Below are 72,089 nucleotides of genomic sequence, written 5' to 3' on the forward strand. Positions count from 1 at the left end.
AGCTTCACTGACTTGGACTCGATTTTCAGATATGTTCCTGAGAGAGTTTGTTCCTCAGAGCCTTAGGGACACATGGCAAGTTTGAGCATTTGCGCCAGGGTACTATGACTGTCTCGGAGTATGCTGTCTGTTACACTAGCTTGGCTAGACATGCCCCAGCCTTGGTTTCTACTGTTCGTGAGAGGGTTCACCGGTTCATTGAGGGGCTTATTCCTAGCGTCAGGTCTAGCATGGCTCGTGAGTTGGAGATGGATATTTCATATCAGCAGGTGGTGAGCATTGCTAGGAGGATAGAGGGTATGCATGCTAGGGAGAGAGAGGAGAGGGAGGACAAGAGGTCTCGAGAGTCGGGCTATTATTCTGGTACCCGCGCTCCAGCTGCAGTTCGTCATGGTAGGGGTTATATGAGTCGCCCCATTCATTCAGCTCTTCCAGCAGCCAGTGGTATTCCAGCTCCTCCTAGGCATCAGGAGCCTTATTATGCACTGCTAGTATCTAGTGCGCCTCCTGCGCGGGGTGCTTTCAAAGGTTAGTCCAGCAGACCTGGCCCGAGCCAGTCACAGCTGCCACGTCCTCCCAAAGCTTGTTTTGAGTGTGGTGACACATGCCATATGGTGAGAGATTGCCCTAGACTTGGGAGGAGTGCACCTCAACAGACTTCTCAGCCACAGCATGCCCCGCACAGTTCTCAGGCTATGGTTACTGCTCCAGTTGCTACCCTACCTGCTCAGCCAACTAGAGGTAGAGGTCGGGGAGGTAGAGGTCGCCCTAGAGGGGGAGGCCAGGCCAGATATATGCCCTTCCTGCCCGTACCGAGGCTATTGTCTCTGATTCTGTCATCACAGGTATTGTCTTGGTTTGTCATATAGATGCATCAGTTTTATTCAATCCAGGATCTACCTATTCTTACGCGTCTTCTTATTTTGCTCCGCATTTGGGTGTATCTCGGGATTCTTTGACTTCCCTTGTTTATGTTTCTACTCCTGTAGGAGGTTCTCATGTTGTGGACCGTGTTTATTGGTTGTGTTTGATTGCTCTTTGTGGTTTTGAGACCAGAGCCGGTTTTTTATTGCTCAACATGGTAGATTTCGATGTTATCTTGGGCATGGACTGGTTGTCGCCCCATTATTCTATTCTTGATTGTCACGCCAAAACCATGACACTGGCTATGCCAAGTGTTCCAAGAGTTGAGTGGAGGGGTACCTTAGATTACACTCCCAGTAGAGTTATTTCTTACCTTAAAGCTCAGTGAATGGTTGAAAAGGGGGTGTGATGTGTATCTAGCTTATGTGAGGGATTGTAGTATTGATACCCCTACAGTTGACTCAGTCCCAATAGTACAGGATTTTCCTGATATGTTTCCAGCTGATCTTCTGGGCATGCCGCCCGATAGAGATATTGATTTTGGCATTGATCTGTTGCCGGACACTCAGCCCGTTTCTATTCCTCCATATCGTATGGCCTCTCCTGAGTTGAAAGATTTGAAGGACAGCTACAGAAATTGCTTGATAAGGGTTTTATTCGGCCCTGTGTATGGGGTGGTCCTGTCTTGTTTGTAAAGAAAAAAGATGGTTCTATGTGTATGTGCATTGATTATCACCAGTTGAACAAAGTTACAGTGAAGAACCGTTATTCTTTGCCTCGTATTGATGATCTGTTTGACCAGCTTTAGGGTACACGAGTGTTTTCTAAGATTGACTAACATTCAGGTTACCATCAGTTGAAGATTCGGGAGCCAGATATCCCGAAGACTGCTTTCAGGACTCGGTATGGTTATTACGAGTTCCTTGTTATGTCCCAATGCCCGGCAACCTTTATGCATTTGATGCATAGTTTGTTCCGGCCATATCTTGACTCGTTCATCATTGTTTTTATTGATGATATTCTGGTGTATTCCCGAAGTCGGGAATATCATGAACAACACCTGAGGACTGTGCTTCAGATTTTGAGGGAAAAGAAGTTATATGCAAAGTTCTCAAAATGTGAGTTTTGGTTGGATTCCGTGGCATTCTTAGGCCACGTGGTATCGATGAGGGTATTCAGGTGGATCCGAAGAAAGTGGAAGCAGTGCAGAGTTGGCCCAGACCATCCTCAGCTATAGAGATCCACAGTTTTCTTGGCTTGCCTGTTACTACCATCGTTTTGTTGAGGGGTTTTCATTTATTGCAACCCCTATGACCAGACTGACCCAGAAGCATGCTCCGTTCCAGTGGACGGAAGAGTGTGAGGCGAGCTTTCAGAAGCTCAAGACAGCTTTGACTACAACCTCAATTTTGATATTGCCTACAGGTTCAGTGTCGTATACTGTCTATTGTGATGCCTCGAGGATTGGCCTTGGAGCAATTTTGATGTAGGACGGTAGGGTGATTGCCTATGCATCCAGACAATTGAGGGTACATGAGAAGAATTATCATGTCCATGACCTCGAGTTAGCTGTTATTGTTCACTCCTTGAAGATCTGGCATCATTATTTGTATGGTGCGCCTTGTGAGATTTATACTGACCACCGGAGTTTGCAGCATCTGCTCAAGTAGAAGGATCTTAATTTGCATCAGAGGAGATGGCTAGAGCTACTTAAGGACTATGATATCGCTATTTTTTGTATCATCCGGGAAAGGCCAATGTGGTGACCGATGCTTTGAGTCATCGGACAGAGAGTTTGGGAAGTTTGGCCTATTTACGAGTAGCGGAGAGGCCCATGGCGATGGATGTTCAGGCCTTAGCCAGCTAGTTTGTGAGATTGGATCTTTCGGAGCCGAGTTGGGTTCTAGCTTGCGTGGTTTCCCGGTCTTCATTATTTGATCGTATTAGGGAGCGTCAGTTTGATGACCCCATTTGCTTGTCCTCAAGGACAAGGTTCAACACGGTGATGCCAGAGATGTGACTATTGGTGATGATAGGGTATTGAGGATGCAGGGTCGGATTTGTGTACCCAATGTTGATGGGCTTCGGGAGTTGATTCTAAAGGAGGCCCATAGTTTGCGGTATTCCATGTGCCGCGAAGATGTACTAGGATTTGAGGCAACACTATTGGTGGAGGCGGATGAAGAAAGATATAATTGGGTTTGTGGCTCGATGCCTCAATTGTCAGCAGGTGAAGTATGAGCACCAGAGACCGGGTGGGTTGCTTCAGCAGATAGAGATCCTGGAGTGGAAGTGGGAGCAGATCACCATGGACTTCGTAGTTGGACTCCCACAGACTTTGAGAAAGTTCGATGCCATTTTGGTGATTGTGGATTGGCTGACCAAGTCCGCACACTTCATTCCTGTGTGTACTACCTATTCTTCAGAGCGTTTGGCGGAGATTTATATCCGGGAAATTGTTCGTCTGCATGGTATTCTAGTTTCCATCATTTCAGATAGAGGTACTCAGTTCACATCATGGTTCTGGAGGGCCGTTCAGCATGAGTTGGGTACTCGGGTGGAGTTGAGTACAACATTTCACCCTTAGACGGACGGACAGTCCGAACGCACTGTTTAGATTCTTGAGGCTATGCTTTGTGCGTGTGTAATTGAGTTTGGAGGGTCTTGGGATCACTTCTTGCCATTGGCGGAGTTTGCCTACAACAACAGCTATCAGTCTAGCATTCAGATGGCACCGTACAAGGCTTTATATGGTAGGCGGTGTAGATCCCCGGTGAGTTGGTTTGAGCCGAGTGAGGCTAGATTATTGGGCACAAACTTGGTTCAGGATGCTTTGGAGAAGGTCAAGGTGATTCAGGATAGACTCCGCACAGCCCAGTCCAGATAGAAGAGTTACACGGACCGGAAGGTTCGTGATGTTTCCTATATGGTTGGAGAGCGGGTTCTTCTCCGGGTTTCGCCTATGAAGGGCGTTATGAGATTTGGAAAGAAAGGGAAGTTGAGTCCAAGGTTTATTGGTCCTTTTGAGATATTGTGGCGTGTTGGGGAAGTTGCTTATGATCTTGCCTTACCTCCCAGCTTGGCAGGAGTTCATCCGGTATTTCATGTTTCAATGCTCCGGAAGTATCACGGTGATCCGTCGCACGTGTTGGATTTCAGTTCAGTCCAGTTGAGGAGACAGTGGCGATATTGGACAGGCAGGTTCGAAAGCTGAGGTCGAAGAACATTACATCAGTAAAGGTTTAGTGGCGGGGTCAGCCGGTCGAGGAGGCGACCTGGGAGACCGAGTAGGATATGCGCAACCATTACCCTCATCTTTTCACTACTTCAGATATGTCTCTATGCTCGTTCGAGAACGAACGAATGTTTAAGTGTAGGAGGATGTAACGATCCGGCTGGTCATTTTAACAATTTATGCCCTGATCCCTTATTAACTACTTTCCCCATATTTTTCTCTGCTATTTTGATTCGCCGGGATGTTTGGTTTTGAGTTTCGGAGTGTTTTGGGACACTTAGTCCCTAAATGAGAGCTTAAGCTTTAGAATTTTGGTCATAGTCAGAGCATTGTGAAGACGGACTTGGAAGGGAATTCCGTCGGTTCTGTTAGCTCCGTTGGGTGATTTCGGACTCAGGGGCGTATTCGGATAGTATTTTTGAGGTCCGCAACTCATTTAGGCTTAAAATGCCGAAAGTTAAATTTTTGAAGTTTCCGGTTCGATAGTGAGATTTTGATATCGGGGTCGGAATGGAATTCCGGAAGTTGGAGTAGCTCCGTAGTGTTGAATATGACGTGCTTGCAAAATTTCAGGTCATTCGGACGAGGTTTGATAGACTTTTTGATCGAAAGCAAAATTTGAGAGTTTTTAGAGTTCTTAGGCTTGAATCCGATGTTAAATTGGTGTTTTAATGTTGTTTTGAGAGTTCTGAAGGTTGGAACAAGTTTGAATGATGTTTTAGGATTGGCTGGCATGTTTGGTTGAGGTTCCGGGGGCCTCAAGTGTGTTTCGGATGCTCAACGCGTCATTTTTGGACTTAGAAAATTTGCAGAAAAATTGCAGCAGCTCAGTTCTGGTTTCTGTCTTTGCGTTCGCGAAGAGGAGCTGGGGCTGGGGGAGGTTTAATGCTTTGCGTTCGCAAAACTGGGAGGTCTTATACCTACGCGTTCGCGATGATGGTCCTGCATTCGCGTAAGAGGAGGAAATCGGTCATCGCGTTCATGACCGGGGCATTGCATTCGTGATGAAGGAAAACTGGACCCAAGCAGAGTTGTGCTTCGCGAACACGAGGGTCCTTCCGCATTCGCGAAGAAGGAAATACCTGAGCAGATTTTAAAAACCCAAATTCGAGGATTTAAGCCATAATTTATACTGAGAGATTCTCGGGATACTGAGAGATCCACGGGACACATATTGAGGATATACTAAGAGATCCTTGGGCTACCTAGAGATCCCTAGTTGTTATCTCCATATTGAGCTGTATTCCTTTCCGTGATTGTCTTGACTCTGTCATAATTGTTGTTGTTCCTGTGTTACATCATACTGACGTACTTAATTATACTGTCTTGTTTTTTCTATATTGTTATACCTCGTATTATATTTAACCTCAGTAGGGCCCTGACCTTCCTCGTCACTACCCGACTGAGGTTAGGCTTGGCACTTACTAAGCACTGCTGTGGTGTACTCATGCCCTTTTTGTGTATGTTTTTCATGTGCAGATCCAGGTACTTCTACTCAGTCTTATCATTCTTGAGGCGAGGCATTTTCGTAGAGACTTCGAGGTATATCTGCCGCATCCGTAGACCGAAGAGTCCCTTTCTATTCTCAGTACTAGTATAGCCCTTCTGTATTTTCCTTGTTGATAGATATTTGTGGAGTTAGAGATTTTTATGTAAACTCTTAGCTTGTGATTCATGGGGTTCCGATTTTTGGGAGTGTTAGGTTGAGATTTTGTACTATTATATGCCAGGTGGCATCTTAAACATTGTTTCATTTTGTGATCTCAGTTTTTAATTACTTTCTTTCCGCAATTATTTTTTTCTTTTCCGCATCTGTTAGGCTTACCTAGTCGTAGAGACTAGGTGCCGTCATGATAGTTCACGGAGGGCGAACTGGGGTCGTGACAGCCTTAGGCTCGGCGAGGTGGGTTGGAAAGATAAAGAGTTGATGAGGAGCATACCTGTCTTGCCATAAGGAAATTATGTAGCTTTTGTGCGCTGAAAGATGGTTGGGATAACTAGTTTTATTATGGCTCTATAAACCTGCAAAGCAGTGGATATATAATTAAGTTACAAAACAATAGGTGGTAAATCATATTTTATTGAGAAGGGAACAAAAAGGTAGCCGAAATCAGTTATGAAAATTTCACAACCCGGATTTTCCACCCTCGGGAGTCGTGATGGCGCCTACTCGTGGAAGCTAGGCAAGCTGAGTATTATAGATTTTATTACCCTTTTTCCTTAACCTTTTAACAATTTCAAATTAACATGTAATCAACAATAGAATAATAATAATAACAAAATAAATGCGGAAGACGAAATCTGATAATTTAACTAAATACTAGTATGAGAATCCAAAATATAACTCTACCTAGAACTAGTGTCATAATGTCACGGACCATCTACGAATACTACAAACAGTGGTCTGAATAGAAAAAAATACAAGTCTGTCTCTAAAATAAATAAAAATAGAATGGAAAGGATAGAACCCCCCGCCAAGGCCTGTGGACGTCTGCAGGACTACCTTGGGTCTCCGCTGGACTGAAGGCAGCAACCTTGCTATGGTCCAAAAGCTCCAGCACCGGGATCTGCACACAGTGCAGAGTGTAGTATCAGCACAACCGACCTCATGTGTTGGTAAGTGTCGAGCCTAACCTCGCCGAAGTAGTGACGAGGCTAGGACAAGACTACCAAATAAACCTGTACAGTTAAAGCGTATACGGCAAATAATAATAACGGAAACTAGTAGTTAAAGATGGAGAGGGTGAACATGCGGCGAGGAATATCAAGTACTAATAGAATTTCAGGAGAAGCATAAGAAACATCATAAATTTCATATTAGTAAGAATAAGGAAAACAGTAACGAATCAATATTCACTTTTATTCTTTCTTGTTGCGGCTTGCAACCCGATCCCAATCATATAATACTGTTGCGGCGTGCAACCCGATCCTAATCATATAATACTGTTGCAGCGAACAACCCGACCCCACCTGTCCTCCGTTATTACTCCTTGTTGCAGCGTGCAACCCGATCCCATATAATATTGTTGTGGCATGCAACCCGATCCCATATAATATTGTTGTGGCATGCAACCCGATCCCAATATACAAATCAACACCAATCATAAAAGAATCCTAGCAAGGGAACAATAATATAACAACAATATCCCAGCAAGGGAAACAATATCATAAGCAATAACATTCTGGCAAGGAAAACAATATCATAAACAATAACATCCTGGTAAGGGAATCAACAATATATCTCATCTCATTCCACAATCGCTTCACAACATAAGTCTCAACTTGAGCCTATGCCCAATAATGGTCAATTACCAAGAATATTTTCACAAGCCTTGTTCAACATTCATAATCATCATATTAAGCATGGACAATACACAACGGAGTCATAACAACCATAGTATAAAACTCACGAGCAGGCTTGACACCAACGTATATATACCGTCACCACACCTATACGTCGTACTCGACACTTAGCACATATCAAATAAGACCACAACTCCTATTCCCTCAAGCTAAGGTTAGACCAAACACTTACCTCAGCTTGCACAGCCAAACTCAAGCCTCAAGCACCGTTTTCCCTTTAGATTTGCCTCCAATTTACTTGTATCTAACCCAAATTAATTTAAGAACATCAATAAATGCTAAAGAATTCAACTCCAATGCTAAATTATAGGTTTTCTATCATTTTCCCCAAAAAGTCAAAAATCGACCTCGAGCCCGCTTGGTCAAAACTCGAGGTTCAGACCAAAACCCGATTACTTATTCACCCACGAGCCCAAATATGCAATTACTTTCGGAATCCGATCCCAAATCGAGGTCTAAATTCGATTTTTACAAAATCTCCTAATTCTACCCAAACCCTCAATTTTAACCATGAAAGTTCTTGATTTTTGATTGAAAAGTGATGAAAAACATTGGGTAATTGAAAGGGAAGAATTTAGAATTCTTTACCAATACTTTAGGATGAATTTGTATGAAAAAAATTGCCTCTAGGTCTTGGTAGTTCAAAAAACATGAAGAAATGGGTTCTGCCTGTTTTTAAAACTGTTTTTGTATAACTGGGCAGGCCTTGATCGCGTTCACGATAGGCCTACCACGTTCGCATGGGTCAGGCCCAAATGGCCTTCGTGTTTGCACCGGATGGCCCGTTTTTGCGGAGCTTTGACTTCATAGGCCATCACGTTCGCGGTCAAACGGCCGCGTTCGCATAGAACAATTCGAGTCCCCTCCCCCAGGCCCACTAACTCTGTGCGTTCGCATGGGCCAGAACGCGTTCGTGAAGGGTAACCCACCAGAGCTTCGCGTTCGCGAAGAACAAAATAACCCCTGTAGAAATTTACTTTACGTGTTCGCCTGTGAGGCCATGCGAACACAAAGAACAAATTCACTGTGCACCAGTAGCAGAAAAACCATCAGCTTTTATAAGTTAAAAACATCACGAACCCCATCCGAAACTCACCCGAGCCCTCGGGGCTCCAAACCAAACATGCATACTAACCTAAAAATATCATACGGACTTACTCGTGCGATCAAATCGCCAAAATAACACCTAGAACTACAAGTTTAGCATCAAAATCAAAGAAAAATCTCAAGAACTCTTAAAGTTCCATTTTCACAACCGAGGGTCCGATTCACGTCATATGAATTCCGTTTCTTACCAAATTTTACAGGCACAACTTAAATATCATATTAAACCTGTGCCGGGCTCTGAACTAAAATACGGGCCCGATACCATCAAATTCAAACATATTTAAATTTTTAAAAACTCTTATAATTTCAGTTAAATAATTTCTTTCAATTTTTTTATTTCTCGGGCTAGGGACCTCGGAATTCAATTCCAGGTATACACTCAAGTCCAATATTTTTCTATGGATCCTTTGGGCCCGTGGAAATATGGTTCCAGATCCGTTTACCCAAAATATTGACCGAAGTCAACTTAAATTCAAATTTAAAGGAAAAATTAGCATTTTCCTCAAATTTTCACATAAAAGTGTTCCGAATGTACGTCTGGACTGTGCACGTAAATTAAGGTGAGACAAGAGGAGGTTTTCAAGGCCTCAGAACACATAATTGACTTTTAAAACAAGTGATAACCCGAACCACCTTTCTATAAAGCAACAGTCAATATAAATAAATCTTGTATTGAAATAAAATAAGGTTAGGCATAGGAAAATATATTTAAAATGAGCATAGGCAAGTCAAAGATAAATATAATGATATGTTTATTGAAAATAGAAACTCCAAACTGAAAGGATAGGAGAATGTTAAAAAATAAAACTACTATAAGTTCTTAGCTGGTCAAATTTACTTTTAAAGAGCAATTCAAGTTGGCTTTGATGTAAGAAAAGAGGAGATTATGAGGTTCCATGCAAGGTTTACTTGCTCTGATACAAGTGGATTATAAGGCTTCTCCTCTAAAGCCTTGGAATTACATTATTTACCAGAATATGATGTTATGTCTTGCAACAACTGAAGCTTCATCTCCTTTGTAGCTTCTGAGTTATGTTTTGAACAAACTGTCATGAAAGAAAATTTGTGATGTTTTTTAAAGCTAGAGGAAAAAAGTAAAGTTGCAGTTATAAGTTTAAGCACAAATATTATGACAGTGAAAAGATGAGTCAGTACCTCTTTACTGACATAACATTCAAGGGTATTTCCAAATCTCTCAGACAATTCTTAGTTGGCGTAATTCTGACACGTCGGCAAATTTTGCTGCTACAAAAATCATAGACGATACAACTTCTCTGCACTCCTCAGGAACAAAAATTACCAAGAATGAACTAACAGGTGGTAAATCATCTTGTATTGAGGAGGAAAAAAAAGGTAGTTGAAATCAGTTATGAAAATTTTCTGCACAACCTTTGTATAAAGCAACAATCATTGTAACAAAATCATGCATTGAATTATTTTACTAAATCTTCTACGTATGAGATGAAAAGATACCCGATCATTTGTAACATGCTCATGTAGAACAACATCAAGACATAACTCATACTTCTTAAAATAAGCAATGAAGCCCACCTTCTATAATACAACCAAACGTCAGTCCTCTCAACAACAATCTCTGTTCCACGATTATTTTCATCTATCAGAAGTACAATTTGTGATGTTTTCATGTCCTCTGGCCTTGTCCAACACTCATGATCTTTTATTAGATCTCCAACCTTAAAAAATGCACAATTAAATGTTTAACATTTAACAAACATATGTTGTTGGAGAAACTTAGAATAAAATTAACTCTCAATATTCTTTAAAACTATTGGGACTAACATGGATATAGAAGCGATTATGCTTGGAACTGGATTTCAAGAAATAACCAGTGCCCCATTTGATGCCAGATTAAAAAATATTTAGTTCCCCAGCAGCTTGGAGCTGTGATTGATAAGCGATAGTATTACTCCTATTATATATTTTTTAATAAAATTCTTTCTAAGTAATATTTCATACCTAGTAGCGGTCAATGAACGGAAATAATGGTTGGTAATCCATATTCTTGCAACTCCACAATTTAATTGAATTGATTGACTGCAAATATAGAATACAATTTAGCAAACAAAGTACATGTGACTAAGCTACAACAGGATATATCAAAGTAAAGTAAATTTAGAAGAATATTTACCTCATTCAGCTTTATCTTTCTCTGTAGTATGAGCAACTATATACTGAGTATGTACACTGAACCTATCATTGTTGCTGCTCATTTGATATTTACTCATTCAAAACCTATATCCTCTAAATTTCGGAAAACTTCTTTATACACTACATTTGTAGCTTCATTTGTTATTTTCCCATCTTCATCATAACATAGGATCTTCAATACTTTTCTACTTGTTACTCTTGAAAGTGCAACGTATAGTTGTCCATGAGTAAACACAGGCTTCTTCAAAAATAATCCCACATTACATAATGATTGACCTTGACTTTTATTGATGGTCATGGCAAAAGATAGAATGACTAGAAATTGTCTTCTTTGGAACTTAAAAGGAATTCTTGCATCAAATGGACTAAGTGTCATTCTTGGTATAAAAACTTTGTCTCCATCCATATTTCCTGATAATACTTTGGCTTCAATTACCCGATTTTCATGTCTTGTGATGATCAATCTTGTACCATTACACAATCCTGACGATTGATCTATATTTCTTAACAACATCACAGGAACACCTACCTTCAAAGTGATAGAGTGATTTGGAATACCTGAACATTTAACACTATTTAGGAATTCAGGTGTATGTACATGTTCCAAAGATGTAAGTAAGTACATGATCAGACATGCAAATTGTATCCGAACTTAAATATGATTTATTCTGACTATTGTTGAGAGAAATCATGTAATCATTCACCGATTCCACCATCTGAAGAGTTGGTGCAAGAATTGCTCTTCTTGAAGGTATTTTATATCAGTTAAATGTCTCAAGAAATCAGATTGTGTACTTTCTATAATTCCAGCTATTGGATCATCACAATTATATATGAGAATATCGTCCGGTTTTCTACTTTCTAAAGCCATCAATGGAACATCCAATCTTTCCATCACCTATTGCCAAAATCCAATCAGAAAATTCTTTTAAATCATCAAAATCTGCATCAGATATATTTTCTTACAATCTCATATTTGTTGTTAGCTTTAAAACCTGACAGTGGGGCCACAAATATGAAGAATTTAGAGTTGTTTGAACAATCTCTTGCCTAGTACCTTTTGTAATTACAGGCAAGATTTGTCCGAAGTCACCTCCAAGAACAATTGTTTTACCTCCAAATGACCGATCTAAATTTGACGGATCTTTAAATCTTAGAATATCTCTAAGAGTTTGATCAAGAGCTTCAAAACAGTATTTATGCATCATTGGTGCCTCATCCCAAACCGATCTACCTTGTTTTATATTGCATGTTGAATCTTCAGTTGAATGTAGAGGGATCGCAAATCTTGAATGTGCAGTTCGGCCTCCTGGTAACAAAAGAGAAGCAATACCACTTAGGCTTGCCTACACAAGTAATGCACATAGACAACATGACTCATACATAGTTAAGGTCTAAATTCAGATCCTAACAAGGTATCTAAGTGACAACGGCAGAGCTAGATTTATTGCATGACTCAAACAAGAAGTCTGAATCAGGCTTCCCTACTGATTTTAACAGTTGATAATTAAGTAGCATACATAAAGAAGCATGTTTCCAGTTTTGACAAATTTAGCACCTAAAGGCTTGCCTAGGTGTAAAATCGTGTTCCAGTTATCAGAGTTACTTAGAGAAGACTGTTTGAATTGTGTTGTTGTTCTGAATGTTCAGAATTTCGGAATTATTACCAGCGGGGTTAATCTATTCTTTTTAATAATTAAACTAGATATGCCTAAGCGGATGTGAATGCAATTCTAAAAGCATGATATCTAATGCACAAAAATGCAGAATGATGTATATGTAGGACCTGTGCAGGATTTTTTTTCTAAATGCATAAGTATTACATACTTTCAGAATATGCAGAAGATATGGAAATGACATGTTTATTAGCGTTATTTTTATCCTAAGGCAGGATCTCTAAGTGTACATGGCAGTGCATAACATAATGGTAAAGTGCTAGTTATTAGCAGATTTTAACACATGATTTTGTAAGGGTGCACATGCTAAAACAATAAACATGGGGACCTAAGAGCATGATTTCTAATGCATGTATGAGTCCTAAGCATGGTTTCTATTGCGCAATTAGGAATATAAACCTAATAACATGTTTTCTACCCTTAACAACTATAGCATGCATATTTACCCCATCTCTTTTTTACTAGCCAACCCAATACTTGTTCACAACAGGTAATTACATACCAACATTGAAATGAATTACATAAGTAGAAATGAAAAATAAGAAGTTACACTATAGGGAGCCTGATTAGGATTTCCTCCCTGAGTTATGTAATAAATCACTTCAAGTACCAAGATTGTTCCATAGCTTTTCTCATATTTGGGGTGTGTTAGAGTTCCCTAAGGACCTCAAGGGATCCCGGGCAGTGCTCACACTCAGATTTCATAGCCAAGACATAGTAAGTGCAGTGTGGAAAGGCCAGCTTTTGTCTGTCCAAGTTCAAAGGGAAGGGTCCCAAGGCAAGGCTCACACAAAAGGGGCAGAACCTAGTGGTCTAAGAGTAAGGTGAGAGTGCTTGACATAAGTTTAAAAGAGTTGAGTTGGAAACAATTTTGACAATGATTAGTTTGAAATAAGTTTTGGAAAAAGTAATAGAAGAGTTTGCCTTAGTAAAAACCAGTTTGGAGAAGAAAAGAAACAGGACAACCAGCAACTCAAGACCAAATCAACATACATGGTTCAAACACAATAGGAAAAGGAGGAATTGGGGACAAATAGTACATATGTGAAAGTATTTTTGCACACAGGTTAACACTAGAGAAGTGCTACAGAAATTAAAGTCACGACAATAGTCTATCACAGAGTGTTCATGCCAGGAGCTTAACAATATTAGATCAAGGGGTGCTAAACAGAGTTACTCATTAGTTTTAGGGGGAAGGGTTCAGGATCACATAGTGACTGGGTGTCACAAACACATGCTTACAATGTATTGGGGGTTGGGGAGTTAGGGTAGAATAGTAGTAGAAAAATATAAGAATGCAGTAGACATGCTGAATTACAAGGAAGGGGTCTATTACACATAGTTAGTCATGCTACTTAGTGTTAATCAAGTATAGTAGGAGTCTATGATACTAACATGGCATACTAGTCGAGGAAAATAAACAAGAACTCAAGTAGACATGCTGGCCGAGTATCAAGCAAGACAAGTGATACCCCGACATGATGATTACACACTTGAACAAGAGAAGGAAAAACATAAGCATGTTGTATAAATCAATAAATAAGAAGAGCAATTAAATACATAAGACATTAAATTAATGCAGATTAACAGACATGGAGCACATAGAGTTGAGTTTCAGAATTGAACTAGGAACATTGGGTTAAGGAAGCAAAATGCAGAAAGTAAAGCAAGTAGAGTTCCACAGTCTAGCCTTGGCTTTCAGCCGGCTATACAAGTAGTTAGCACAAGTAACAGAGAAAGAAGAGAGAGTTTGAGTGTGGGTGTGCGTATTCTCAACTATTGTTCGTGTGTTAAGAGATAAAACAAAAGTGTATATATATAGCACTTTAGGAGTAGAACGAATAAGGTAAAGAATCAGAAGCCAGTCAATTAGAGACAATCACAGAATTACAGAATCAAATCACCTAAAGGGGTTTGGAATATACCCCCTTAATTAGGGGTAATTGATTAACGGTAACAACAGAGGTTTAATTTAAGGCAAGGAGTCCAAATCATACCAAATAAGGAGTCAGTAAGAATCCTAAAATTATACAGGCAATCAATTAAGGCAGTGATGACCAATTAAAGTCATAAACAAGGAAATAAATATAATCTATGCACACGAATCTTAATAGGGTAAAGTAATCAGCAAAACCTTCAAAAGAATAGTGATTTCCGAAAAGAATTACTCAAATCCCATAAAATAGATATTAGACTAAGTAAAACCTCAAAGAAAATATAGTACTTAGCCGGAAAAGTAGGTTCGAACTCTAACAAAGATTAATTAGGGGAAAACCACAAAATACTGGATTTAACAAGGAAAAAATGTTTAAGTCCAAAAGATAGAGTAAACTAACACGACTAGTACCACAAAGATACCCCAAATTGAGGCACAGATTTGAAGGAACCACATAGAATCAACTAGGATTTCATATTTTTGCACAAATCAGTTACGAAGATGAAAGGATAATTAATCAAACACTTAGAAGTCAGAAAAACCTTTGAAAAACAACTTGGGATGAACCCTAGGTTAGGAAGAGTGATTAAAAATTCAAAATAGTTAGTTAAAACAGGAGGTTTTTAAAGGGAAATGCTTAATAATACTCGAATCACCTCAGATCTAGAAAGATCTGAGAAGAATCGAACAATAGCGAATCCGGGGTTTTTGGAAACTAGTAGAGATGAAGAAAAAACGGTTAAAAACTCATGGATATGCCTAGATCTAAGATAGATCTAAAGAAAAATGGAAAATCTCAAGAGTTAGGGTTTCAGAGAACCCAGAGAAGATGAGAGGACCTTAAAATGTTACCGGTTTTAGCCGAAAAGTCATAGATCTTACTCGAACAACCATGGATGGCTAGGAAATGGCATGAAAGACCATGGATAGGAGTTGAACCGCTCCAAGTTTACCTGAGGACCTCAGGGTAGTGTCAAACCGGTGTGGGGTGAAGCAGAGGCCAGGAGATGATGAGAGGCCATGGTTTTCGGTGAGGGAGGTGGCTGGGGAAGGTGGACAGTGATTAGGGTTTGAGGGTGTCTGAGAGAGAAGATAGGAGGAGAGAATTCAGAGGCGGCACAGATGAAAGAATGTGGTAGGGTTTGGGGGTTGTTGGATTAAAAAAAGGAAAGAAACGGCGTGGACCGTTGATCTGAGATCAACGGTCGAGATTAAATGGGGTAGGTGGGTTCCAGTTATGGGTTAATAGGGTGTGGGTCGGGTTTTTAATTATAAATTAGGCTGGGAATTGGGGTCCAATTTGGCGATAATTGAAAGCCAATTTGCCTATAATTTAAATAGCCAGTTTTTCCCTATTTGATTTATAAAAAATAGTAGATAATTTCTGAAAAATAATTTAAAAAACTAAAAGGATTTATAATATATAATTAGAAATTTAAAAATACACGATCCAATTTTATGCATATAAAACATAATTAAATCTTAAAAGGGGCTAATATTGCAATTATGTGCAATTCAGCTTTAAAAAATACTAAATGTAATTATAAAAATATGTAAAAATTAACTTAGCCATATTTTGGCATAAATATAGAAATCCAATAAATGACCTATCAAAAAAATAATTTTAGTAATAATTATTGGGGATTTTATGGGTAAAAAGGGAGAAAATAAATCAATTAAAAACCTTAAAATTATGGAAAAAATAATAAAACCTTGGACATGCTTATATTTGCATATATATATGCTATTTTGAAGGTATTTTGCATATTGAAAATATATATGAAAAAATTGTGTATCAACAGCTTCCCCTCTTTACCCGGGAAGAATGAAAGAGTTTTCAGTTAAAGAAATGATGGCTAATTTTGACCAAGCAAAACGGTTTGAAGAGGTTAGGCCGCACCCTGGCTTCTGAGCTGCCTACATATCCCTGGTTTCACAGGAATCAGGCCGTATGTAGTTCCGGATTCACCTGCAGAGTATACCGATGAAGACATTTCAAGAACGGGCGCAATATCTAGGGCTGGGTGAGTGGACAGTTTACGGGAATGGTTAGGTTTGTTATGGCTAGGAAACTGGAGAGGGATCACTCCTGGTGGTATAGCCGTTGCTAGCCGGCTTACCTGCAAATAAGCAATACGAGCATATATTGTGCGTAAATTTAAACATGATGCAAATTCCCGTTGGACCATGAATGTTGTCTTCGGACGATGAGGATGACATCCTTAGACCATGATGTCCTGGGCCATGAAGCGTATGATAAAGGATTCGCAGGCCATGAAATGATGTTCTCGGGCTATGAAGATGGTGCCTTTGAATAATGATATGCAAAAGATTGAAAGGGATCCTCAGGCCATGACATGGTGTTCTCGGGCTATGAAGATGGTGCCTCCGAACGATGACGCCTTTGGATGAGTTGGCGTTATTTTAGCCCGTGAAGGATGTAGTAGTATGATGCGGACAATACAGAGCTTAGTCTTGCAAATTGAAGGGAAGAGCTTAGCCCGTAAGAGAAGCGAGATAAATAATGCTTGGGATAATGCTTAGTTTCGAAGAAAGTTGGAGGCAGAGCTTAGCCTCGGAAGGCGGAATGATAACCTTATGCAAAGATGCGAATGCAGATGAGGTAGAACTTAACCTCGAAAGGCAGAATGGTAGCCTTATGCAAATCGGAAGGCAGAATAGTAGCCTTATGCAGGTCGGAAGGCAGAATGGTAGCCTTATGCAAATTGGAAGGTAGAATGGTAGCCTTATGCAATGCAGATGTAGATGGAGACAACATTTAGTCTCGAAAGGCAGAATGGTAGCCTTATGTAGATTGGAAGGCAGAATAGTAGCCTTATGCAATGCGGATGTAGATGGAGACAGCGTTTAGTCTCGGAAGGCAGAATGATAGCCTTATGCAAGAAATAAGATAACAACTGACAGTAGAGTTTTCTTGGCTGATAACAGATTGCGGCATTGCGATTATTTGGAGCATTGTGACATATGGAACATCACTGGTGTGTATTGATAGCAAATGTTGGTAAGTGCAACAGTTTTGTGAATCGTGTTTTGGATAATGTTTGTCCCATGGGCGTACAGTATGTCTAACGTTGGTGCCTGCATCTAAAGAAAAATCGTGAGTTTTGTAAGGGGGAAGGTTAGCTCATATCCCCGTTGGGTTTTGCTTGACTCGTTCGGCTTTGATCTGGTGATACCGTCTGTATTATTGGGGTAGCGTTGCTAAACAAAGCAGTTTCAATAATAAACATGCATGATTTTGTAAAAGTATAATTAAAAAATAGCTTTTAGATGAACCAACGACTGTGACGTAGTTCAGGACATTGCAAACTCTACTATTACGGAATTTTGAGGGTCCTCCTCAAAATTCTGCCCCAGTTTGATGGGTTGACGTTTCTGACTGTTGCTCGTGCGGCGATCGGCTGAAATTATTTCGGAATTTTGAGGGTCCTCCTCAAAATTCTGCCCAGTTTCCAATTGCGGGGGGAGATGGAATTTTTATTGAATTTTGGCCAAACCCATAGATCGAACCCATAGGGGTGCCTACGTATCCTCACTTAAACGGGAATCAGGTCAGGCACAGTTCAATTTATATCATATAAGGAAAGCATAAAGATTACACATAGTAACGCTTGACCACATCTGAATTGATCGGCTTTGGCCAGACTTTTCCGTCCATTTCTGCAAGTATGAGGGCTCCTCCTGTCAAAAACTCGGTGAACCATGTATGGGCCCTGCCAGTTGGGAGAGAACTTCCCTTTGGCTTCATCTTGATGCGGAAAAATCTTCTTCAACACCAGCTGTCCCGGTGTGAACTGTCTTGGTATGACTCTTTTGTTGAAGGCTCTGGACATTCTGTTCTGATAGAGTTGACCATGCCAGACTGCATTCATTCTCTTTCCATCTATAAGGGCTAGTTGCTCATAACGACTTTTCACCCACTCTGCGTCGTCGAGCTCAACTTCATGTATGATCCTTATGGAAGGAATTTCTACCTCATCGGGAATGACAACCTCTGTACCGTAAACCAGCATATAGGAGTTGCCCCGGTTGATGTGCGGACTGTGGTGCGATACCCCAGTAGAGTAAAATGATAATTTCTCGTGCCACTGTTTATGCTTCTCTATCGTTTTCTCAATATCTTCTTGATATTCTTGTTGGCAGCTTCAACAACACCATTCATCTGAGGCATGTAGGCTGTGGAATTCTTGTGTCTGATCTTGAAAGTTTCGCACATATCTTTCATCAAGTCACTATTCAGGTTGGAGCCATTATCAATAATGATTGACTCTGGAATTCCGAATCGACAAACGATGCGGTCGCGGACAAAGTCTGCCACGACTTTCTTAGTCACTACTTTGTAAGATGCTGCTTTGACCCATTTGGTGAAATAGTCGATGGCTACCAGGATAAATCTATGTCCGTTGGAAGCAACAGGCTCGATTGGTCCAATAACGTCCATTCCCCAAGCGGCGAATGGCCACGGTGAACTTGTTGTGTTGAGCTCGCTTGGGGGGTACCTTTATCATGTCTGCATGTATCTGACAATGGTGGCATTTCCGGACATGCTGGATGCAGTCTATTTCCATAGTCATCCAAAAGTAACCGGCCCGAAGTATCTTCTTTGCTAAGACAAAACGTTCATATGTGGACCACAGGTCCCAGCATGAATTTCCTCTAGTAGCATGGATGCTTCCTTTGCGTCGACACATCTTAATGATCCTAAATCGGGAGTCCTCCTATACAGGATTCCTCCGTTGTGAAAGAAGTCGTTGGACAATCTCCGAAGTGTGCGTTTCTGAGTGGGATTAGCAAGCTCCGGGTACTCTCCTTTTGCCAAATATTCCTTGATATCATGAAACCAAGGCTTTCCGTCTGCTTCCTCTTCAACATGGGCACAGTAAGCTGGCTGATTATGGATTTTCACTGAATGAAATTCTTGTCGGGATGGTGTATCATAGATGATAGGGTAGCCAATGCATCGACGAACTCATTCTGGATTCTGGGAACATGCTGGAATTCCGTCTTTGTGAACCTCTTTCTCAATTCCTGTACGTGGTGCAGATAAGGGAGTATCTTGGAGTTCTTGGTTGCCCATTCTTCTCGTACCTGATGTATAAGTAAGTCTGAATCTCCAATTACTAGCAGCTCTTGAACGTTCATGTCAATGGCCATTTTGAGTCCTAAGATGCAGGCTTCATATTTGGCCATATTGTTGGTGCAAGGGAACCTGAGTTTGGCAGACACCGAATAATGCTGGCTGGTTTCTGATATTAGGACTGCTCCTATGCCAACTCCTTTGAAGTTTGCTGCTCCGTCGAAGAACATTCTCCAACCGTCATAGGATTCCGCAATGTCTTCTCCTATGAATGATACCTCCTCATCAGGAAAATACATTTTCAAGGGTTCGTATCCTCCATCCATGGGGTTTTCAGCAAGGTGATCTGCCAGTGCCTATCCCTTGACTGCTTTCTGAGTTACGTAAACAATGTCGAACTCACTCAATAGGATTTGCCACTTGGCTAGCTTGCCGGTGGGCATGGGCTTCTGAAAGATGTACTTCAAAGGATCCATCCTCGATATGAGATATGTAGTATAGTCACAGAAGTAATGTCTCAGCTTCTGAGCTACCCAAGTCAAAGCATAACAGGTGCATTCCAATAGAGAAAACCGGGCCTCGTACGGGGTGAACTTCTTACTGAGATAATAAATGGCTTGCTCCTTCCTCCCCGTTTCATCATGATGTCCCAGAACGCAGCCGAATGCTCCATCCAATACTGCAAGATAGAGTAATAAGGGTCTACCTGGCTCGGGCGGGACTAACACCGGTGGCGTTGACATATACTCTTTGATTTTGTTGAAGGCCTTTTGGCAGTCATCGGTCCATTTGGTGGCGGTGTCCTTCTTCAAAATCTTAAAGATTGGCTCACAGATAACTGTGGACTATACTATGAATCGGCTGATGTAATTAAGCCTTCCCAAAAAAAACTCATCACGTTCTTCTTGTTCTTTGGCGGTGGTAGTTACTCAATGGCTTTGACTTTCGATAGATCCAGTTCTATTCCTCGACGACTCACAATAAACCCAAGCAATTTCCCAGCTGGAACCCCAAATGCGCACTTTGCGGGGTTTAGTTTCAGGTTGTATCTTCGCAGTCTATTGAAGAACTTCCTCAAATCTTCTATGTGGTCAGTGGCCTTCTTGGATTTGATAATAACATCATCTACATATACCTCTATCTCCTTGTGTATCATATCATGAAAGATGGTAGTCACGGCCCTCATGTATGTGGCCCCTGCATTCTTTAGGCCGAATGACATCATTTTGTAATAGTACACTCCCCACGATGAAATGAAAGCCGTTTTCTCAGCATCTTCCTCATCCATCCAGATCTGATGATAACCAGTGAGGCAATCTACGAATGCTTGGCGCAATTGTCAATCAGGATATGTATATTTGGCAAAGGGAAGTCGTCTGTCGGACTAGCCTGGTTGAGATCCCGGTAGTCGACACAAACTCTAACCTTCCCATCCTTCTTTGGCACTGGCACAATGTTGGCTAACCATGTCGGGTATTCTACTATCCTAAGAACCTTAGCGTTGATCTGCTTGGTGATTCTTCTTTGATTTTCAAACTCATATCATGCTTGAACTTTCAGAGCTTTTACTTTACCGGTAATCAGACCAGTCATGTCATCATACGACCAAACAAATATGTCCTCATACTCATTTAGAAATTCTGTATATTCTTTATTCTCTGAGGGCGATAGGTGAATGTTGATTCGTGTTTCCTTGATCTGCATCTCCCAGGTTGACAATCTCGGTCTCGTCCAGGTTGGACTTAGGCATGTTTTCAAAGTTCTCAACTTCTTTGACAATCTCGTCAGGTATGTCATCTTCCTCTGAATCAATGTTTGTTTGTTGCGTTGTGTCATTGTATATCACATTCATTGGTTCATCGAGACAAGTAATAGTAATGTTGTATTGGTAAAGCACGGAGAGAAAACGATAGCAATAAATATTAATTCATAAGAAAAATCAAAAATGCTTTTGATAAATTGAATAACTGTTTTGAACACTGAAGATCTTATTGTGGGAATTGAAAAAATGCAAAAAGAAAATAATTTAGTTAAAACAGTGAATAGTGCTTGTTTTAGCCTTGCTACCCCGAGGCACGTCGGGCTTTGGCTGTCCTAATGGTCCAATTCTTGAGATGTGCCCCTCTGCTCACAGCCTGTTGGAAGGGCCTTCCTTCCCCTCCTCCTCGGGAATAACGCAACAGTCCATATCACTATTCTCTAAAAACAAGTTCTTCACTACTACAAGTGCTTCTTCTTCATCTGACCCATAAATAATGTCGGCATGCTGGAGGGTCTGCTCCAGATGTGGTATTGGCTGCTCTAGTGGATAGTAAGGACCGCGCCATGGTGGCGACCAGTTGTTGAATTCTTCCCAGGTGTACTCATATCCCAAACCGAAATTGGTGCCATGCTTTTTGAGTTTTATAGGTTTAGAGATTCCTTGGAGGTTCTTGCTGAGCCTTTTTCCAGGTTCATACCCACTCCAATTCAGTATACTCTCGATTTTGTTATCCCACCACTTGTCTTTGTCGATAGCATTGACCAGCTCAATGTGGTGGTAAGTTTCTCCACCCAACTTCCTTCTTCCCTCGATCGCCGGAATGGTCTGGAGACTGTATATAGGGTTGCTACCGTCGCCGTGAATGATCACTTCCTGGTGATTCCATTCAAACTTTACTGCCTGATGCAGCGTTGATGCTACAGCCCCAGTAGCATGAATCCATGGCCGTCACAGCAGCAAGTTGTAAGACGCTAGTACATCTATTAGTTGGAAATCGACCTTGAACCAGGCTGGTCCCATCTGCAGGCATAGACTAATCTCACCAATGGTGGACCTCTCAGAACCATCAAAGGCTTTCACATTGATTGCTCCATCCTTTATCTCATGTAGCCCTTTACCCAACTTCTTGAGTGTTACCAGTGGACAAATGTTAAGACTGGAACCTCCTTCGATCAGAATTCTAGTGATGAAATAATCTTCTCATTGCACGGTGATGTGCAGTGCTTTGTTGTGCCCTAGCCCTTCAGGTGGCAGCTCGTCCTCATGAAAGGTGATCTTATGGCTTTCCAGCACTTGTCCTACCATATTAGCCACTTCCCCGCTAGCGATGTTACTAGGTATGTATGCTTCATTTAGCACCTTTAATAGAGCATTCTTGTGCGCCTCAGAAATTTGCAGCAAAGAGGATGGATATTTGTGTTGTCGTCTTGTTTAACTGTTCGATGACCGAATGTTCCTTGGCCTGTATTTTCCTCCAAAGTTCGTCCGGACCTATCTCAATGAGAGGTGGCCGATTGGAGGCCTGCTTGCTTAATTTAGCTAGATGTTCAGGGGTATAGACTCTACCAGTTCTTGTCATACCCTGTGCTGCGATAGTTTCTTCAATCCTCGCCTCGGCTGTATAGTCCCAAGGTACAACATTTGTATAGAATGGTGGCATGGTTGACATCGCCATTGGGATCGGCGCGACTATCCTCACTTTGAATGGAACATGTGCCTTGGGTGGCAAGACTGCAACCTCAAATGGTGAGGGTGCATTTGCCGGAGACACAAATTCAACCTCAATTGGTACCGATGCCTTTGTAGATGGCGCTACTTCAAACTCAAGAGGTACAAACATATTCACCTCAGCATCCTCAGACGGTTAGATATGAGACTATGATTGGATTGAGAGTAATTGTTGGTTTCTTTGGGTCATCACCTTCTACGATCAACCTGATTGATCCTTCGGATCCCAGTCATCTTCTATTTCAATCATGTGGATACCTCCACCCTTATGGTCTGGTAGAGGGTTGTTGCGGACGTTTGGCCTCCTTTGCCACAATGATCTTGTTATCAATCAAGGACTGTATCTTGTCTTTCAAGAAGCGGCATTCGTTGATGGTGTGCCCTTTAATGTCGGAATGGTACGCACGGGACTTGTTTAGTTTAACCCACTGAAAAGGATTTTCAGGGGTTGCAGCAGGGATGGGGGTGACATAATCGACAGCTTTGAGCCTCTCATACAGCTGGTCGATGGGTTCAGCGATAGTTGTATATTGTTTTGGAGGTCTGCGATCAAAATTAGGTCGGGGTCTAGGGATATTTTGGCGTGCAGGGGGTGATTGATAATGGGATGGTTGAGCATTATAGGTTTGGTAGACATGAGCGGGTTGGAAGTATCTGGGTGATGACTGATAAGTTGTTGGCGGAGCTTGGTACGAGGGTGAGGGTGCTTGGTAATTTGGGGTTGGCTGGTATGTGAGTGGAGGTGTTGGATAAGTTTGGTATTTGAGGGGAGACTTGGTCCTTTGTGCAACCATCACGGCCCCAACATCCCTTTCTTGGACACACCACCAGACTGTAAAGCCTTATTCGTAGCTTGCAAGGCTTCGAAGTTTGTAACCATACCACTTTTGATACCTTCTTCAATTCTTTCACCTGGTTTGATAATATCGGAGAACTTGTGGTTCTCAATCATCATCAGTCGTTCATAGTACTGCGGGTCCTGAGCCCAAACAAAGAACTTGTTCATTTGCTCCTCTTCTAAGGCGGGTTTGACCTTAGCAGCTTCAGACCTCCAGCAAGTAGCAAACTCGCGAAACATCTCCGTGGGCTTCTTCTTCAAATTCTGGATATAGAACACGTCTGGTGCGTTCTCTGTATTAAACCTGAATCGGTCCATAAAGTCAGATGCCATGCCTACCCAGCTTGACCACTTCTTGGGATCTTGGCTGATGTACCAAGATAATGCATCTCCTTTCAAACTCCTCATGAACAGTTTCATGCGGATCCTTTCATCCTTCATTACTCCAACCAGCTTGTCGCAATATGTCCTCATATGGACCCTTGGATCACCTGTACCATCAAACATTTCGAACTGAGGAGGTTTGTACCCCTCAAGCAGTTCGACATCAGGTTGTATGCAAAGGTCTTCATAGTTCATCCCCTCGATTCCTTTGCTTCCCTCAACGCCCTGAATCCGGCTGGTTAGTTTCTTATGTTCATCGGCCAAGTTCCTGATAAGCAGATCCTTTTCATCAGACACAGGTGTGCATGAGATAGGTTGGGTGGAGTGTGACATGGTCTCTACGTAGATAGGATTGTTATGGTGGCCTGGTGTATGGGTGTGGAAATGGTCGTTTGTGGAGTTCTGGGGTTCTGGGATGAGTAGTGGAGTGTTGTTTGGGGTATGGCAGGTGTTACATTGGTTCTTTGGTAGAGCAGCGTGATGATGAGGCGCGGGATGATTATGCTGTTTTGGGAGATTTTGAGGAGGTGTAGGGTTTTGAGTGTTGGGGAAGTTGATATCTGGGGTGTTGACGGAAAATGACAAGTTTGCTAGATTCCGAACCTGATCAAGCTCTTCCTGGAATTTCAATAGTTTCTGTTCATGCTGTGACACATTTTCGTTAGGAACCCGAATACCCTGGCCATCAGTGGCCTTTACCCGTTCAGTTGTGTTCTCCTTCCTAATGTTTTTTAAATCTTCCATTTTGCCTTTGTTCTTGCCTTTAATGGGACTAATAGGAGGAGTGGGTGGAGGGGCCCTAGATCTTGTGAAATAAGATGATGATGCCTGAGTGCACGAACTAACCTTTGGGGAGGATGAATAATAAAAACGAAAATAAAACAAAAGGTAATCAAGTCAGTGAGGATTATAAAAGTATTGCAATATTTAAACACATAGTGCGGGAATGTAAAGCGTGTCCTAATTTGGGAACCTCTTTGTGCCCGAGGTAGGCCTAGCAACAAATAGATTTGGAGAACTTAAAAGGCTAAATGCCTCATTTTATTGATAAAAATAGACAAATCCCAAAACGGCACTAAATAAGCAAGAAATAAAAGTCACTAATGGTCATTGGCCTTATTACATTTGGAAAGCGAGTAACCTAATCTATTTGGCCTCAGAAGGACCTCCCTCAGGTTGAATGCTCTCGTTGATCAAATCCTTCAGTTCGCGTAGGTTCACCAGTAAAGATGCCTTTGCCAGGTGTTCTCCTTCGTTTCCCTCAGCGTTCTGGCAGTCAGTGACTCTCATCCTTACTTTTCCTTCCAATTCAAGCAGACTGTATTCTAGATATTCCAACTTTTTGCTAGCTTTGGTGGCCCTCTCTTTCCACTCATTGATTTGGTCATTTGATGGAAGACTCCTCCACCAGTCTAGCAAGAGTGGGGGCGTGCTAACCATACCAAAACTGGGGACCTCATGCCTCATTTTCTGCAAAACAAAAGTATTAGACCCTACCCCCCTCCGGACTCGACTATTTATACATCAACAATTAGCATGAAACATTTAGTTCTCCAAATAAAGACACAGAACATGATGATGTCCGTTTGGGTTTAGGGAAACCCAGTGGTATTTTGGACAACATAACTGACCCGGCTAGGTTTGACCATGATGCATGCACAATTTAAATAGAGCAAGGTTTCTATGGGGTTTTAGACTGGTACCCTTGAGCGGACAACTCAAGGGGGAAGGCACAAAACTGTTGACTGCACCGCTGATCGACTAGTTTTACCGCAAATAAGCCTTTCCAAATTTAGGGGATAATGATAAAGGAAGGGCGCAACCACTCATCAAGCATTGCTATAGTATTTGTTTGGCACGAGTGGAGCATGATGTTGAACAAGCTTATGTAATAATTAAGAGAATGTTGACATGTATTTGCACGTTAAGAAAGCGATAAATACAGCAGTTTCATAATTTAAAGCAGTTGTAAAAGAAGGAAACAAGAAAGATACGTCAGTTTTGCTTTTGAAAAGAAATTAAACAAATAATTGCACATAGGGAGGGGTACAAATTCACAAAAAAAGGGTATGAAATGGTAAAAGCATAATAATCCCCAATAGAGTCGCCATGTTGTCGCGCCCCCTTTTTCCTTCGCGGAATCGGGTTTATGACAGTTTGGTTGGGACAACTCTTTACTTTTGGGAAAAGGGGTTTGCATTTTTTAAGAGTCGCCACCTAACGATTTAAGGTGCGTTAGGCCACATATAGGGTTCATTTATAACTACGTTTGGTAAACAGAGATAGGGTACGAGCTTGAAATTATCCTAAGGGGAAGGTGTTAGGCACCCCACAAGATCCACTAGTGTGGTTCCCGGCCAAACAATTTTTTTTGTGAATTTGTACAACTAGTAAATAAACAAGTATGGCTCAAATAGTAGGGGATTTAAGTTTAAATACACAAGTGTTTGAAAAAACAATTAGTGAAAAGCGAAATTTTGAAAAGAATTACAATCTAAGCATGTTTATGAATGTAAAAAGGGGGGGTGTCCTAGGTTTGTTTGTAATATGGATCACCTCAATGCAATACCCGGTGTGACACTCCTCAGAGAGGGGATACACGTGGTATTAACGCACCGGTCATCATGTCCATATCTGCCCTTTCTCGCCCCGTGAAGGTAATTAAAGCGAGGGTTGGTCTCGACCCCTAATGCGTGTTGTTACCTGTCCCTTCTTTTCAGTTCCGGAGGAATTTAGGACTCTTATCCTATAAAAAGGGGAGGGGTTCTAGGCAGACCCTCATGTTTAAAGAAAAATTACTAGGCGACAAATAAGAACACATAGGACTGCATTTATTGCGGAAAACACAGAAAAAATAAATAGAAAGCTCATATATACCTCCACAAGTAATTCACATAGACATCATGACTCATACACAGTTAAGGTCTAAATTCAGATCCTAACAAGGTATGTAAGTGACAACAGCAGAACCAGATTCATTGCATGACTCAGAAAAGAAGTCTGAATCAGGTTTGCATACTGATTTTAACAGTTGATAATTAAGCAGCATACATAAAGAATCATGTTTCAAGTTTTGACAAATTTAGCACCTAAGGTTTGCCTAGGTGTAAAACAGTGTTCCAGTTATTAGAGTTACTTAGAGAAGACCGTTTGAATTGTATTGTTGTTCTGAATGTTCAAAATTCCGGAATTATTACCAGCTGGGTTAATCTATTCTTTTTAATAATTAAACTAGAGATGCCTAAGCGGATGTGAATGCAATTCTAAAAGCATGATATCTAATGCACAAAAATGCATAATGATGCAGGACCTGAGCTGGATTTTTTTTCTAAATGCATAAGTATTGCACTCTTTCAGAATATGCAGAAGATATGGAAATGACCTATTTATTAGCGTTGTTTTTATCCTAAGGCATGATCTCTAAGTGTACATGGCAGTGCATAACATAATGGTACGGTGCTAGTTATTAGCAGATTTTAACACATGATTTTGTAAGGGTGCACATGCTGAAACAATAAACATGGGGACCTAAGAGCATGATTTCTAATGCATGTATGAATCCTAAGCATGGTTTCTATTGCGCAAATAGGAATATAAAACTAATAACATGTTTTCTACCCTTAAGAACTATAACATGCATATTTACCCCATCCCTTTTTTATTAGCCAACCTAATACTTGTTCACAACAGGTTATTACAGACCAACATTGAAATGAATTACATAAGTAGAAATGAAAAATAAGAAGTTACACTATAGGGAGCCTGATTAGGACTTCCTCCCTGAGTTATGTAATAAATCACTTCAAGTACCAAGATTATTCCATAGCCTTTCTCATATCTGGGTGTGTTAGAGTTCCCTAAGGACCTCAAGGGATCCCGGGCAGTGCTCACACCCAGATTTCATAGCCAAGACAGAGTAAGTGCAGTGTGGAAAGGCCAGCTTTTGTGTGTCCAAGTTCAGAAGGAGCTCAAGGGTCCCAAGGCAAGGCTCACACAAAAGCGGCAGAACTTAGTGGTCTAAGAGTAAGGTGAGAGTGCTTGACACAAGTTTAAAAGAGTTGAATTGGAAATAATTTTGACAATGATTAGTTTGAAATAGGTTTTGGAAAAAGCAATAGAAGAGTTTTCCTTAGTGAAAACCAGTTTGGAGAAGAAAAGAAACAAGACAACCAGCAACTCAAGACCAAATAAACATACATGGTTCAAACACAACATGGAAAGGAGGAATTGGGGAAAAATAGTTCATATGTGAAAGCATATTTGCACATAGGTTAACACCAAAGAAGTGCTACAGAAATTAAATAGTCACGGCAATAGTCTATCACAAAGTGTTCATGCCAGGAGCTTAACAGGGGTGCTAAATCAAGGGGTGCTAAACAGAGTTACTCATTAGTTTTAGGGGGAAGGGTTCAGGATCACATAGTGACCGGGTGTCACAAACACATGCTTACAATGTATTGGGGGTTAGGGGGTTAGGGCAGAATAGTAGTAGAAAAATGTAAGAAAGCAGTAGACATGTTGAATTACAAGGAAGGGGTCTATTACATAGAGTTAGTCATGTTACTTAGTGTTAATCAAGTATATTAGGAGTCTATGATACTAACATGGCATACTAGTCGAGGGAAATAAACAAGAACTCAAGTAGACATGCTGGCCGAGTATCAAGCAAGACAAGTGATACCCCGACATGCTGATTACATACTTGAACAAGAGAGGGCAAAACTTAAGCATGATGTATAAAGCAGTAAACAAGAAGAGCAATTAAATACATAAGCCATTAAATTAACGCAGAAGGAGACATTGATTAACAGACATGGAGCACATAAAGTTGAGTTTCAGAATTGAACTAGGAATATACCAGTTAAGGAAGCAAAAATGCAGAAAGTAAAGCAAGTAGAGTTCCATAGTAGAGCCTTGGCTTTCAGCCGGCTAGACAAGTAGTTAGCACAAGTAACAGAGGAAGAAGAGAGAGTTTGAGTGTGGGTGTGCGTATTCTCAACTATTGTTCGTGTGTTAAGAGGTAAAACAAGAGTGTATATATAGCACTTTAGGAGTAGAACCAATAAGGTAAAGAATCAGAAGCCAGTCAATTAAGGATAATCACAGAATTACAGAATCAAATCACCTAAAGGGGTTCGGAATAGACCCCCTTAATTAGGGGTAATTGATTAACGGTAACAATAGGGGTTTAATTAAGGCAAGGAGTCCAAATCATACCAAATAAGGAGTCAGTAAGAATCCTAAAATTATATAGGCAATCAATTAAGGTAGAGATGACCAATTAAAGTCATAAACAAGGAAATAAATATAATCTATGCACACGAATCTTAATAGGGTAAAGTAATCAGCAAAACCTTCAAAATAATAATGATTTCCGAAAAGAATTACTCAAATCCCATAAAATAGAGATTAGACTAAGTAAGACCTCAAAGAAAATATAGTATTTAACCGGAAAAACAGGTTCGAACTCTGACAAAGATTAATTAGGGAAAAAACACAAAAATATTGGATTTAACAAGGAAAAAATGTTTAAGTCGAAAAGATGGAGTAAACTAACACGACTGGTACCACAAAGATACCCCAAATCGAGGCACAGATTTGAAGGAACCACATAGATCAACTAGGGTTTCATATTCTTGCACAAATCAGTTACGAAGACGAAAGGATAATTAATCAAATACTTAGAAGTCAGAAAAAACCCTTTGAAAAACAACTTGGGATGAACCCTAGTTTAGGAAGAGTGATTAAAAATTCGAAATAGTTAGTAAAAACAGGAGGTATTTAAAGGAAAACGCTTAATAATACTCGAATCATCTCAAATCTAGAAAGATCTGAGAAGAATCGAACAATAGCGAATCTAGGGTTTTCGGAAAATAGTAGAGATGAAGAAAAATCGGTTAAAAACTCATGGATATACCTAGATCTAAGACAGATCTAAAGAAAAGTTGAAAATCTCGAGAGGTAGGGTTTCAGAGAACCCAGAGAAGATGAGAGGACCTTAAAATGTTACCGATTTTAGCCGGAAAAGTCATAGATCTTACTCGAACAGACATGGAGGACCTCAAGGTAGTGTCAAACTGGCTTGGGGTGAAGCAGAGGCCAGGAGATGATGAGAGGCCATGGTTTCCGGCGAGGGAGGTGGCTGGAAAAAGTGGATAGTGATTAGGGTTTGAGGGTTTCTGAGAGAGAATATAGGAGGAGAGGATTCAGAGGCAGCGCAAATGAAATAATGGGGTAGGGTTTGGGGGTTATTGGATTAAAAAAGGAAAGAAACGGTGTGGACCGTTGATTTGAGAGATCAACGGTCGATATTAAATGGTACCGCTGGGTTCCGGGTATGGGTATGGGTTAATAGGGTGTGGGTCGGGTTTTTAGTTGTAAATTGGGCTGGGAATTGGGGTCCGATTTGGCTATAATTGAAAGCCAATTTGGCTATCATTTAAATAGCTAATTTTTTCCCTATTTGATTTATAAAAAATAGTAGATAATTTTTGAAAAATAATTTAAAAAGCTAAAAAGTTTATAATACATAATTAGCAATTTAAAAATACAAGATCCAATTTTATGCATATAAAACATAATTAAATCATAAAAGGGGCTAATATTGCAATTATGTGCAATTTAGCTTTAAAAATAATAAATGTAATTATAAAACTATGTAAAAATTGCCTTAGCCATATTTTGGCATAAATATAGAAATCCAATAGTTGAATTATCAAAACAATAATTTTAGAAATAATTATTGGAGATTTTATGGGTAAAAAGGGAGAAAATAAATCAATTAAAAACCTTAAAATTATGGGAAAAATAATAAAACCTTGGACATGCTTATACATGCATATATATGCTATTTTGAAGGTATTTTGTATATTGAAAATATATAGGGAAAAATTGGGTATCAACAACGACCTCTAAGCGTGTTGTTACCTGTCCCTTCCTTGTGGTCCCAGAGGAGTTTAAGACCTCTAGACTTGGGTAGTTCTAGACAATCCTAAGGTGTTTAAAAGGCAAAAATCTAGGCGACAACAAATAACACATAGGACTTTCAAATAAGAAGCAGATAGAAGGCTCATGTTTACCTCCACTATACATAGGCAAATAAGCAGCACGTCTCAAACAGCTGATTTTAAAGAAATTCAGAAAGCCTAAGAACATGATATCTAGATGAGCATTACAGATACAGAATATGCAGCATTTGTTTTAAGGGGAAGTAGCAGAATCTAACCAGCTTGCCTACTGGTTTTATAGCATGTTAAGCTTAGACAATTTCACACATAAACAGAACTTGATTTCACAGTTATTTAATGTCCTAAGGCTTGCCTAGGCGCGTGTCTATATGCATTCATAATCAGGGAACTACTTAAACAACTTGAAATTATTTCATCTTATAGGCAGGCTGATCTAAGTGATGACCATTATGAAACTGATATTTTAGGCATGTTTACATTAGGACATGATATCTATGTGTTGGATTGTTTTAAACCCTTTTATAGATAGTTGTTCATTTAGGCGGTATGGACATGATTTAAAGCAGATGCAAACAGAGTCCTGAGGCAGGATTCTAATGCACATAGAGAGGGTTGTTTTATCAAGCAGTTCTATTAACTTAAGAGCAGGATTTCTAGGTGATAGTGACTTATGCAAAATCAGAAGTGAAGTGATGAACTATAACATGTAATATGTAGAAGCAATAAATATGATTGTCCTAAGACAGGGTATCTAATGTACAGACTAGCATGGTTTAATGCAAATAAGCATAGAAATCCTAAAGCATGGTATCTGATGAATCACACAAACCGAGAACATGATTTCTACAGTAACTCAACATAATATAAAATCTACAAAAAACATGGTTTCTACCCAGCTTACCCCACATAGTCATATAGCTACCCTTCTTTTTTACTATTTGCCCCAATATCTGTTTACAAAGAATTATTACAGACCAGGATTGCATAAATGAAATGTAAACTTATACTATAGGGAACCTGAAGCAGGCCCAAAGTAAACCTGGGAGCACCAGGCCTTCAGTGTAGTCACATGTGCCAAGAAATCTCACAACCAATTTGTGTCCAGGTATGTCAGAGTTCCCTAAGGACCTCAAAGATCCCGGGCAGTGCTCACACCAAGACTTTTCTCAAAACAGGGACTAATTATGTGCAATGTGGAAGAGTCAACCCTGGTATGCCAAAGTTCAGAGAGATCTCAAGGATCCCTAAGCAGTATACACACCAAAGGGGCAGAACTTAATAATCTAAGAATTAAAGTGAGAGTGCTTGACATAGTTTGAAAGATTCAGTGAAAATATTATAGAGACAACTCTAGGAGTGAAAAAGGTTTTCTGAAAGAGAAACTAGTTTGGTACCAAAACACTTTTGAAAAGTTTGAGAAGAGTACCAAAACACTTTTGAAATCAGCAAACAATCAATTGGTCATAAAACACCCAGATTCAGAAAAACACTCAACAAACAGACTTCGCACACGGATAAAGGATTGAAGACACGTAGAATTCACATTAAGAGATCACATGGCAGGGCTTAGAGAGGCATATAGACAACAAATTCCTAGAACACTTAGGAGTTTATAGAATTAACAACCAGTCATGATGGTAGGTATTTGAGACATAGAGCCATGTTGAAAGCCAATACAGAATCAGACACACAACTAGAGTCAATCACATGCATTCAATAACCAACATGATCACATAATTAAAGGATTAAGCAGAAATCAACAAACAGGATGGTCAAGTATCAGATAAACAGTTGAAGTATAGACATACTAGTTATACATTAAGCAGGGCAGAATTTAGACATGCTAAGCAAAGAAGTAAACAAGAAGACAGGTTGCATACATAGTCAATGAACTAATGCAGGAATGAAACACATAGATTTTGGCTTTTAAAAATTTAACTAGAGACATACCAGTTGAAGAAAAGAGTGCAGAATATAAAGCAGGTGTGGTTCTAATATCTAGCCTTGGCTTTCAGCCGGCTAGATCAAGAGTTATCACAAGTAGTAGAGAAAGAAAGAGAGTTTGAGTGTGAGTGTGTGTTCCTTGAACTTGTGTTTGTGTCTTAAGAAGTAAAATAAGAGAGTTTATATAGTAGTTTAGGAGTAGAGCAAATAAGGTAAGAGTACCAATTTCTGTTAATCAAGGGAAGATCACGGAATCAATTACACGAAAAATCAGCATAGTCTTCCCTTAATTAAGGGCAATTAACCAACGGTAACGACAGGAAATATTTAAGGAAAGAAATCCAAATCAGACTTAGGCGAAGAGTGAATAATTAAGAATCTAATTAAGGAAATAATCGTGCAAGGAATCAGTAGATATTACAGGCAATTAAATAACGCAAGAAGACTAATTAAAGTCGTAAACAAGGAAATAATCAAGAATCATGCACATGAATTTTAACAAAGCATATCACTCAACAATTTTGGAAAGAATATATCAATTTCTATAAACAACACAGGCTGAGTAGAACTTTAGGAACACAGAGAAATTAGACGGGAAATAATTCAAGAAAATCCCTAATAGAATTAATCAAGATAACAATCACAAAGCAAGGAATTCGACTAAGGAAAAGCGTGTAAATCGGAATACAGAATGAACCAATACGACTAGTAACTTTGAAAAGCTCAGAATCAAAGCAAACATCAGACAGTTAGAGTTTTTAGCATAAATCAACTAGGGCTTATGCAACTTTAGCATAAATCAGTCAAGAGCACTTAAGAACAAACGAATAAGTATTCAAAAATCAAAAGGCCCCTTTGAGAAGATAACTTAGGGTAAACCCTAGTTTAGGAAAAACGGGAAATCATTTGAAAACAAGAAAACTTTCAAGGAAAGCATGTGAGATATGTTCGATTCGTCTCAGATCTATATAGATCTGAGAAGGCCGGAGATAAAAATTAGGGTTTTTTAGAAAGCATGACAGAGACGAGAACATAGGCCTAAAATTGTGGATTCATAACAAAATAAGAGAGGTTTCTTACTCATAGTCGAGCAAACGGCCTGAAACAGGCAAAGAAATCAAAGGTGCAAACCAGACCGCCTAGGTCCCTTGTGATCTTCTCAAGGATCTAAGAAACTGATGAACCATAGCAAGTAGGAGGCCAGTATAGGCTTGAGACGACGAATAAACATCATAGAATAGAGGGCTAAGCCGGTGACGGTGCCTGAGGATTAGGGTTTAGATAGAGAGCATTTGAGAGAGAAAGGAAAGGATGATGGCGGGGCATGGTGGAAATAAATTGGGTTAGAGGGGGTGTCATTAGGTTAATTATGGTAAGAACAAATAAGGGCCGTTGATCTCAGAGATCAACGGCCAGGATTAAGGCGGCGTGGGTCGGGTTTAGTTTAATTTGGGCCTGGGGTGAATTGGGTTAGGGATTTGGGCTGGTATTTAGGTCCGAAAATTGGAGAAATTAAAAGGCTATTTGTTAAATACCCAAATAATTGAATAGAAATTATTTTATAAAATATTTAACAATGAGAAAAAATAATTTTCATGCATAGAAGTGCTTCAAAATAATTATTCAACATTTTAAAAATATAATGGACCAATTTCTGGTAAAATAATGTAATGAGGCATGCATGAGCTATGATTGCAAAATTATTGCAATTGTAACCAAAAGATGTGAATCTGGCCATTTGTGAAATGATTTGAACTTAATAGGGCTATAAATAGCAAAATTAAATCAATGAAGTGTTATAGAGCCATTTGTGATGTAATTTTGTAATTATTTATATGAATAAAATACTGAGATAAGTTAATTTAAAATATAGAAATTATGGGAAAATATCAATTGATGATAATACATAGTTTTAAAAGTATATATGCACTTTAAAATATTATAGGGAAAATTGTTATCAACAGCTTCCCCTCTTTACCCGGGAAGGATGAAAGAGTTTTCGGGTAAAGAAATGATGGCCAATTTTGACCGAATGGGATGTTTTGAAAGATAGAGGCCAGACTATGGTCTTTGAGCTACCTACATATCCCTGGTTTACAGGAATCAGGCCATGTGTCGGATTTATTGGCGGAATATACCGATGACGTCATTACAAGAATGGACACGAGATTTCGGGACGGGTGAAAAGAATGGTTATGGTGAGCGGTCAGGTTTGAGACAGTTGAAGGAACTGGAGCGAGGTCGCTTCTGCTGGGATAGCGGTTGCTTACTAGTCACCTGCAGATAAAAAGATGCTACGAACATGTATTTGTGCGGAAATTTTCGGACCATGAAAGTTGTCTTCGGACGGTTAAGGATGACGTCCTTAGACCATGATGTCCTGGGCCATGAATTGTTCAGTGAAGGATTCACATGCCATGAAATGATGTTCTCGGGCCATGAAGATGGTGCCGTCAAACCATGACGCCTTTGAATAATTATATGCAAATTTGAGAGATCCTCAGGCCATGACACAATGTCTTCCGGCTATGAGGATGATGCGTTTAGACTATGGCGTCATTGGACAGTTTGGCGATATTTCAGCCCATGAACTGCAATAATGTGATGTTAACAAGACAAGGCTTAGTCTTGTGAGATGGAGGGCAGACCTTAGCCCGAAAGAAAAGCAAATAGGTAGTACTGGAGAGACAACGCTTAATCTCGGCGAAAGAATGTAAATTGGAGGAAGAGCTAGCCTCACGCAGGATGCGGGACAAGGCTTAGTACCATGAAATGTGAAGGCAGAAATTAGCCTTATGCAAATGTGGAGGTAGAGCTTAACCTCATGCAAGATGCGGGACAGGGCTTAGTCCCATGCAAGATGAAGGCAGAGATTAGCCTTATGCAAATGTGAAGGTAGAGCTTAACCGCATGCAAGATGTGGGATGGAGCTTAGTCCCATGTAAGATGAAGGCAAAGCTTAGCCTTAGGAAAGATGTGGAGGCACGGCTCAGCCTCATGCAGATGTGGAGGTAGAGCTTAACCTCATGCAAGATGCGGGTCAGGGCTTAGTCCCATGAAAGATGAAGGTAGAGCTTAGCCTTATGCAAGATGTGGAGGCAAGGCTTAGCCTCATGCAGATGTGGAGGTAGGGCTTAACCTCATGCAAGATGCGGGACAAGGCTTGATCCTATGTAGATGAAGGTAGAGATTAGTCTTATGCAAATGTGGAGGCAGGGCTTAGCCTTATGCAAGATATTGAGGCAGGGCTTAGCCTCATGCAGGGTGCGAGATAGGGCTTAGTCCCATGCAAAGAATGAATAGCAAATAAGAGTAGAATGTTTCTTAGTTGGAGAAACGTTTAGTGTCTGGTGGCCCGTTTGATAGCGATTCTGCTTCATGTATATATGTTTATGAATGCTATTGTTACGTCTGATGTGCCTGTGCTCAAAGAAAAATTGTAAGTTTCGTAAGGGGAGTTTGGTTCGTGCCTTTGCCTGCTGGCCTTGCTCCTCCATTCTAGATGCCTTGTTTGAGTTTCCCTGGGTAACACCTGACTGTTACGGAAATAGAGTTTTCAAAAAATGCAAATATTGATAAAAATAGAGTTATTTTAGAAAACATAGTGAACTGTCGAGTAATTTTAGATGAACTAGTGACTGTAACATATTTCAGAGACATTGCAGCTTTCTTGTGTTAGAATTTTGAGGGTCCTCCTCAAAATTCTACCACAGTTTGATAGATGATCCTTCGGCCGTTTGCAAGTAACGAACTTATTGAACCTTCTTCGGAATTTTGAGAACCCTTCTCAAAATTCTGCCCCAGTTTCTTAACCAATTTCTGACTTTTTGGCATGCAATGGCATTAGCTGGGCTTGCTCCGGAATTTTGAGGGTCCTCCTCAAATTTCCGCCCCAGTTTCTGATTCTGTGGGAAATGGAAATTTTATTATGATATGATTGAACCCACAGGGTTGCCTACGTATCCCCTCTTAAATGAGAATTCGGTCGAGCATAGTTCAATTACATCTGATGAGGAAATGTAAATAGTCTAAACATAGTATCTCTTGACTGCGACTGAATTGATTGGTTTCAGCTAGATTTCTCCGTCCATTTCTGCAAGTATGAGCGCTCCTTCTGTTAGTACCCTATGAACCATGTCCACCTTGCCAGTTGGGAGAGAATTTCCCTTTGGCTTCATCTTGATGTGGGAAGATCTTTTTCAGCACCAGCTGTCCTGGTGCAAACTGTCTTGGTTTGACCCTTTTGTTGAAAAGCTCTGGAGATTCTGTTATAATAAAGTTGACTATGACATACTGCAGTCATTCTTTTTCCATCTATAAGGGCCAATTGCTTATAGCAGCTACTTATCCATTCTACATCGCTGAGTTCGACTTTCTGTATGATCCTTAAAGAAGGAATCCCTACCTCGGGTGGGATGACAGCTTTGGTACCATAAACCAGCATGTAAGTAGTTGCCCCGGTTGATGTGCGAATAGTAGTGCGGTATCCCAACAAAGTAAAGGGTAGTTTCTCGTGCCATTGTTTGTGGTTTTCTACCATCTTCTTTAGTATTTTCTTGATGTTTTTGTTGGCGGCTTCTACGACTCCATTCATCTGGGGTTTGTACGCTATGGAGTTCTTGTGCTTGATTTTGAAAGTTTCACACATGGCTTTCATCAGATCACTGTTGAGATTGGCGACATTATCAGTGATGATTGATTCTGGAACTCCAAACCGGCAAATAATATGGTCGCAAACAAAATCTGCCACGACTTTCTTAGTTACTACCTTGTAGGCCGCAGCCTCTACCCATTTTGTGAAGTAGTCGATGGCTACTAAGATAAACTTGTGCCCGTTTGAAGCAGTGGGCTCGATTGGACCGATTACATCCATTCCCCAAGCGGCGAATGGCCAAGGTGAGCTTGTGGCATTGAGCTCATTTGGTGGCACTTTTATCATATCGGCATGTACTTGACATTAGTAGCATTTTCGGACATACTGGACGCAATCTGTCTCCATGGTCATCCAAAAATAACTGGCCCTGAGTATTTTCTTGGCCAAGACAAAACCATTCATATGCGGGCCGCAAGTCCCAGCATGTATCTCCTCAAGTAGCTTAGAAGCCTCTTTTGCATCGACACTTCTTAGCTATCCCAAATCAGGGGTTCTTCTGTACAAATTCCCTCTGCTATGGAAAAAGTGATTGGACAATCTCTGGAGTTTGCAATTTTTAGTATGGTTCGCATGCTCCGAGTATTCTCCTTTTGCCAAATACTCCTTATGTCATGGAACCAAGGTTTTCCGTCCATCTCTTCTTCAACATGGGCACAATACGTCGGCTGATTATGAATTCTCACTGGGATGGGATCAATGAAATTCTTATTTAGATGTTGTATCATGGATGACAAGGTGGCCAATGCATCGGCAAACTCATTCTAAATTCTGGGCACATGCCGAAACTCTATCTTAGTGAATCTTTTCCTCAATTCCTGCACGTTGTGCAGATATGGCAATATCTTGGAGTTCTTGGTGGCCCACTCTCCTTGTACCTGATGCACGAGCAAATCTAAATCACCAATTACCAGCAACTCCTGAATATTCATGTCGATTGCCATGTTGAGCCCTAGTATGCAGGTTTCATACTCTGCCATGTTGTTGGTGTAGGGAAATCTAAGTTTAGCAGACACCGGATAATGCTGGCTAGTTTCCGATTCTAAAACCGCTCCAATGCCCACTCTTTTGAAATTTGCAGCTCCATCAAAGAACATCCTCCAACTTTCGTATGCTTCAGTAATGTCCTCTCCTACGAATGACACTTCTTTATTCGGAAAATACATTTTCAAGGGTTCGTATTCTCCTCCCACATGATTTTCAGCAAGATGGTCTGCCAATGCTTGTCCTTTGACCGCCTTTTGAGTCACATAGATGATGTCAAACTCACTTAACAGTATCTGCCACTTGGCTAACTTTCTTGTCGGCATGGGCTTCTGAAAGATGTACTTTAGAGGGTCCATCCTGGATATGAGGTACGTGGTGTAGGCACAGAAGTAATACCTCAATTTCTGAGCTGTCCAGGTCAAGGCATAGCAAGTGCGTTCCAGCAAAGACTATCGTGCTTCATAAGGTGTGAATTTCTTACTCAGGTAGTATATGGCTTGTTCATTTCTCCCCGTCTCATCGTGTTGTCCCAAAACACATCTGAAAGCTCCATCTAACATAGATAGATAGAGTAGCAAAGGTCGACCTGGCTCTGATGGTACCAAGACCGGTGGTGTGGACAGGTACTCCTTGATTTTGTCGAAGGCCTTCTGACAATCTTCGGTCCCACTTGTTTCGGCATCTTTCCTCAACATCTTGAAGATGGGTTCAGATATAATTGTGGATTGTGTTATGAAGCGACTGATATAGTTTAGCCGTCCTAGGAAGCTCATCATGTCGTTTTTGCTCCTAGGCGGTGGCAACTCCTGAATAGCCTTAACTTTAGACGGATCCATCTCAATCCCTCGACGACTGACAATGAATCCCACTAACTTTCCTGCGGGAACCCCAAATGCACACTTTGCGGGGTTCAGTTTTAAGTTGTACCTCCTTAACCTGTCAAAGAACTTTCTCAAGTTCGCTCTGTGATCTGCAACCTTATTGGATTTGATAATGACGTCGTCAACATACACCTCTATTTCTTTGTGTATCATATCATGGAAGATGGTTGTCATGGCTCTCATGTAAGTAGCCCCAGCATTCTTTAGAGCAAATGGCATCACATTGTAGCAGTATACCCCCCACGGCGTAACAAAAGCTGTTTTCTCTGCGTCTTCTTCATCCATCCAGATCTGGTGATAACCTGTGAAGCAATCTACAATGGACTGGAGTTCATGCTTGGTGCAATTGTCGATGAGGATGTGTATATTTGGTAGTGGAAAGTCTTCCTTGCTTTGTTTAAGTCTCGATAGTCAACACATACTTTGGCTTTCCCATCTTTCTTTGGAACTGGTACAATGTTGGCTAACCAAGTTGGGTACCTAACTACCCTGAGGACTTTGGCTTTGATCTGCTTAGTAACTTCCTCCTTGATTTTCAGGCTCATATCTGGTTTGAACTTTCTGAGTTTCTGCTTCACTGGCGGACACATGGGATTGGTAGGCAACTTGTGAACCACTATGGATGTACTCAAACCGGTCATGTCATCATATGACCATGCAAAGATATCCTCATACTCCTTTAAGAAACGAATGTACTCCTCCTTCTTTGCCGGTGATAGGTGAATGCTGATGCGAGTCTCTTTGACGGTTTCGGCGTCTCCCAAATTTACTGCTTCGGTTTCGTCCAGGTTGGACTTAGGCTTATTCTCAAAATTCTCAACCTCCCTGACAACTTCTTCAAGTATTTCATCTTCTTCATCCGAGTCACTATCCTTATATTGCATTGCCTCATTACATGTCACAGTCACCGGTTCATCGGAAAAAGTAATAATAACGTTGTAAAAAGAAAAGTGTGGAAGATAATAATGAATAATACATATATTTGGCATTGATTAAAACTGAAAACATCCAAAACAAGTACGGCTCGATGAATCGAGCAATTATTTTGAAACAAGTGAGTCTTTAAAAACAAACTACTGAAATCTTAGATGCCTAGCATGGCTATAGAAATAAAATCAGATTGATTGCCAAGCTACCTAGGGACTCGGCGGGCCCGGGATGGTGTGGCAGTTCAGTTCCTAAGCACATCTCCCTTCTCCATAGTCTGAATAGTGAGGCCTTCCTCTTCCTCCTCCTCGATTATTGCACTGCAATCCATGTCTTTGTCCTCCAGGAATAGATTCCTTACCCCAGCTAATGCTTCTTCTTCTGCAGTTCCCCATATTGTATCAGCTTGGTGAAAAGACTAACCCAGATGTGCCACTGGTTGCTTGAGAGGGTAATAAGGTCAACGCCATGGGGGCGACCAATCATCATACTTTTGCCATGTATACTGGTATCCAAGCCCGACGGGTAGTACCATGACGTTTCAATTGTATTGGTTTGGTGATGCCCTAGAGGTTCTTCCCAAGCCCTTTGTCGGGTTCATACCCAGACCATGCTAGTATGCTTTCTATTTTGTTACTCCACCATTTGTCTTTCTCAATGGCATTAACACGTTCGATGTGATGATAGGTTTCCCCTCCCAGTCTTCTTCTATTCCCGATGATCGGGATAGTTTGACTGGTATAAATGGGAATACTCCCGTCCCCGCGAATGATCACCTCCTGATGGTTCCATTCAAACTCCACGGCCTGATGTAGCATGGAAGCCACAGCCCCAGCGGCATGTATCCATGGTCGGCCTAACAGAAGATTCTATGAAGCTGATATGTCAAGCACCTGGAATTCAACGTCGAACCAAGTTGGCCCTATCTGCATACAAAGATTAATCTCCCCAATTGTGGCCCTTTAAGACCCATAAAAGGCTTTCACGTTCATGCTTCTTGCCCGTATTTCATGGAAACCTTTGCCCAACCTTTTCAGAGTATCCAACGGACAAATGTTGAGGCTTGAACCTCCATTGATAAGAACTCTAGAAATGAATTTGTCTTCAAATTGTACCGTGATATGCAATGCTCATTTATGATTCAACCCTTCAGGCGGTAGCTCATCCTCATGGATGATCATCTTATGACTTTCCAGTACCTGCCCTACCATGTTGACCATCTCTCCGCATGTGATATTGTTGGGTACTAAGCTTCACTTAACACATTCATCAAAGAATTCTTGTGCGCCTCTGAATTTTGCAGTAGTGATAGGATGGATATCTGGCTGGGATTCTATTCAAATGGTCAACGACGGAGTATTCTCTCGCCTGTACTTTCCTCCAAAGGTCATCTGGTCATGTTTAAATAATAGGTTGCTTGGTAGTGGCATCCTTGCTTGGTCCTCCCAGATGTTCAGGTGTATAGATTCTTCCGGCCCTAGTCATTCCTTGTGCAGCATCGAATTCCTCAATCTTTGCCTTTCCTTTTCTCCTAGCTTCGGCAACGTAATCCTAGGGTATTGCTTTTGAATCGAAAGGAGGTGTGATTGATACCGTTACTGTGAAAGGTGTGGCCATTTCCACTTCAAATGGAATAGGGGTGGCTGCAGGTGGAGCTACTTCTACTTCAAATGGGACCGATGCAGCTACTTCAAAACCTCAACTGGCGGCTGAGTCTATACTACAATAGGAGTAAGTGTGACTGCAGGCTTAAAGTCATCGCCTACTCGAATAAGCCCGATTGACCTCTCAGGATCCCATTTTTCATCCATCTCTATCACATGTATTCCACCGCCTCTATGATCCGGTAGAGGATTGTTGCGGACATTGGGTGCAGCTTCTTTCGCTTGTATGACCTTGTTTTCAATCAATGTTTGGATTTTGTCTTTCAATTCGGCACTTGTCGATGGTGTAACCCTTCATACCAGAGTGATATGCACAGGTTTTGTTTGGGTTGATCCATTGAGAGGGATTATCTACTACCACATCGGGAATAGGAGTGATGTAACCAGTGGCTTTCACCTTTCATACAGCTGGTCGATGGGTTCAGCAATAGCGGTGTATTGTCTGGTTGGTTTGTGGTCAAAATTGGGTCGTGGTCTTGGATAATTTTGGCGAGTTGGACGTGATTGGAAATGAGATGGTTGGGAATTATAGGTATGATAGACAATGGCTGGTTGGGAATATCTGGGAGGTGAGGGTTGATTATAGGTGGAGGTGTTTGGTATGTGGTGGAGGTGCTTGGTATGTGGGTGGAGGTGTTTGATATGTGCGTGGAGATTTTGGGCCTTGAGCCACCATTACTGCCCCCACGTCTTTCATCTTTGATATGCCGCCTGATTGTAGTGCTTTGTTTGTGGCCTGTAGTGCCTCAAAGTTTGTTACAATCCCGCTTTTGATGCCTTCTTTGATCCTTTCACCAAGTTTGATGATATCGGAGAATTTGTGATTTTCAATAACCATCAACCTTTCATAGTATTGCGATCCTGTGCTCTGACAAAGAACTTGTTCATCGGTTCCTCGTCCAATGCTGGCCTGATCTTGGCCGCTTCCGACCTCCAACGAGTAGCATACTCGCGAAAAGTCTCGGTAGGCTTCTTCTTGAGATTCTGAATGTAGAAGACATTTGGTGCATTCTCTGTGTTGAACCTGAATCGGTCCATGAAGTCAGATGCCATACTCACCCAGTTGGACCATTTTTAGGATTCTGACTGATGTACCAGGACAAAGCATCTCCTGTAAGACTCCTCATAAAAAGCTTCATCCGGATCTTCTCATCCTTTCCGACCCCGACAAGTTTGTCATAATATGTCCTTAGATGAACCCTGGGATCACCTGTACCGTCAAACATCTCAAACTTGGGAGGTTTGTAACCCTCTGGCAGTTCTACATCCGGCTGTATGCATAGGTCTTCATAATTCAACCCTTTTATCCCTTTGCCTCCTTCGACACCCTGAACTCGACTTGTCAATTTCTTGAGTTCCACAGCCATATTCTTGATGAGCAGGTCCTTCTCAGCGATTCTGGTGTATAGGAGACTGGCTGGGTAGAGCGAGGTACGGTTTCCACATATATAGGGTTGCTTTGGTGAGTGCCAAGGACTTGGGTATAGACCGATCATTGCTTGAATTTTGAGGATCGGGAATGGGTTGTGGTGTGTTCTGGGGAGTATGATAGGTAGTGGTTTGTGGGTACAGGATAGGTTGATGATGGTGTTGCAGTGGAGTTGGTATCGGTAAGGGATTGAGATTTTGAGGTGGAGTTGCATATTGATGTGGTGCGGGAGGGTTTTGTGGATACTGGTTCGGTGTGTTTTGTGGAGACACTGGGTTTTTGGTGTTTTGTTGGTTGATATCGGGGATATTCAGGGTAAGGGATAGGTTTGCTAAGTTGCAGACCTGCTCAAGTTCTCCTTGTAGCTCCAATATCTTTTGTTCCAACCGTAAAACCAAATCATTTGGTGTCGGAGTACTCCGACCATCTGAAGTTTCAGCATTCTCAGCATTTTCCTTTCGAATACCACTTAAGTCGCCCATTTTTGCCTTCCATTTGCTTCTCGTATTACTTGGAGGAGGAGGAGGTGGTGGAGGGCCTCTATATCTTGTGTGATATGCTGATGATGCTAGTATATGCGAACCAACCTTAGGGGATGGGAATAATAGAGAATAAAGAAAAACAAAAAGGTAAACCAATCAGTAAGGATCCTGAAATATTGGCAGTATTTAAACACATATTACGGGAATGTAAATTCGCATCCTAATTTAGGAGCCTCATTGTGCCCGAGGTAGGCCTAGTAACAAATAGATTTGGAGAAATTCAGTGCCAATAATTGCCTCATTCCATTAATGTAAAAATAAATGCCCCAAAACGACACTAAATAAGACAATGTTACTAATGGCACTTGGCCTTATTACATTTTAAGAAGAAAGCAAGTAAATCTAATCTACTTGGTCCCAGAAAGACCCTCTCCAGACTGGATGCTCTTGTCGATCAGCTCCCCCAGCTCGCACAAGTTCAGCAGTAAGAAAGCCCTTGCCAAATGTCCTTCTTCATTTCCCTCAGCGTTTTGGAAATCGGTGACCCTTTTTCTCATCTTCCCTTCCAATTCCATCAGGCTATACTCCAGATATTCTAACCTTTCGCTGGATTTAGTGGCTCTCTCTTTCCACTCATTTATCATCTCCATGTCGGCCTTATGCTGCTCCATATGCACTCACGAACTCTTTTGCGCAGCTTGTTATACTTCACCTCCGCTTTAGCAACCTCGTCTATGACACTGTTTCCTGGACCCACCCTTGGCTTGAAGATTCCTGCTATGTTATCATCCAACCACGACGGGTATAAGTATGAGTGGCCCGCACGATATCGGTCCAGCTCGATGGCATCCTTTTCCACAATAATCTTCAAAGTCCACATATGTTGTGCTTCATTATTATATGGGATGGCATCACCCTAAAAATCAGCTATGAAGTGACTCATCTTGGTGACTCGCGGTATGACCTGTCTCTTGCATGCTTGTCTCAAAACCCTGAGAGGAGTGTAAGGGAATATTCCCCTTAACCCAATCAACACCAAGTGTGAAAAATCCCTGGATATGATGATGAACTCGTCGGTAGGGAACCACTCGATCATCCACTGGACTTGATCCTCGGTCAAATTGTTGAAAAGTTGTACCCATCCCACAGCGTCCTCCGGTTGAGCAAACATGTCTGGAATATAGTTCATCTTTTGGGATGATGGAAAGCTATGTGATCGTTCCACGGCCTTCGCGGAAATTCTTGACGGTATTGTCCCTTTTGGAGATGTTCCAATAACCAAACTTGTAACAGCATCTTGCAACCCTAGAAGAATCTGAACCCCTTTTGACATCGTTCTAAAGCCCGGTACATGTCCGCAATCGAGAGACGCAATGGACATCTCTCGATCCCGTCCATTATAGTTTTGGCCACCATGGCCAGCCTGGTGTGGATTCTGTCCCCTTGGATCGGGAATACTAACTTGACCAAGAAACACACAATAAACGCGAAGACCCTATGATGAATCCAACCCAAGGAGATAATTGAGAACTCATCATCAAAAATACAGTAACAGCGACTGTGACCGTATCGTTCATAAAGGAAGTCAAAAGGTATTTAGGAGTCTTTCAGGCATTTAAAGTTGTCATTCTTCTTTAGCCCCATCATTTTCCGAAATCCCCTAGCAGTGCGATTTTCAGGTAACCCAGCAAATCCCCCTATTTCTTCTAGAAGGGTAGTCATTTCTATGTTCCCAAAGCGGAACACGGCCCTCTCCTTGTCCCAAAACATAGTGGCAGCCTCTATTAACATTTTGTTGGGCTGAAGATCCAACAGAGAAGGCAAGTTTCCTAATACTCGTTTCACTTGATTTTGGTCACATGAAGGAAGATCCGTCCACCAATTTAGCAAAAATGAGGGTATGCTACTGACCATACCAAATTTGGGGACTTCGTGCCTCATTTTTCTGCAAAACAACAAAAGATAGTTATGCCCTTTCTGATAGCATCCTAGGAAGCTAAAATCTATTCAAGGACAAGGATGAAGCTTTGGAAAGAGGGCCTTTAACAAGATCTCAAGCTAAAAAGGTGCAAAACAAGGTCATTGGACTTCAGGAGCAATCAAAGAAGTTGTTAGTTGAGAGGAAGAGCTTAAGGATAAGTATATGAATTATCTAGGTGTTATAATTATTTTATGGCCCAAATTCATGTCCAAGAAGAAGTGGATTAGATGCCAAGAAACATCCTCTGAAGAAAGTCTAAATCAGGCCACTGTTGGACAATTTTGGCATCTAAAATGTGTCCACACTTGCAGCCCATGAAGTCCTACATAAAACCACATTTTTAATAGCATAAAAAGGACTTACTTGATGTCCAATAATAGTAAAGTAAGCCTGCTAGATGTTGAGTACAAGCTGGTGCCAAGTTGCTTGCAAATTTCCTTCAAGATTTCCAAGATTCTATCCAAGATTGGTTTGAGACTTATTCCCATATATCTTAAGACTATATTTATTGATTTCCTAGTTAGTTAAGGTTATGTTTCCTTTTTCTAAGATTTTTGGAATCACTTTTCAAGAATGACTTGGTTTTTGCTTCCTAGTATTTTTCTTTTCCTAAGGTAGTTGGACTTGTTGTCCAAAGTAGTTTAGGACTTTATTTCCTTGTTTTTTAGCCTTAATTTTGTGACCCCCTCCTACGATAAGGGGTATCTTCTTTATTTTTAGACTTAGATTATTTAGATTATTATCAATAAAAATTGTGAGATTTTTCTTGCACTCTTGTGTGTGGCTACTCTTGGATTTATTCTTCAACCTTCAAGACTCAACTTAAGGTGGTAAGATTAAACCCTTTTTGAAATCTTAGATCACTTCCAGGTATTCAAGAAAGGTGATAAGTTTAGGCTTATTGTTCTTGTTATTTTAAAGGGTCGGGTTTCACAATCTGTCTCTTGTTTTTAATTCTCTACCAAAGGCGATTAGTCCTTTGTTAACTAATTATTGTTGTTAGGATTCAATTTCAAGAATAGACTTCTTGAATTCAAGAAAACCCTTTCTTGAATTCAGTCTATCTTTAATTTTCCATCCTTTTTGTTTCTTTATTTTCGTTTAGCTTCCTCACGTTTCTTGATTTTCTTTAGTAATTCTTAAATCCCCTATCGTGTTGTTATCAAGTGATATCAGAGCATAGGCTAATCAAGATTTCAATCTTGATAATCTTGGGAGGTTCTTGAGTAACCAAAAAAAAATCAATAAAAAAGAAAGAAAGAAAATGAAAAAGAAAAAGAAAAAAAATCAGCCCAAAAAAAGGAAAGTGAATAGGTCATTATTATTTCAAAGTTCAAGTATTATTTGGTTTCCAAGTCAAAAAAGAAAACAAGAAGAGGGGATCCTCGTTCGTAAAGATTAAGGTAACTTCTTTCCTTATTCTTCTGGGTTTTGGGTTTCTTAAATTCTTTCCTTTTTTTTCTACTAACCAATTCCTATTTTTTTTAGGTTTGGTCTTCCACTTTCCTTTTCTTTTTCTAACTCTAAATTCTTATCACTAAGGGTTGTGACTAGTAAGGTTTATTAATAAATCTAAAGATTAACGACCAAGAGAACTGCTTTGAGTGAAAAAAGAAAGAGAGGTGAGAACATTAGAGGGAAAAGGCCAAATTTGAAAGATACATATTTCTTCTAATCTTTGTTCGAGATGTCTCAAACAGGTAGTTATGAAAAAAGGAGGCGAGCTATGACTTAACAACTTGAAAGGTCGAACTTTCAGTATGGCGAATGGAAGAAACACGATGGTAAAGTTATTTTTCAAACTAGAGCTAAAGTGATGCCTGCGATTTGTGACCTTAGAATTGACAAAGAATTTGGCTATAACTCAATTAGCACTTATATGATTGAGAAACTGAACTTGCCTTGTGTTGAGCATATTGAACCCTACATGTTGAGAGGAGTAAAGGTAGATAAGAGAGTCTTATTACTATTCTCAATTGGAAGGTATGAGGATGCGATCTGGTGTGATGTGATTCCCATGAATAATTATCATATCTTGTTGGAAAAACCATGGTATGTCTATAGAAGAGCTTCATATAATATGAAAACAAATAGATACTCTTTTGAGGTTAACGGAAAGAAACTCATTCTTGGACCTTTGACTCCCTCACAAATTTATGAAGATGAAAAGACCGTTAAAGAGAATATGGAAAAATATGAGAGAGAAAAGAATGAGAGGAGTAAGGGAGTGCATGTCGACATCCCAAGAGAGGAAAAAGGAGAGATTGTGTTGAGTGAAGAGAATGGGATGTCAAGTGAGAAAAAGAGCGAACTTGAAGGAAAAGAAAAGAGGAAAGGCAATGAGATAACAAAAGTATGTGAGGTAGAGAGAGAAAAACATGAGGCTTTGAGTGAAGAAAAAGAAGAAAACTTTAGTGAGAGAAAAGAGGCTAAGGGTGAGGAAAAAGTTGGTCTTCAGATAAAAGCCAAAGAGAGTGAAAGTAAGAAAACTTGTTCTTTACTTTCTAACCCGCTAAATCTTTCTTGTTTTAGTTCTTATATTTTTGTGCAGCCACGTGTTGAAAGACCTTCTAAAAGGATAGGTGAGGCGCAAGAGATGGTAGCAAAGGATCCAATTAGATTCCAACATGAATATAGCAAAATTAATTTTTGTTGGATGGTGGATGATAAAAACTTCGTTAATTTCTTTATTGTTGAACCTTTTGATTATTATTTACAGGTTTATAACATAGAGTTCCCTAAAGGCATTGCCAAGTTAGAGCCATTGCATAAAAGAATAAAAGGTGATGTTATTCCATTAGTAAATAAGTCTTAGTATTGTATGTCTAATTGTTTTATTTACATTATTGGCTAGAACACCTAAGGTATTTTTGGAGGTAATGAACTATACTCTTATTTCTTATGTTGGTGACTTTATATTTTGTGTGGATGATGATATTTTGATGCATATCAAGTCACTAACTGTAATATCTAAGTTCAAGTGCAAGAGTAATTTGTTTTCTTTTGAAATTGAGTATGGCATAGATAATTATATGTTCGAACTTGGTGGAAAGAGGCATGAAATTTATGAGAAGAGGCTTGGAAATGAGTTTTCATGTGATAAATTGCTAGAATATGAGTTTTGTTGTGTGATAGGAAGTCATTCTTCTAGTCATGTTGATTGTGAGCATGTAAAAGTATATTTAATACTAGTAAAGAGGCTATGCATGATTATTGTGACGTTAGTGATCAAATACTCTTTCATGAGCTTATCTATGACTCTTTCTGTGACAGTTTGAGCAATTGTTTAGAATCCTTTGATGTTGACAATATTATTTGGTAAAGTTATAATCATAAGCTTGAATGTATTGAAACTTTTATTTTGGGAATTATGGGTTCTTCTAACATTGTTGAGGATTTATGTACTTCTTTGAATAGCTTATATGTAGAAGTATCCATGAAATTTGTAATTGATACTTGGCTATATCATAAAAGTGTCTTATTTGATACATGTGGTAGAGATACTTGTTTTAAATGGACCCGTGATCAATCTTTTGTAATTTCATTGTCATGCATATTTTTTGGCTACCTTAAGAGAGGTTTTTATGGGACAAATCTAAGTAGGCATAAATTTTATTGGGATGATGATGTCCATATGCTGTGTAAAGGAGTATTTACACCTATTAGGCATAATTGGGTTAAGTGGACACATGGTCACTATCTTGTTTTATTTTTACCATTTTTCCATATTAGTGGAAGCCATTTACCAGTGCTTGTCTTCGTTTTCTTGCAAGGTCGAAATTCGAGGACGAATTTTCTTCAAGAAGAGGGGAATGATAGCATCCTAGAAAGCTAAAATCTATTCAAGGACAAGGATGAAGCTTTGGAAAGAGGGCCTTTAACAAGATCTCAAGCTAAAAAAATGCAAAACAAGGTCATTGGACTTCAGGAGCGATCAAAGAAGTTGTTAGTTGAGAGGAAGAGCTTAAGGATAAGTATATGAGTTATCTAGGTGTTATAATTATTTTATTACCCAAATTCATGTCCAAGAAGAGGTGGATTAGATCCGAAGAAACATCCTCTGAAGAAAGTCCAAAACAGGCCACTGTTGGACAATTTTGGCATCTAAAATGTGTCCAAACTTGCAGCCCATGAAGTCCTACATAAAACCACATTTTTAATAGCATAAAAAGGACTTACTTAATGTCCAAGAATGGTAAAATAGGCGTGCTAGATGTTGAGTGCAAGTTGGTGCCAAGTTGCTTGCAAATTTCCTTCAAGATTTTCATGATTCTATCCAAGATTAGTTTGAGACTTATTCCCATATATCTTAGGACTATATTTATTGCTTTCCTAGTTAGTTAAGGTTATGTTTCCTTTTCCTAAGATTTTTGGAATCACTTTCCAAGAATGACTTGGTTTTTGCTTCCTAGTATTTTTCTTTTCCTAAGGTAGTTGGACTTGTTGTCCAAAGTAGTTTAGGACTTTATTTCCTTATTTTTTTAGCCTTAATTTTGTGACTCCCTCCTACCTATATAAGGGGTATCTTCTTTTATTTTAGACTTAGATTATTATCAATAAAAATTGTGAGATTTTTCTTGCACTCTTGTGTGTGGCTACTCTTGGACTTATTCTTCAATCTACAAGACTCAACTTAAGGTGGTAAGATTAAACCCTTTTTGAAAGCTTAGATCACTTCTAGGTATTCAAGAAAGGTGATAAGTTTAGGTTTATTATTGTTCTTGTTATTCTAAAGTATCGGGTTTCACAATCTATCTCTTGTTTTTAATTCTCTACCAAAGGCGATTAGTTCTTTGTTAACTAATTCAAAAATAGACTTCTTGAATTCAAGAAAACCCTTTCTTGAATTCAATCTATCTTTAATTTTCCGTCCTTTTTTATTTCTTTATTTTCTTTTAGCTTCCGCATGTTTCTTGATTTTCTTTAGTAATTCTTAATTCCCCTATCGTGTTATTATCACTTTCCCCCTCCAAGTTCGTCTATATACAGCAATGATTAGCATATTGGCACTTATTTCTCCAAATTAATGCACACAATACATCCGTTGGGATTATGGAAAACCCGATGGACTCTTGGGTGAGGTTTGTCTTAGAGGGTCATTATGTGGACAACATATTAACCCGGCTAAGTTTGACCATGATGCATGTACAATTAATCAGAGTAAGGTTGCTATAGAGGTCTAGACTGGGACCCTCAAGCGGACAACTTGAGGGGGAAAGGCACGGAACCTTCGAACATAAAATAGTGATATATAAGAAGAGCGCAAACACTCATCAAGCGTTGCTATAGTATTGATTACGCACGAATGGAATATGATGTTGAGCATGATTTATGCAACAATAAATAACATGTTGTCAGGTATTTGCATGTTAAAAACGATAAATGCAGTATTTAAATAATTGAAAGATAATTACGGAAAAAGAAAATAGAGAGACAGGTCAGTTTCAGGAAATAAAGGAAATCGTAAATGCTTGGAAAATAAGCAATTAAATCCAAGTAAAGGGGAAAGGGAAAAGGGTGCACATGTATTAACAAAATAAAGCATGCTTAAGACTAATTCACAAAACAAGTTCGTTATGGTAAGAGCCTAAAAATATCCCCAGCAAAGTCGCCATGCTGTCGCACCCCCTTTTTCCTTTGTAGGAGTCCGGGTTTCGACATTCATGGGGGGACAACTCATTTCCTTTTGGGAATTGGGTATTTGAAGAGTCGCCACCTAACGGATTAAGGTGCGTTAGGGCACCTAGAGTAATTATCTCGTGTAACCAGTTTGCATTACCAGATATTAGGGTAAGGGCTCAAAATAACCTTGAGGGGAAGGTGTTAGGCACCCCTCGCGGTCCACAACGGTGGGTCCCAACCGAACTTAGTGATGTGAATTAGTCATTTAACAAGTAAGTGGTCTCAGCACATATTTGCAAACAAAGGTAATCTAACACATATACAATCAAGAAAGTCTAGATGGTTTAAGCACATATAAATTAAGGAAGTTAGATGGTTTAAACACATATGTAAGTAAAGGAGTTTAGGCAGTTTAAATACATAGGGAAAGGGAAGTCCTAAGCAGATTAGCCTATAGGATCAATCTGTATAATGCCCAGAATTCTCTCCAACTAGAGGGGTTACACATGACATTAGCTCACAGGTCATCATATCCTTTTACTACCCATTACCCTCCCCTTAGTGGTTATATAAGCGAGTTTAATTAACGACCTCTAAGCGTGCTGCTACCTGTCCCTTCCTTATGGTCCTGGAGGAATTTAGGACCTCTAAATCTGGACAATTCTAGACAACCTAAGGTTTTTAAAAGGTAAAAATCTAGGCGACAACAAATAACATATAGGACTGTCAAATAAGAAGCAGATAGAAGGCTCATGTTTACCTCCACATATACATAGGCAAATAAGCAGCACGTCTCAAACAACTGATTTTAAAGAAATTCAGAAAGCCTAGGAACATGATATCTAGATGAGCATTACAGATACAGAATATGCAACATTTGTTTTAAGGGGAAGTGGCAAAATCCTAACCAGCTTGCCTACTGGTTTTATAGTCTGTTAAGCCTGGACAATTTCACACATGAACAAAACCTGATTTCACAATTATTTAATGGCCTTAGGCGCGTGTCTATATGTAGTCATAATCAGGGAACTACTTAAACAGCTTGAAATTATTTCATCAGGCAGGCTAATCTAAGTGATGACCATTAGGAAACTGATTTTTTAGGCATGTTTACATTAGGACATGATATCTATGTGTTGGATTGTTTTAAACCCTTTTATAGACAGTTGTTCATTTAAGCGGTATGGACATGATTTAAAGCAGATGCAAACAAAGTCCTGAGGCAGGATTTCTAATGCACATAGAAAGGGTCGTTTATTAAGCAGTACTATTAACTTAGAGCAGGTTTTCTAGGTGATAGCGACTTATGCAAAATCGGAAGTGAAGTGATGAACTACAACATGTAATATACAGAAGCAGTAAACATGATTGTCCTAAGACAGGGTATCTAATGCACAAACTAGCATGGTTTAATGTGAATAAGCATAGCAATCCTAAAGCATGGTATCTGATGCATCACACGAACCTAGAACATGATTTCTACAGCAACTCAACATAATATAAAACCTAAAAAAACATGGTTTCTACCAAGCTTACCCTACAGAATCATATAGCTACCCTCCCTTTTTATTATTTGCCCCAATATCTATTTACAAAGAATTATTACAGACTAGGATTGCATAAATTGCATAAATGAAATGTAAACTTATACTATAGGGAGCCTGAAGCACGCCCAAAGTAAACCTGGGAGCACTAGGCCTTCAGTGTAGTCACAAGTGCCAAGAAATCTCACAGCCAATTTGTGTCCAAGTGTGTCAGAGTTCCCTAAGGACCTCAAGGATCCCGGGCAGTGCTCACACCAAGACTTTTCTCAAAACAAGGACTGATTATGTGTAGTGTGGAAGAGCCAGCCCTGGTATGCCAGATTTTAGAGAGATCTCAAGGATCCCTAAGCAGTATACATAATAGAGGGGCAGAACTTAATAATCTAAGAGTTAAAGTGAGAGTGCTTGACATAGTTTGAAAGATTCAGTGAAAACATTATAGAGACAACTCTAGGAGTGAAAAAAGTTTTCTAAAAGAGAAACTAGTTTGGTAGTGAGAAAAGTTTGAGAAGAGTACCAAAACACTTTTGAAATCAGCAAACAATCAATTTGTTCATAAAACACCCAGATTCATAAAAACACTCAACAAACAGATTTCACATAGGGATAAAGGGATTGGAGACACATAAAATTGACATTAAGAGAACACATGGCAGGGCTTAGGGAGGCATATAGAAAACAAATTCATAGAACACTTAGGAGTTTATAGAATTAACAGGTTAGTCATGATGGTAGGTACTTAAGACGTATAGTCATATTGAAAGCATTAGACAGAATCAGACACACAACTAGAGTCAATCACATGCATTCAGTAAGCAACATGATTAAAGGATTAAGCAGAAATCAACAAACAGGCTGGTCAAGTATCAGATAAATAGGTGAAGTGTAGACATACAACTATACATTAGGCAGGGTAGAATTTAGACATACTAATCAAAGAAGTAAACAAGAAGACAGGTTACATTCATAGCCAATGAACTAATGCAGGAATGAAACACATAGAGTTTGGCTTTCAAAAATTTAACTAGAGACATACCAGTTGAAGAAAAAAGTGCAGAATATAAAGCAGGTGTGGTTCTAATATCCGGCCTTGGCTTTCAGCCGGCTAGATCAAGAGTTATCGCAAGTAGCAGAGAAAGAGAGTTTGAGTGTGAGTATGTGTTCCTGGAACTTGTGTTTGTGTCTTAAGAAGTAATATAAGAGAGTTTACATAGTAATTCAGGAGTAGAACAAATAAGGTAACAATACTAATTTCAGTTAATCAAGGGAAGATCATGGAATCAATTACACAATAAATCAGCATAGTCTTCCCTTAATTAAGGGCAATTAACCAACGGTAAGGATAGGAAATATTTAAGGAAAGAAATTCAAATCAGACTTAGGGTAACGACTCGGTCGGTCGTTTCATGAGTTACCGCTCTATTTCCCCCATTTCTGCTTCTTATTGCTTTGTTTATCCATTCTATGTGTTATCGAGTTGGTTGGTTCGGGTTTGGAAATGATTTGGAAAGGTTTGAGACACTTAGTCTCTCTTGAGGAAGCTTAAGTTGAAAAAGTCAACCGGATGTTGACTTATGTGTTAGAGGGATCGGCTTTGAGTTCTGATGGTTTGGATAGCTTCGGGAGGTGATTTGGGACTTAGGAGCATGATCGGAATGTGTTTTGGATGTCCGGAGTAGATTTAGGCTTGAATTGGCGAAATTGGAATTTTGGCGTTTTCCGATCGATAGGTGAGATTTTGATATATGGGTCTGAATGGAATTCCGGGAGTTGCAGTAGTTCTGTTGTGTCATTTGAGATGTGTGTGCAAAATTTTAGGTCATTCGGACATGGTTTGGTAGACTTTTTTATCAAAAGCGTAATTTAGAAGATTTTGGAATTCTTAGGCTTGAATCCAATGCGAATTTGGTGTTTTGATGCTGTTTTGAGTGTTCTGAAGATTGGAACAAGTTTGAATAATGTTATGGGTTATGTTGCCATGTTTGGTTGAGGTCCCGGGGGCCTCGGGCAAGTTTCGGCTGGTCAATCGGATCATTTCAAGATGTTGAGAATTGCAGAAAATCTGGTGAAGTGTTGCAGAAAATTGACCTTCGCGTTCGCGAAGTGTTAGTAGGTGAGGCTGAGGATTTAGCCTTCGCGTTTGCGAGGAAGGTTCCGCGTTCGCGAAGGGCTGGGGTTTTGTGCATCGCGTTCGGGGTATCGAACGCGTTTGCGAAGGTTGACCTGAGGAGTCATCGCGTTCGCAAAGGAGGAAAATTTGGTCAACTTGAGTTTGTGTTTCGCGAACGCGAGGCTTTGACCGCGTTCTCGAAGAAGGATTTGGTGCCTGGGCAAAATGTTGAAATAGCCATTTGTCCGCAATTTTGGGGCTAACTTCCACCATTTTTGAGCGATTTTAGAGATTTTTGAAGAGGATTGAAGAGGGATTCAAGGGGAAATACTTGGAGGTAAAACTTATGGACTTAATACTCAATTCTTTCGTGAATTCTACTTAATTAATCATGGAATTTAAGCCTAATATTGAAGAACTAGGGCTTTAATTGGAGACCTAGAATTTGGGATTTGAGGGGTCGTTTGTGGTTGGATTTTAATGCTTTTGACATGAATAAACTCGGGGAGTGATAAGGAATCTATTGATGTATTTTTTATCGGAATCCTAGACGTGGGCCCGGGGGTTGGGTTTGGCCAATTTCGGGATTTGTGTTGTAATTTGATTTCTTTCGAGTGGGCTTTGTTCCCTTAGCATATTTTGATGGTTTTGCACTGATTTTGGTTAGATTTGGAGCATCCGGAGGACAATTCGAGAGGCAAAGGCATCGCGGGCTTGAGATTTAGACCGGATAGAGGTGAGTAATGATTGTAAATGTTGTCCTGAGGGTATAAAACCCCGGATTGCACATCGTTGTGCTATATTAAGGTGACGCACACGCTAGATGACGAGCGTGGGGCCGTGCACCGTTGGGGATTGTGACTTAGTCCATCCCGTATGACTGTTTTACCGCGTATTTGCTTGAAAACTATTTGCTATCATCATGTTTTGGGTTGAATGTCGTATTTGGACCTCATGCCAACTATTTGGACCCTTAGGGAATTTTTACTGATATTTTCTCACTGATTTGACTTTATACTTGTACTCAGTCATGCTATATTCTACCGTTTTCATAACTCAGCCATGTTTACTCTATTTTAATACATTAAATGATATTCTAAATGATAATTTGAGCTGAGCATCATGATTTACTGTTGCCTGAGTGGCTTATGAGATTCTGACTGAGTAAGGCCGAGGGCATGTGTTGTGAGGATACACTGATTTATGATTATGAGGCTGAGGGCCTGAGATTGTACGCTACTAGGTGGCTTGTTGATATGAGACCGAGAACCTATTGATTATGCCACAAAATGGCTTGATATTGCACTTGGGCCGTAAGGGGCCCCTCTCGGAGTCTGTACACCCCCAGTGAGCGCAAGGAGCTGGTGTTGTTCCATGATATTGCCCGAGGGGCGGATTCTGTTGACATTGTGCCCGAGGGGCGGATTTTTATATGTTTATCTATTCTAGCTCCTCTCATTTAATTGTTTAACTGTAAAAGGGTGTTTTAAATAAGCTTCTTTTCAACTAAGTGTTTTTACATGTTTTCATGGTTTCATTGCTTTTACTGGTTTTATACTGCTTCTTTATAGCATGTTGATGTGCTTTTACGTGATTTCTTATTGTTCAGTCTTCATTTATTATTATTACTCACTGAGTTGGAGCACTCACTTTACTCCCTGCACCCCGTGTGCAGATTCAGGCGCTTCAGGTCCTGCTTGCGAGGGTTGACAGCTTCCAGTAGCCTTCGGAGATTCACTAGGTAGCTGCTCGACATTCGCATCCCAGTGCTTCTTCCTCTATCTTTTTTTCTCCTGTTTTAGTTATTTAATAGTTGTATAAACTCTTTTAGACTTGTAGTTTTTATGATAGATGCTCCTGACTGGTGACACCCCGATGTCGGGCTATATCTATTCCGCAAACTGTATTATCTACCTTATTTTGGGATAATTGTTATTATGCTAAAGACTTAGTTTTATTATTTAATTACTTAGAAATGAATTGGGAGTGTGTCGGCTGGCCTTGTCTTCACGAGAGGCACCATCACGACCGGGTCCGGGTTTAGGGTCGTGACACTTAGGCAAAGAGTGAATAATTAAGAATCTAATTAAGGAAATAATCGTGCAAGGAATCAGTAGATATTACAGGCAATTAAATAAGGCAAGAAGACTAATTAAAGTCGTAAACAAGGAAATAATCAGGAATCATGCACATGAATTTTAATAGAGCATATCACTAAACAATTCTGGAAAGAATATATCAATTTCCATAAACAACACAGGTTGAGTAGAACTTTAGGAACACAGAGAAATTAGACGGGAAATAATTCAAGAAAAACCCTAATAGAGATGAATCAGGATAATAAACACAAAGCAAGGAATTCGACTAAGGAAAAGCGTGTAAATCAGAATATAGAATGAACCAATACGGCTAGTAACTTTGAAAAGCTCAGAATCGAAGCAAACATCAGACAGTTAGAGTTTTTAGCATAAATCAACTAGGGCTTATGCAACTTTAGCATAAATCAGTCAAGAGCACTTAAGAACAAACGAATAAGTATTCAAAAATCAGAAAACTCCTTTGAGAAGATGACTTAGGGTAAACCCTAGTTTAGGAAAAACGAGAAATCATTTGAAAACCAGAAAACTTTCAAGGAAAACATGTGAGATATGTTCGATTTGTCTCAGATCTATATAGATCTGAGAAGGTTGGAGATAAAAATTAGGATTTTTTAGAAAGCATGACAGAGACGAGAACATAGGCCTAAAAAATCGTGGATTCATAGTAAAATAAGAGAGGTTTCTTACTCATGGTCGAGTAAACGGCCTGAAATAGGCAAATAAATCAAAGGTGCAAACCAGACCGCCTAGGTCCCTTGAGATCTTCTTAAGGATCTAAGAAACTGATGAACCATAGCAAGTAGGAGGCCAGTATAGGCTTGAGACGACGAAGAAACATCATAGAACGGCGGGCTAAGCCGGTGGCGGCGCCTGAGGATTAGGGTTTGGATAGAGAGCATTTGAGAGAGAAAGGAAAGGGTGACGGCGGGGCATGGTGGAAATGAATTGGGTTAGGGGGGGTCGTTAGGTTAATTATAGTAAGAACAAATACAGGTCGTTGATCTCAGAGATCAACGGTCAGGATTAAGGGGGCCTGGGTTGGGTTTAATTTAATTTGGGCCTGGGTGAATTGGGTTAGGGATTTGGGCTGGTATTTAGGTCCGAAAATTGGAGAAATTAAAAGGTTATTTGTTAAATACCCAAATAATTGAATAGAAATTATTTTATAAAATAATTAACAATGAGAAAAAATAATCTTCATGCATAGAAGTGCTTCAAAATAATTATTCAACATTTTAAAAATATAATGGACCAATTTCTGGTAAAATAATGCAATGAGGCATGCGCTATGGTTGCAAAATTATTGCAATTGTAACCAAAGGTGTGAATCTGGCCATTTGTGAAATGATTTGAACTTAATAGGGCTATAAATAGCAAAATTAAATCAATGAAGTGTTAAAGAGCCATTTGTGATGCAATTTTGTAATTATTTATATGAATAAAATATTGAGATAAGTTAATTTAAAATGTAAAAATTATGGAAAAATACCAATTGATGCTAATGCATAGTTTTGAAAGTATATATGCACTTTAAAATATTATATGGAAAAATTGGGTATCAACAACGGGACATGTGATATTCATTTGTAAAATATACTTTGACTTTAAAGAGAGAATCTGGTCTTATTACAAGCCTACAAAAAATAACCTTTTTACTAAGATTCATGTCCACATTTTTCCACCAGATCCGAGGATAACTCAGATATTCAAAGGCTTGTCCATCATTCATCATTGTCAGAAAGAACATCCGTTGATTTCATCATTTTTCGGGTGACTCATTCATTCTATTTATATAAATGTCATTTATTGCTATTCCTCACCATTTAATGCTACATTATTTCTATTTGGGTTCTTAAATATTTTCCTTTGTGTACCTTCATTGCTTTGGAAGAGATTCACGTATTATTTATCACATTATCGGGAATTTCCTCTTTGGGATATTACTATTAACTAAGATTAACCCTCATTTGTATAAATTTAATTAGTTGAACCAAGATTTATAATTTTTGGTCAAACAAACATGAGAATCCAAATGAGGAACAAGACGGAGAGAATCGCCTTGCTAGCATTGAACAACATGGAAATCCTTCCCAAGAATCCGAAGGAGAACTAAGTTGTAGTCTAATTGTTATAACATCTTTCACCATTTAAGTTTACTGTTTCAATTAGGGGTGGGCATTTGGTACTTCGGTACAGTAGTTAAGAGTTTTAATATAATATTTCAGTATTTGATTTATTAATTGTGCATGCCAAATACCCTACCAAAGTAATTCGGTACGGTTTGATATTTTCTTGTTTGATTCAGTAGGGTTCGGTACGGTTTCGATTTTGTACCAAGTCTTGAACGAGAAAGTTATGAAGTTCAATTCATTAGAAACCACATAAGAATATGAGATTAATTATTCTAATTCATTCTAATGCTACACTGTCAGTTGTAGAGTTACCTAGTTCTGGCAACAAATAGAAACAAATTAAAGAGGTGATACCAAAAAGCAACAAGACATTTTATTTTATAATCTATACTATCTGCCTAGTTATGGGCTTATGGAAACAAACAGAAAAAAGGGGATTTGTATCTATACCCGTTTTTTAGGTCACGTATTAACTTGTGCCTGTTTTGCAAAAAAAATTGCAAGCGTACCCACTTTTTCGCGTAACTCAGCATACAGGGCTGAAGTAGTAAAGGCAATCACGCAAAACTTCAGCATTCTAGTAGACAGGCCTGAAGTAGCAAAGGTAGTGCTGAAGTTTTTTTATCCTGGATAAGATACTGAAGTTATTTAGTTCATTTGTAAAAACTTAAGCAGTAAAATAGCTGAAGTTTTTTGTCCTAGATTCATTAGTTTTGTCATAAAGCTTTTTCAAAAACTTCAGTATCTTATGCTGAAGTTATTTAGTTCATTTGTAAAAACTTCAGCACTAAATAAGCTGAAGTTTTTTTTGTCCTCGATAAGTGTTTTCAAAAACTTCAGCAGAAGATGCTGAAGTTATTTAGTTCATTTGTTAAAACTTCAGCACTATATAAGCTAAAGTAACATTTTGCAGGAAGAGTGAAATATAAACGTTATTTCTTTCGTTATTAGTAGTCTTATTGCTATTTTCCACAAATGTTCTTGCGGATACAACCAACGAAAAGTTCTACCAATGTGTTTGCCAGAATTCTGATTATTGTGTCCCTTTTTCAACAACTTTCGTCACCCCAACCAATGTTTCGTTCACCACAATCTTACAATCCACAGCACAAAATCTCAGATTGTTAGTGTTTTTCAGTTGTTAATAGAAGAAGAAGAAAAAAAACGAAGGAGGAAAAGGAGGAGGAGAATGGGGCTGAAGTTGTTTAAAAACTGGGTACAAATTAAAAAAAATTAAAAAATGGGTATAGGTTAAATGGGGGCGACCAAATAGTGCACCCCGTGCAATTTTTACCAGAAAAAACATTTAAGAATTAAGGAAAAGGTAGTATGGGGAAGGGACTAACGGAAATTCCAAAGCCTAGTGACTATCGTTAGGTTGGGCTTAGTCTTATTGGGCTACTGTCGAGGGGACAACTAGGGGGCAATTGCATCTATACCCGCTTTTTGGGTCACGTTTTAACTTGTGCTCGCTTTGCAAAAAAAATTGCAAGCATACCCACTTTTTCGCGTAACTTCAGCATACGGGCTGAAGTAGCAAAAGGCAATCACGCAAAACTTCAGCATTCTAGTAGACGGGCCTGAAGTAGCAAGTGTGCTGAAGTATTTATTTGTAATTGCTGAACTTAAGCATAGTAGCTGAAGTTTTGTTCTCTATTTGCTGAAGTTTTTGTTTGTAATTGTTGAACTTAAGCATAGTAGCTGAAGTTTTGTTATCTATTTGCTGAAGTTTTTGTTTGTAATTGCACTAAATAAGCTGAAGTTTTTTTGTCTTGTATTCATTAGTTTTGTCATTAAGCTTTTTCAAAAACTTCAGCAGAAGATGCTGAAGTTATTTAGTTCATTTATAAAAACTTCAGCCTTCAGCACTAAATAAGTTAAAGTTTTTTTGTCCTGGATAAGCTTTTTCAAAAACTTCAACTTATATAGTGCTGAAGTTTTTACAAATGAACTAAATAACTTCAGCATCTTCTGATGAAATTTTTAAAAAAGCTTTCTAACATACTAGATAAATAATCAGATTGCCAACAGTATCTAAATCATAAACTTTGAAAACAATAAACGTGAAAAGAACAGAATTATCATTGTCTATTAAATTACGTACGTAAAAATATTCACAAATTAATGTCTACTAACTTACGTAATTATTTATAATTTATTTTTAAATAATCTGATAAACATAGATATGGCAATCATCCCATGAATTGAAGTTTCATAGCAGCACCAACAGCAGCAGAAGAAAGAAGAAGAAGAAGAAGAAGAAGAAGAAGAAGAAGAAGAAGAAGAAGAAGAAGAAGAAGAAGAAGAAGAAAATTTGGTATTTCGGTATACCGAAGTATTGAATATTCAATACCGATAACCGTACCGAAATACCGAATTAATTCGGTCCGATTTCTCAATTTTTCGGATTTTATGCCCACCCCTAATTTCAATCCCATAATAAACTTTTCTTTTTTAATCTTTCTCTCTTTTACAATATGTCTCATTCACATCTCTACTAGTAAAACCTTTCAACATATGACAGATGATTAACAGAGTTAACATCTATCTGTTTAAGACCATAAACCCGCCTTCGAGATCAGGGGGTTGGAAAATTCTCAATCCCATATTATTCCTATTAAAGCTAAAGCCTATGACAAGTGAGTGTGGACAAATTATTTTTTTGAGCAAACAAAAAATATATATATTAAAAACTATTTAATGTTTCATACATAACCTTCATAATTTATGTCACTAAAGATACTTTGATTCCCTAAGCTTGCTAGGATATTGCAAGCATCATAAGATAAAGACTTAACAAAAACATAGCGTTCTTTTTGTTCACTTTCCACAATAGAGTTTACATAAGAGGGTGGTAGTACAAAATGTTGTTTTCCTTTTGCCTTTGCCTTCTTTACCAGATGATGAGCTATCCTATTCCCTTGCCTGAATGTGTGCTGGAGGATTACCTTTTGTTGGTGCATGAACAATCTGCATTCATTAATAATGTTGTCATATAATTTATTATCTTGTTGTATAGAATGGATACTTCCATGGAGTCTGTCTCTATTTCAAGAGGGAGCATTCCCCATTCTTGTGTTGTTTTGAACCCCTCTATCAGTGCCTTCATTTCTGCTTGTAGTGAGCCATTAGCTTGGGTAGATTTTACAAATCCAACCACCCAATGTCCATAAGTATTTTTGAATACACCCTCTAGGCCACTTTTTTGGTTATGGTTATTGAAGCTAGCATCAATGTTAAGCTTAAACCACCCTTTTGGTGGTTTATTCCATTTGAACTTTATGGGTATTTTAATAGAATTGTTGAGACTCTTTTCAGTTAGCAGCTTAAATTCAGTAGCTTTTTGGATAATATGAATATCATTAATAGGATAGTAAATATTATTCTGGTTGTTGTTATTTCTATTAAGCCAGATGTGCCAAATCGCAAAAGGAAAGAATGAATTCCAATTAATGAAATTATTTTGAAGGAGGTAATCAAAGTTTTTTAATTGGAGGAGCCAATGCTTGTTATTATTTTTATAAAACTTTTCCCACTCAACGCTTTCCCATAAATGCTTAACAGCTTTACACTTTCGAAAGATATGCATTATAGATCCCTCTTCTTGGCATTTGCATATAGGGCAGAAGAGATCAATGTTCAGACCAATTTGTAAGAGATATTTTCGGCTATGGTATTCTGTTATGGAGACACTGCCACAAGAAGAATTTAATTTTATTAGGGCAATTCAGTTTTCAAATCCAAGAGAATTCTAATTGATTGTCTATAGGAGTTCTATAAGAGTATAACAGAACTTTGTTGTGAAAAAATCTTTTGAATTTAACGATCATATTGGTGAAAATCTTTTTATTGAGTGGTCACTAATAGAGAGAGAACTTGTTACTTCCTTCCTAAGATTTTCTATATTAGATATCCAGTTGGTTTCTCATATGTTCATGTTGGAATGGTAATGGGGTGACCAAGTAATACCTTTAGAGCATATATCTCATCCTCTTTGAATACTTTTCCAGACAAAAAAGCTTTTTTTTTTTTTTTTGCACCATTAGTTCCATAAGAAGTGATGATTAATCTAGCCCAGGGAGTTATAGCATTTGTAAAAATTCTCCATACTAGACTAGCTAGTGTGCATAAATTCTTAGTAATAGCATTATGAATACCTAGGCCTCCATTGCTTTTTGATTGGCATAGTGTAGACCAATTAACAAGATGAATTTTTCTTTTTCCATGGTGCTACCCTATATAAAATCCCTTTGAATTTTATCAATCTTGTTGAGGATATTCTTAGGAAGCAAGGTATACCACATATAGTGATTGTGAATTAAGGTACAAGTGGGATAGGGTAGTCCTTCTTGCTAAGTTAATGAATTTCAGTTTCCAGGATGCTAGCTTGGTTCTCATATTATCAACAATAAATTGAAAGTCTTTAGGTTTTGGACAATTATTTAATATTGGGAATCCTAGGTAGGTACCAAAGTTATCACATTTCTTTATACCTAATCTATTTGTAATATCCTTAATGAGAGAAGGGGTGTAGTTCTTAGAAAAGAGGATCTTAGATTTAGAGTTGTTAATACATTGACCTGATAGGTCACAAAATAGGTCTAGTCCATTTTTAATGGCATGGCATGATTTATCATTTACCTTTGCCATTAAGGTAAGGTCGTCAACAAAGAATAAGTGAGAGAATTTGGGGCATCTTTTTCCTATGGTTATTGGATCTCAGTTCCTAGTATCAACTTGATGGTCTATATATATTTTGTTAGCATTTTTAAGCAAAGGATGAAGATATAGGGTGAAAAAAAGAGCATGCATAGTGATTTAAGAAAGATTAGATGGTAATTAAGATTACTTGCTAAGGACTGCTCAATAAAATTAATGGCCTAAAGCCTTTAAGTTCATAATAAATTTTTTATATATTTATATTGTTAAAGATTAATTTAATTTAATAGGATACTAGCCATGTATTTGTAATACATTACCTAGGATCTTGTTGTAAAAAAATTCTATTTACTAATATGAAAGGTTTGAATGGTCTAATTCAAAATTCTAAAATAATTCTTTTGTTAAAAATTAGGTAGTCTTTCTTTCTTTATTTTTTAATAACCATTTTGTACATTTCTACCAACTTCAATATTTATAAGCAAAATAAAACCATAAATTTACTACTAAAAACTATTGGAGTCCAAAATTTTTTGGATCTAAAGCAAAGGCTTTACTAGCTTTCGAGTGAGCCGCCTTATTAGTTACTCATTCTGTTTCAATTTAGATGAGATAGTTTGACTCGGCACGGAGTTTTAAAAAAAAGACTTTTGAAACTTGTGATCTTAAAAGCTTAAGGGATAAAAGCTTTTTGGGGCCATGATATTTGTGTGGTTATAAAAGCTTCTCATTAAAGGTAAAATAAAAAGTTTAAAGATGAATTATTTTCTAATTTAGAAATATGTCATTTATTTTGGAACATACCAAAAAGGAAGTACCCCATCTAATTTGAAACAGATGGAGTACATAATAAATTATTGAAGGTAGTTGATAATATGGGTGTATAAACAACCCATAACAATAATAGAGAAATGCAAATGATAGAAATCTGGTCAAGGATCTGAATCCTTTTTCTTCCTCTTCACTATTATTCTCTTTCAAATTTGGGTGTCAATTTGCATATTAAATTTTGTGACTGGTCCAATGGCTCCGTTGGGGGTGCCTTACATAGATAGGGTAATAGAACGAAACTAATAGTAGTAAGACACTGAATAAGACAGTAGTCATTAGTTTGTATGTCAGTTCTAGTACAAAGGGTAAAGTAAAAAAAGAGGTGAATACAATATTACCATAAGGACGTAATAAAGCCATTGTCCTATTATTATCCTTCAACCAAATGTGCGTTCCTTTGTTTGATTAGTGAATACAGTTACGATTCTGCTAACCCAAAACTCGGAATATAACGTCCACGCAATTATACTTTTTAACCACTCATCTACTTCTTATGGTTGATATTCTTCAAAATCACTATTGAAAATAAGTTTCAACCATTTGATAAGAAGCGTTTTACCTTTCATTCAGGTTTAGTCTTTAGATTTGGATAGTTAAACCAAAAAGATTTACGTATATAAGTTCCACCATAATTTTAGCATAGGAATCTTCCAGGGCAGAGCTAGCCCTTGAGTACGGGTTCACTAAACCCAGTAGTAGGGGTGGAAAATGGGCGGGTTGGGCTGAATTTGGGCGGGTCAAGATGGGTTAGGTCAATAAATGGGTCATTGCCCAATCCAACCCAAAGTGTACTTGGGCTATAATAATCCAACCCGCCCAGCTTGGCCTATGTTTTAGAACCATGTTCAACTTGCATAAAAAAGCTTTTTACCTTAAAATGTGTAAGTTGAAAAATATTTTGCGGGAGGGGATGGGGGTTGGGGTGGGTGGGTGGTTCAGAAAAATAAAAATAAGAAACAGAAAATTGAAAATACAAAAAAAAATTCTTGAGTGGGTTGCTGGGGGAAGGGGAGAGGATGTAGGGTGGTGCAGAAAAATGAAAATAAAAAATAAAAGTAAAATTTTTTTTGAGGGGGTTTGCGCCGTGGGGAGGTGGGGTAGGATGGGTGGGTGGTGCAGGAAAACAAAAAAAAATTGAAAATACAAAAAAAAATAAAAAAAATAAAAAAATTAAGGGGTTTTGCGCGGGGGGGGGGGAGGTGCAGAAAGACAAAAAGCCTTCGGAGATTCACTAGGTAGCTGCTCGGCGTTCGCATCCTAGTGCTTCTCCCTCTATCTTATTTTCTCATGTTTTAGTTATGTAATAGTTGTATAGACTCTTTCAGACTTCTAGTTTTTATGATAGATGCTCATGACTGGTGACACCCCGATGTCGGGCTATGTCTATTTCGCAAACTGTATTATCCACCTTATTTTGGAATCATTGTTGTTATGCTAAAGACTTAGTTTTATTATTTAATTACTTAGAAATGAATTGGGAGTGTGTCGGCTGGCCTTGTCTTCACGAGAGGTGCCATCACGATCGGGTCCGGTTTTAGGGTCATGACAAGTTGGTATTAGATCCTAGGTTACATAGGTCTCACGAGTCATGAGCAGGTTTAGTAGAGTCTCGCGGATCGGTACGGAGACGTCTGTATTTATCCTCGAGAGGCTGCAGAACCTTTAGGAAAAACTTCATATTCTTGGAATTCTTGTCTGCGAATTTGTTGATCCGAATACTAAACTTCTGTTATTCTATTCTCTCACAGATGGTAAGGACATGTGCTACTGGTCAGGATGGACGACCACCAGTACCACCAGCTGTGGCCACTGGAGGACGCGGTCGTGGTCGCTGTAGGGGTAAGGGTGTGGCCCACACACAGCAGCTAGGGCAGCACCTTCGGGTCTACCAGCCACCCAGTTCAGGATCAGGTCCCAACTGTGGACACTCCAGCAGTACCAGCTCAGGCACCAGCTGTGCCCATTGTGATTCCGGGTCTTCAAGAGGCCTTGGCTCAGATTCTGTCAGTATGCACTGGCCTAGCTCAAGCAATCTCAGTTACTACAGCCGCAACTCCTTCTCTAGCCGGGGGAGGCACTCAGACTCCCTCCGCTCGCACACCTGAGCAGTGGCATGCAGGGACTTCAAACATCGGGGGCACATCCAACCCAGCCGGTTGCAACTGCTCAGGACTATGTAGCTCCTGTCATGCCAGAGGATGAGCAGCGTAGGTTGGAGAGGTTTGGTAGACTTTAGTCTTCGACTTTCAGTGGTGCAGAGGGCGAGGATGCCTAGGGTTTCTTGGATAAGTGTCAGAGAATTCTTCACACAGCAAGTATTCTGGAGACCAGCGGGGTCGCTTTCACTACTTTTCAGTTTTCTAGAGCTGCCTTCACTTGGTGGGAGGTGTATGAGAGGCGTAAGCCTGTTGGTGCAGCACCCCTTACCTGGCAACAGTTCTCCGCTCTCTTTCTAGAGAAGTATGTGCCGCAGTCTCGCGGAGAGGAGCTGTGTAGGTAGTTTGAGTGGTTGCGTCAGGGAGAGATGACTGTGATGCAGAGATGAGGTTCTTCGAGTTAGCTCGTCATGCTATTTGGTTGGTTCCGACAGATAGAGAGAGGATTAGGAGGTTTGTGGATGGCCTCACTTATTAGCTTCGTATTCTCATGACTAGGGAGAGGGTGTTTGGTGCTACTTTTGAGGAGGTTGTGGACATTGCTATGAGATTGAGTCAGTTCGTCACCAGGAGCGAGATGAGAGGGAGGCCAAGAGGCCTCGAGGATCTAGTAGTTATGGTGGTGCTCCTTCGAGAGGTCAGTTTCAGCATGGTAGAGGCCGTCCATTCAGGCATGCTCAGCCAGCTCGCCTAGGTTATCGTGGGGTGTCATCAGGTCATGGTTCTCACAGTTCTCATCAGGGTCAGTCATCACTTAGTGCCCTTCCAGCTCAGAGTTCGTCCCGTGCTCCATCAGTTTAGGGCTCTTCTATGCCAGGTGCATCTGCTAGTCATTCCGGTGCTAAGGGTTCCCTTCAGTCCCCGTCTCCAACACCCGAGAGTTGCTATGAGTGTGGAGAGATGGGTCATATGTGGAGACAGTGTCCTCGTCGTCTTGTGGGTTCATCTCAGCAGAGGGTTCAACCATCGGCTTCAGCACCAATTACTTCACCACCACCCGCCCAGCCGGCTAGGGGTGGAGGTCAGTTAGCTAGGGGTTGCCCTAGAGGGGGAGGTCAATCAGGTGGCAGTCAGGCCCATTTCTATGCACTTCCAGCTAGACCCAATGCTATTGTTTCCAATGTTGTTATTACAAGTATTGTCTCAGTCTGGCACAGAGATGCTTCTGTATTATTTGATCACGGTTCCACCTTTTCTTATGTGTCATCATACTTTGCTCGTTATTTGGATACGCCCCGTGAGTCTCTTGTTTCACCTGTTCATGTATCTACTCTGGTGGACGATACTATTGTTGTAGACCGTGTGTACCGGTTGTGTGTGGTAACTATTGGGGGTCTGGAGACCCTAGTGGATCTTTTATTATTATGTATGGTGGATTTCGATGTTATTTTGGGCATGGATTGGCTATCTCCGTGTCGTGCTATTCTGGACTATCATGCTAAGACAGTCACATTGGCTATACCGGGTGTGCCACGGATTGAGTGGCGAGGTTTGACTGATTATGTTCCCGGTAGGGTAATCTCATTCTTGAAGCCCCAGTGTATGGTTGAGAAGGGATGTCGATGCAGAAACTCCCAGTATTGATTCTATTCCATTCGTGAGGGAGTTTCCCGATGTGTTTCCTGCAGACCTATCGGGCATGCCACCGGACAGGGATATTGATTTTGGTATTGACCTGGTGCCGGGCACTCAGCCCATTTCTATTCTGCCATATCATATGGCACCAGCGGAGTTGAAGGAGTTAAAGGAGCAGCTTCAGGAACTACTTGATAAGGGGTTCATTCGGCCTAGTGTGTAACTTTGGGGTGCGCCGGTTCTATTTGTGAAGAAGAAGGATGGCACTATGAGGATGTGCATTGATTATAGGCAGTTGAACAAGGTAACAATTAAGAACAAGTATCATTTGTCTCGCTTGATGATTTATTTGACCAGCTTCAGGGAGCGAGAGTGTTCTCCAAGATTGATCTTCGTTCATGTTATCACCAGTTGAAGATCAGGGACTCGAATATTCTTAAAACAGCTTTCAGGACTCGATATTGTCATTATGAGTTCTTGGTAATGTCTTTTGGGCTGACCAATGCCCCAGCAACGTTCATGCATTTGATGAACAGCGAGCCTTATCTCGACTCGTTCGTCATAGTCTTCATTGATGATATTCTGGTATACTCCCGTAGTCAGGAGGAGCACGCGGAGCATTTGAGAGTTGTGTTGCAGAGATTGAAGGAGGAGATGCTTTATGCAAAATTCTCCAAGTGTGAGTTTTGGCTCAGCTTAGTGGCTTTCTTGGGGCACGTGGTGTCCAGTGAGGGTATTCAGGTTGATATGAAGAAGATAGACGGGGTTCTGAGTTGGCCTAGACCATCCTTAGCCACAGAGATTCGCAGCTTTCTTGGTTTGGCGGGTTATTACTGCCGGTTTCTTCAGGGATTTTCATATATCGCATCACCCTTTACCAAGTTGACTCAGAAGGGTGCTACATTTGTGTGGTCGGACGAGTGTGAGGGGAGCTTTCAGAAGCTCAAGACAGCCTTGACCACAACTCCAGTGTTAGTTTTGCCATCAGCTTCAGGTTCATATACCGTGTATTATGATGCTTCGAGAGTTGGTATTGGGTGTGTATTGATGCAAGAGGGTAGAGTTATTGCTTATGCTTCTCGCCAGTTGAAGCCCCATGAGAAGAACTACCATGTTCATGATTTGGAGTTGGCTGCCATAGTTCACGCGTTGAAGATTTGGAGACATTATCTGTATGGTGTGTCTTTAAACACTAATCACCGTAGCCTCTAGCACTTGTTCAAGCAGAAGGATCTCAATTGAGGCAGCGGAGATGGTTGGAGTTGCTAAAAGATTATGATATTACTATATTGTACCATCCGAGGAAGGCCAATGTGGTGGTTGATGCTTTGAGCCGGAAGGCGGTGAGTATGGGGAGTTTGGCATATATTCCAGTTGGGGAGAGACCTCTTACAGTTGATGTTCAGGCCTTGGCCAATCGGTTCGTGAGGTTAGATATTTTGAAGCCCAGTCGGGTATTGGCTTGTGTGATTTCTCGATCTTCCTTATATGATCGCATCAGAGAGCGCCAGTATGATGATCCTTATTTGCTTGTCCCTAAGGACAGAGTTCAATACGATGATGCCAGAGATGTGACTATTGGTGATGATGGGGTGTTGAGGATGCAGGGCCGGATATGTGTTCCCAATGTAGATGGGCTTCGGGAGTTGATTCTAGAGGAGGCTGATAGCTCGCGGTATTCCATTCATCCGGGTGCCGGGAAGATGTATCAGGATCTGAGACAATATTATTGGTGGAGGAGAATGAAGAAGGACATTGTGGGATTTGTAGCTCGGTGTCTCAATTGTCAGCAGGTAAAATACGAGCATCAGAGACCGGGTGGCTTGCTTCAGCAGATAGATATTCCAGAGTGGAAGTGGGAGCGGATCACCATGGACTTTGTAGTTGGGCTCCCACGGACTTTAAAGAAGTTTGATGATATTTGGGTAATTGTGGATTAGTTGACCAAGTCCGCGCACTTCATTCCTGTGTGTACTACCTATTCTTCAGAGTGGTTGGCAGAGATCTATATTCGAGAGATTGTTCGTTTGCATGGTGTCCCAGTTTCCATCATTTCAGATAGGGGCACTCAGTTTACTTTGCAGTTTTAGAGGTCTGTGCAGCGAGAGTTAGGTACTCAAGTTGAGTTGAGCACAACTTTTCACCCTCAGACGGACGAACAGTCCAAGCGCACTATTCAGATATTGGAGGACATGTTGCATGCTTGTGTCATTGATTTCGAAGGGTCATGGGATCAGTTTCTACCACTTGTAGAGTTTGCTTATAATAACATCTACCAGTCGAGTATTCTGATGGCCCCATATGAGGCTTTGTATGGGAGGCGGTGTAGATCTCCAGTTGGTTGGTTTGAGCCGGGTGAGGCTAGGCTATTGAGGACAGACTTGGTGCAGGATGCTTTAGAAAAGGTAAAGGTAATTCGGGAGAGGCTTCGTACAGCGCAGTCGAGACAAAAGAGTTATCCTGACAGGAAGGTTCGCGATGTGTCCTACATGGTTGGTGAGAAGGTTTTGTTGAAGGTTTCGCCCATGAAGGGTGTGATGAGATTTGGGAAGAAGGGTAAATTGAGTCTTCGGTTCATTGGGCCTTTTGAGGTGCTTCGGAGGATTTGGAAGGTTGCTTATGAGCTTGTTTTGCTACCCAGCTTATCGAGTGTGCATCCAGTACTTCATGTTTCTATGCTCTGGAAGTATATTGGGGTTCCGTCTCATGTTCTGGATTTCAGCACAGTTCAGTTAGATGATGATTTGACTTATGATGTGAAGCCAGTAGCTATTTTGGGGCGTTAGGTCGAAAGTTGAGATCAAAGGATATAGCTTCAGTGAAAGTGCAGTGGAGAGGTCGGCCAATGGAGGAGGCTGCCTGGGAGACCGAGCGGGAGAGGCGGAGCAGATATCCTCACCTGTTTGAGGCTTCAGGTATGTTTCTTCACTCGTTCGAGGACAAACGTTTGTTTAAGAGGGGGAGGATGTAACAACCCGGTCGGTCGTTTCATGAGTTACCGCTCTATTTCCCCCATTTCTGCTTCTTATTGCTTTGTTTATCCATTCTATGTGTGATCGGGTTGGTTGGTTCGGGTTTCGAAAGGATTTGGTAAGGTTTGAGACACTTAGTCTCTCTTGAGGAAGCTTAAGTCGGAAAAGTCAACCGGATGTTGACTTATGTGTTAGAGGGATCGGCTTTGAGTTCCGATGGTTCAGATAGTTTCGGGAGGTGATTTGGGACTTAGGAGCGTGATCGGAATGTGTTTGGAGGTCCGGAGTAGATTTAGGCTTGAATTGGCGAAATTG

At 39.9% G+C, this 72,089-nt stretch overlaps 1 pseudogene; it reads right to left on the minus strand.

The window, feature by feature from the left end:
* Positions 1 to 10,811: 10,811 nt before the first annotated feature.
* On the minus strand, positions 10,812 to 45,282 carry LOC142165807 (uncharacterized; annotated as a pseudogene).
* Positions 45,283 to 72,089: the final 26,807 nt, after the last annotated feature.

The sequence above is a fragment of the Nicotiana tabacum genome, chromosome 11 (assembly GCF_000715075.1).
Source record: "Nicotiana tabacum cultivar K326 chromosome 11, ASM71507v2, whole genome shotgun sequence".
Taxonomy (NCBI): Eukaryota; Viridiplantae; Streptophyta; class Magnoliopsida; order Solanales; family Solanaceae; genus Nicotiana; species Nicotiana tabacum.